The sequence below is a fragment of the Melospiza georgiana genome, chromosome 9 (assembly GCF_028018845.1).
Source record: "Melospiza georgiana isolate bMelGeo1 chromosome 9, bMelGeo1.pri, whole genome shotgun sequence".
Lineage (NCBI taxonomy): Eukaryota > Metazoa > Chordata > Aves > Passeriformes > Passerellidae > Melospiza > Melospiza georgiana.
Window position 1 is genome coordinate 13475419 of NC_080438.1, and position 72089 is coordinate 13547507.

The 72089-nt window shown below is 38.2% G+C and overlaps 1 protein-coding gene across 1 annotated transcript; it reads right to left on the reverse strand.

Moving 5' to 3' along the window:
- Positions 1-15110: 15110 nt before the first annotated feature.
- PLPPR4 (phospholipid phosphatase related 4) lies at positions 15111-46075 on the reverse strand. Its single transcript, XM_058029792.1, has 7 exons — positions 45943-46075; positions 32776-32961; positions 28393-28522; positions 26517-26712; positions 23330-23387; positions 21899-22072; positions 15111-19918 (listed from the first exon to the last, which is right to left on the reverse strand). Exons 1-7 carry the CDS (start codon positions 46018-46020, stop codon positions 18581-18583), a joined length of 2160 nt encoding a protein of 719 aa, XP_057885775.1. The 5' UTR covers positions 46021-46075; the 3' UTR covers positions 15111-18580.
- Positions 46076-72089: the final 26014 nt, after the last annotated feature.

The window sequence follows — 72089 nt, forward strand, 5'->3', positions numbered from 1 at the left end:
ACATTTTATAGGGGATTGGTTGTGTGAAGTAGGGCAAGAAAGCGACAAATATACCAAATGTGTTCTGCTTCAGAAATTTTTTATGTTTCTGAGGTTCAGTGCTCAGTTTATGTGGCAATGCTGAGTTCTGGCAGTCTCCTCCAGACTCATTTCTCACACCTCGCTTGGGCACTATGCCATGCTAATGCTGCATTGGTTGTGAAAAGGAGATGATTTCTTCAAGAAGTGCTTTTTTGTCTTTGTGGAATAACAGAAGTTATTCTAGATCAGCAATTCATCAGGCTCCATTGGCTGTATTTTCAATAGGGTATCTTCAAAATAGACTAAACTAGTATAAGACCTTAAAGGATCCCAGACAGACAGACTGATGTCAAATTTTCTGCCAAAGAATGTTATTTAATGAAAGTTTTGCCATTTCACACCATAACATGGTTAATGTTTTGTGGGTGTGATGAATCCTGATCTCGAAGTGGATTAAATTTGTGTCATGGACACCATGGATCAGAAATTGTTCCTCCTGGCTTAGAATTAGAACATTAAGGAGAGGATTTCATGTAAATCCTCACTTAAGGGTGTTAAAGATTAAAGTGAGTTTTTATTAGCATAAATCTCTCAGTCCCAGTTCCCTGGACCCTCACAGCTGCCCCATAGGTTACCTTCTTCTAAGAAGCAGCACAGAGAGATTTTCTTAATTCATCAGAACTTGTTGGGACAGCCGACTGTGAAAAGCAAATCTGCCATGACTTTAGGCTATGTGGTTCCTTGAGCAGGGAATTAGAATCATTGTGCATTTGCTAAGCGCTAGGAAGGTGCTGTAATACTTAAATCTTGTAAAATAATTCTAATCTTTCTTTGTTTGATCTTTCCCAACTATATAATCCTTTTTTTGTTGTTCTTAGCTGATGTTCTTTATTATTGAAATTAATGCAAATTCAGGTGTCCAAAAAATAACTAAGTATTATTCAATGCTTTCATAAAATTCAATAGAAAATGTAAGCAACCAGTGCTCTTGAAAATTAAATTATGCTTCATGAGAATTGGTAGCTAAAATGTAATACCTTTAGTTGCACCATGAATCCAAGCTGGATATTTAAATAGAGGCTGGGTGTCTGTGTGGCATTTGTGCTTTACAATTTTGGCCTCACAGACAAAAACCTGAAAATATGGGGAGTGTTCTTTGCTGGGAAACTAGACTCAGCTTAGAAGCCCACTTCCAGATATTTAACTATGTTATCAGAGCTTTGGTACAAAGTTGTATCAGTATTAAAACAGCATCAATGATACTGAAATGTAAAAGAATATTATCATTCTACCACACAGAGAAATGTAGTATAGTCATGGCCATCTTATGGCAAGGTAGTACACTGAAATAGGAGTGTCATTGCTTCAATCTCATTTATGGTTAGTTTAAATGTGCATTTATTCCTGACTTAAGGCACCAAGGGTAATATACACCCACACCCACACACACAGAGCATTTGCTAGTATTTGCAGAAGCCTCAAATTTTATTTTTAATTATAGACTAAAATATAGTAATGTTTTTTTTTTTTATTCTGATCAAAATCAGCATTCTGTATTAGCTAATGGATCCTAGTATGTATTAGATGTATCTGTTAATGAAAAGTAAGGGTTCAGGACTTTTAGCTGGCCTAAATGTTGTGGATTTTCATCTTTCTGATATATCTAAATTGCCCTCTCCACTTTTTACTTATATTACTTATAACATTCTTTACATATATAGCTGGTGAAACTGTTGAAAGGTAACAGTGGCAAGTGAAATCATTGAAAGATTGGTGGCTTTTTAGGGCAGTATTTTCTTCCTAGAGAACTGAGATTAAAACCTTGGCTTTTAAGTGCCCAAGTACTCTCCTCTTTAACCTTGCTCCTAAGACTGGGCTTATCTTATTCATTCTGTTAATGCTCCTACTTCTTCTAAAAAGAAATGTTATTAAAATCACAATCGGAATTTTTATTCCCTTCACAGAGAGAATTTTGGAGTTGCTGCATCCATTGTGTTAAAGAGAGTGTTATACATCCCAAACACAATTATATTTTAGAATCAGATACTTTGTCTGTGACAACTAGACTGAAGACAGCACACCTTCTTATTTTAGAAATTTTTTTTATTTTATTCGGATGATCCTGTGCCTTTTGGCTCATGCTGGAGGCCTCCTCTTAGTTCTTTTATGGGCAAAGAATCAGAGCAAAACCACTGTAGCTTAATGCTGATGTTGAATAGCTTGGCTGTTAATTACATGTACCTTTTCACAGTGACTTTGATGGAAATAATGAAGGTTCTTTAGACAAGCCAACCTCATAAAATATTACTTTAGGTCTGATCACTCCTGTGGTTATGGAGGAGAAAAAAAACATTTCAAGCTCACAAAAGCAGAAGAGAAAATGTCTGTTTTCTTGGAGTTCTGGCTTTTCAAATGAATTTGAGAAAAGTTATGTACTGTAAAGAATTCTGTTTTAATTGGCTCTAAACATTAACGGTTTCTTAAAATTATGTTTCCTTCTCTGTGAGACATTTTAACAACACCAAATGATTTTAAAAAATAATAATTTTAGGCTCTGTCATTATAGATGGGTGGATGGATGACTATTTGTCATTGCCTGACAGGCACCTACTCTTACCGAGCTGTCAGCCTTGTGCTTTTAGATTCTTGTTTGCAGGAAAGACTGCAGTTGTAAGTGAGCTCCTACTGTGGAAGGCTGAAGAGAAGGTATTAAAGATCTCTATCAGCAAAGCTCAGATTTCATAAGACAGGGTACTAAATGACTGCATGCACAATGTACTGGACACAATTTTGAATGCTAATTTTTGGAGAGGAAATCAGAGCACTGAAAGTTTTGATGTTCCCACAGACTTTGTATCTGATTTTCTAACATGTAATTTTTTCAGTCATTTGTGAAAATTTTATACAAAATCTGTGTTAGTGATGGTGGCTTTTGTGAAAGCCACAAAAGCCAGTTAAAGGACCTGTACAAAGTGTAGGAAAAAGGAGAAACACTTTCATAGCTGCTTAGGGTCTGCGTATTGTAATTATTAGTACTTCCTCATTTTGGCAATACACGGAGCATAGAAAGTCATAATTGGATTTTTTTAAAATGTAAATCACCTTACAGCTGAATGTTGGTTATCAGCACCTCCATCTTGGGCACTATGGTTTCTTGTCAACTGTATAAATTCTTAATTTTAGGTGACATGCTGTAGATTAATGACTACATGTGATTAACTCTCATGCTCTGACAAAGGAGAGTGGACAACAGACTACAGCAGTTCAAAATGCTGAAATCAGACCTGCACTTTCATTTTACAAGGTAAAAATCAGCAGGGAGATGTGTCTAAATGATGTGCAATACTCTTCTGGTCCTGATTTTCCAGACATGCTGCTTTAACTGAAGCTACTCAGAATTTTACTACTGATGGAAGAAAATTCTATCTATGAATCATTTTCTGGTTTATGCCTGACTACCTCTGTATATCATTTCACAGTATCCTGTTTATACCTGTATGTGGGCCCTAGCCTGTCCTTCATGGTTGAGAATTCCGTATTATGGAATCTATGTGAGCTTCTGGAAGTGCTTAAACAGCTTTATAAATTGCATTTCATGCATAAATTAGCCGTCTGGTCTGCCAAAGAAATATCTCACCTTACTGCATGTTTTATTTAGAACTAAACAGAATACGTGTTATTCTAACTGTAAAGGAGGAACACAAGAAATTACCCCAAGAAAATGATAAAAAAATTCTTCAGTGAACCTCCCCATCTCTTCCCCACCTGAAATATATTAAAATTGTTGTCTTGGGCGATTTTGTAATACATAATGTAGGTGACCAGCATGAGTTAAAATTTATTAAATATTTTGCAAAACAAAAACCTGTTTAGAATAGTGTTTTCTGAAGTTTTGAGTGAATTGAGTGTGACATTAACTGTTGGAAAGCTAGAAGAAACGTAATATACTGAAGAGAAAGAGATAGAATTCTTTATTCTCACATTACGGTGTGGGAATATTTTGCTAGGAAGTGGGAAGTCTAAATCATGGCTGGTTCCTTGTCTTGAATGACAACCAATCTGAAAACAGTGTTCTGGAAATTATGGTTCTGGCTCTTGTAATCAGCATTTCCAGCATAAGCAAGGTGTTAGGATATGAACCTAGTGGCCATGAAGATGGAATAGATGGACAGAGAAGTAAAAGTCCAGGACAGAAACCTTTTCAGCAGTTGTATGAGACTGATGGCTTACTTTGGTTTTTCTGCTATGTGGAGGACAAAGCAAATGTGATTTCAATCAATCCATTGTGAAAACACATAAAGTATTTTTATCGTTATCTAATTACAGTTCGAAACCATTTTAATCATAACTAAGATCAGTTAAAAGATGATAAATGTTGAGTTTTATAGGTATAACAGCAGAAATTAATCCTATGACAGATGTGACTTTAAGGTACAAACCTGTGATGAAAACTCTAAGTGTCTCATTAAATTGTTTCCATGTGCCATCAATTCTGAAACATCTTCAAAAAATTAAAAGGAAGAAGGAGGTCATAAATAACATTGGTGCAGGACATGTTATCCCACATTAAATCAGTATTCTGCACTGACAATAGCTAATAGTGATTATGTCAGCTAGAGCAAGGTAGAAGGTTACTAGAAGGTTACTTCTGTAAGAACATTAAATCAGCATATCTTTGTATGTTCTCTTTGTAACCCTTTTTTATTTGTTTGTTTTGTTTGTTTCCTTTTCTTTATACAAAGATATAGGCCTACAGGGTTGCTGCAAATATATTTGGAAATTCCTGCTTTTAGCAGTCTAAGTACTGGATCTGAGCAGCAGACTGGAGGATTTTGTGTTCATTACCTTCCCTACCTTCTCTCCAATTTTAAGCATCTGTGGGTAAGCCCCAAACCCCATTTTCCTTTTCTGTCCGCTCCCCTTATTTCTAGGTTTACTTCATTAGGAATGTTCATTAGAAAGGTTAAAGCTGAATCTGTAGGTTGTCCTCCATTGTAGTTGGGATAAGGCCTGTGGTGGGCATGCACCACATCCTCCTGATGGTGAATTCACATTCATTCCCCCACAGTTCAGTCTGTGTTATTCTCTGTTATTAAGTGTAATTTTGTTGAAACATTGTCACGAACAATGAAGTTATTAGTTGGTTTATTTTAGAAGGATGTTTGGAACAAGTGACATGTGCTATAAATTTGTGATTAGGATAGTTTCTCTTTGATATTTTCAGGCACATTAATGTTTTCCTAATAGAACTGAATGGATTCCTGTAAAATCTATCAAATTTGGAAAAAATTCCCTAATAGGAAAATACTAGACAAGATTTAGAAAGCTTTGTTTTGTTTTTGTAGCAAAACTTGCTCTGTTTCTTCAATTAGTATAAGTTTTATATGTTAGCAATTATAGAAATTGACAGATTATATTTGCTTTTAATCTAGTTTATGCTTTGATCACTCTTTGCCTCTTTAACAGTAACTGGTTGAAGAAATTTTCTTATAAATCCTTAATTTTTCAGGCACTCAGCTTCTTTTAACATTGTGTTGCTGCTTCAAATGAGTCATAAAAGTCAGTGTTTCAGTGTTTTGTGCTTCCCAACTTGCCTTTTAGAGGCCTTCTGCAGGAGAATCTGTAAACAAGGTCTCATCTGGAAATATAAAAGGGAAGCTAACATTAATATTTTGATGCAAACCTAAAGAGTCTGCATTTTTAGCCATTGGAAAACAAGCAGAAATAGAATGTCTGCTTTGCTACTTTTCCTAGTTTCTCTCTTTTGGGTGCCTTGCAATGGCACTTGGAAGTGGAAGTTATTGCAAGAGTAACAAGATTCATCAGATTTATCAAAAAATGTCTGTAGGAATTTGTGAATCTGGAACTGACATGGATGTGAAGAACAAAACCAGAAATATGGCTTTATGCCATACTTGTCTATGGAGAGGTGTGATGAGACATTTAAGGACAGCTGTTTTATGAAGCCTTAATGTATTCATAGTGGCAGCTGCAGTTTTCTTAGAAGAGAATAGCAAGAATGGATGAGCAGCAGAGCTGTATGCTTTGAAGAAGAAAGGTTTTATCCAGGACCAAATTCTAGATGATAATAAATTGCATAAAAAATGTAAGAAATTTGCAGAGTAAATGTTTTTGTGAGAATTCAAATCAGATACTTGTTAAAGTATCTGGTTTAGGTGATCACAGTCCTTTAACATGGCTACACTAAACCCAGTTTGCCACAAAGGTGTTGTTTGAGAGCCCTCTGAACCATGAAATGTCGAGCAATTGAGATTTTTCTTACATCATTGTATTGATATTTCTTCTTGGTCTTCCATATCCTGAAATACTTTTCTCCATCAAGCCATTCTATCACTGATTCTTGTAGCACTTTTTATTTTCCCTTTGAAGCTCCAGTCAGTCCTAATTACAAGATACACAAGCACACAGGATTATTTAAACTAAATTATTATCAAAGAACTTGAGGGATGTCAGGGAATCTGAATATGATACATTAGATGTGTGTGGAATGTAGCAGCCATAGCTGATGGCAAAGAAAAGAGTTTCATAGGCATTGTTTTACTGAGTTACAAGACTGAGAATGCTGAGGAGTGGTGGTGAGTCCTGGATTTACAGGAATGCTGAGTTGTGTCTGTCTCTGGTAATAGCCAGCTGGTAATCACAATCACTGGGGGTGCTTTGTTGCCAGGCTTACATTGCAATCAAAGCATCCAGAAAAAAATGTTGGTACAATTGTAGGAGGGTACATTTTATTTGCTGTTTTTGTGTTGTGCTGTTGTTTGTGACTCAGAAATCCTTGGTTATACAATTATTTCAGTTTGCAGGTGGATGTGCAGCCATCTGTCTGTCCTGCCACCAGCCAGGTTGCTGCTACAGTGCTACCTAGAAAGCATTTTTCAGTGAGAAACCAATGCCTTTCTCAAACTGTCCAGTCTGATTTAGAAATAAGCTGTTTTTCCTCAGATTTTGTGAAAATACAAGAGATATTTTCATCATCAGGTGAGCTCCTTGGCAGAGGCAAAGCTACTCCAACTCTGACTGTACTTCTGCTTTGATCTCAGCCAGAAATCTGCTTTTATCAGGTTCAGTAAGCCCTCTTTTGCCACTATACTGCACTGTAGGATTTTAAAAAACCATTTGGAGAATAAAACCTGGGTATCATGGAATTTTCTCCTTTTTCTGATAAGGCACCATTCCAGAGTGGAATCTGGACAGCGGCTACCATTTGGCTTCGTTGACATATTCAGCAGCTGCACTTGCATTTAGGGTAATAAAAGTCTGCAAGGTGCTTGAACATCATTTAAACTGAGCTCAGGTTTGAAATAATGGAGATTATATATATAAAATAATACCTAAAAATAATAATAATAAATGAGTAACAAGAAAGATAGCAAACATGTGAACTCTAAACTACAACTGGGAATGTATGTATTTTGAATCAATTCTTCTTCGCTGACCATTGTTCTTCTAAGAAGTTTTTAGAGAGAAATTAACTCAGTTCATACTGAAGCAACACATGAGCTGTTAATGGAATCATTCGAGCCAGAGGTTTGCTATTTTAGTCCTGATGCCATTCCAAGTGAACTTCTTAAGGTAAATGTTGCTATTCTGTGCTCTACAGCATGATAGTAGACCGCCTACTTCAACAAAATGCTTCAGAATAACTCTCAAGATTAATTCTGTTTATGTCTTATAAATAAAACATAGAAGTGTCACTGCTATACTCATTTACATGTCAAAAACCATCAAAACCAAAGGTGTGCATTTTCTTTTTTAATATGCCTTGAAGATGGCATATTAACTTTCCTTGTGACAATGGCAGACCTTGGTGTCTGCCATCAAGGCCACTCTTTCTTTGGCTTCAGCATATAACTAAAAGGACGGAAGTCATTTGAAAGAAAGGTAGTGTGGTGGACCTATGTTGATCAGCTGAAATCTGAACCAAGAACCAAAAATGAGTAAAATGAATAGCCATTAAAAATCACTGATTATCACCTACTTTGTGAGATTGTCCCATTTCAGAAAAAAAACCCCATTAATAATAATTTAGATAAAATAATGCTCAGCTGCCAGGTAGTTGCTTTGGTGAGAATTAATCTTTTGCTCTTTGGAAGGAGGAGGTAATGATTAAGATTTTTTAGCTGAGGAGCAATAATACAAACAGGGAGCCTTCCTGCCATCAGTGGGTAAGAATGGATATTGTGGCAGAGATATATTATACCAATACCACTGTGAAGTTGTGGGTGAAGTGAGGAAATACACTCAAGTTTGGTGATAAAATTAACAAATGTAGGATGGAGATGTCAAGTCTGGAGTCATTGTACTTCTCTGTAAATAATTTAGTCCTGAAGTAATGTCTTCTGTCTGAAAATAGCTATTTGGCCATTTTATAGCAGTAGGCTAACATTTTCAGAAATAGAGAAGTTTGGAGTGGTAGGTGACTCTATGCTCCTTACAAATGCATATGTTTACTGAAATTAGAGTATCTAGACTCAATGAAATGTATCTTGAATAATTTTCCACCTTTTAACTTTTTCTTGTAAGAGTTTAAAAACATAAGTTGGAAGAGTTGCTGACGTGATAGAACAAATGATGTTTTAGGTATGTAAAGCTGACTCAAGTTACGAGCTCCTATGCTGAGGAAGGAATCATTGCAGTGCAGGCTGCAGACTCCTTCTGGCTGCTGGTGCTCAGTTGTTGTTTTGCACAGACACACACATGCAGAGCCTTGCATGAGGACAATCAGACCATTGAAAAAAACATTCTAGGAGTCTTATATTATTTTTGGTTTAACCAGAGATAATATCAGAGTAAAGCTTTTGCTGTTGAAGGACTGTTTTACTTTTGATTTATTTTCTTCAGTGTAATTTGGTCCTGTTCTCATTTTATTTCAGTGGCTTTAGATCAGGCCGTATCACTAATTTCAGCTCCATTTAGTTTCCCTGGTAACATTTTATTTTTAGCATCATTATGCTTCAGAGATCTGTCATGGAGGGTTCATTTTAATTTTATTTTATATGTTTCATTTCATGGCAAAATGGTAAAGCCCCTAAACCCTATTCTGTTCCACAAAATGTCTATAAATATAAAAAAAAATGTGACCATCTTAGATGGTTAAAATTTTTATCACTTTGCAGCTACCTCCCCCCCATGGATTCCATGGAAGATTTTCAGGATGCAGGTTGTTAGACATTCATGCATTTTTAAATCTTTTGAAAATCATTACCCCTTTCTGCACTAGAGATGTGTTATTCTGATTTTTCAGATCTACAACCACAGCAGGCCCCAAACTCTCAGCAGCACAGTGATTATAAAATAATTGGTCTGGTTGAAAAGGAGGAATACTTCTCTCATTCCTCTTCAGCACTAGTCACCTCCTCTCTCTGCAAATTGTCTGGACAGAAGTAAAGAAGCTGTGGAGATTGTATCTGTTTCCACTTCTAGGTTCTGTTTCATGACATGTACTTGTATAGTCACCCAAGTGCCTTGCCCAGAAATTTCTTCAATCTCTGTTAGGAATGTGACTGGCTGACATTCTTGGTTTGGAGTCTCCAGCAATGATTGTATAATGGGATTATAGTTGCAGGTTTCAGGGTTCTTTTTTCCTTTTTCCTTCAATATTACTTGCTTGTCTTTTGACACAAAATGACTCTGACTTAAAGAACAAATGTAGCAGTTGGTAAGAAATTTTGTATACTCATTTAAGTAACTAATGTTTATTCCTCTTAACCCTGAGACCCTGGCCAACCACCTTGACATAAAGCATTTCTTGAGAACTTAGATTGAATTTAGTGGGAATGAAAATAACTCTGCTAAAAATTAATTGAGTGAAAAATTATTAAAACCACACAAACAAACTACAACACCCTCAGTGCAATATCAATATGATGCATAGAGTTCAGTGATACTACTTCACTGGAAAAGAAAAAAAAAGTAAAATAGTATTTTAAAACTGTCAGTGTTTTTCATGGTAGTATGTATTTAGAGTGCTATTAGCCCATTAGCAGATCAAGGACTTCCTGATTATGTCTTTTACTCAAGCTGCATAGGAAAGATGATCTGTGAGAATTTATCCGCAGATAAATAATTATATATCCTCTTATAGAGGCTCCCATTTATAGTATTTGTCAAGCAAGTTCTCTCCTAGGGATAGATTATAATATGAGCATTTCATGGAGTGATGAAAATCTTCCCATACCTCAGGTTTTGTAATTCTCTTTTAGCTGAAATAATTTCCATAATAAGACAAAGGGTCTAAAAAGCTTTATCTGAATGTCCTGTGCCATTCAGAAGATGCCTTGGCTACAAGCAGATGCCTCTATTTTCGGGCAATCCTGAAACCAGGGCTGTTCTAGAAATGAAAAAGAACCCAAAATTTTCATGGTTGCTAGGGAAAAGGGGAGAGAGAAATAATCCTTCTCTTCCTTAAAAGAATGGCCAATTCATGCCATAAAGTGTGACATTCTCAGTATTTTTAGCTCTGTATCTTCATCTGTCCAAACAGTCTTGACAATCTGATCTAAAATAGTCTGACAGGACTTAGATGTTAATTGGGCCAATAAGATCTCATCACTATCTCTTGAGAGATGAGGTAAAACAATGACAAAGTTGCCAGTTATGGCCTTTGGCTCATCCCAGCTGCCATACCTAAGGGTAGTGCTAATGGCAGTTGATGGATTCCTTTCTGCCAAATTTGCTTGTTTTCTTCACACAGACACATTTTTTCACCTCTTGCAGTGAGCAGGAGTGAAAGGCTTTTTGAAGAAGGAATTACTGGAGCTTGCATAGTCCAAAGGCTCATTAAAATTGCCTGTCAGTCAATTGAATTTGATAGGCAGGAAAGACAGATTGGTGAGAAATACGGTTAGGACATTTCTGAGGTTCCAGCTAGAACATTTCTCATTTCACAGCTTTGAATTTTTACACTAAGGGGAGAGCTGAAATGCTGCTGCTTTTGTTTGTTGGTGTGGGTTAATAATTAGCCACTGCTTGATTTGATGGCTTTGTTATTGCTGATTATTTGATCTGTTTTGGAAGACATTCCTGTTTTGAATGCTAAGTGTGATGGTGTGGGAATTGGAAGCATACACAGTGCCATAACTAATTGTCTTCCCCTCTTGTTCATATTCTGTCCATATTCTTGTCCATGCTGGTGAATCACTGACCCTGCTGCTCCTGCTCCTCCAGCTTTATCATTTCCCAGCCTCTTACTGCTAACAATTTTCAAAACCCAAAGCCTCACACAGGCCACTTATGCTGGACCAACGACAGACAGGGCTGCACTCAGCCAATTTGAATCCACATTCTACAAGAATTCTACACAATCATAATACAGATAGTGCAATGAGTTTATTACTGGCAGTTATCAAGTAATTCTGGCAATTTCAAGGGAATATTTCTTTCTATTTAAAAATTGTTTAGAAATTAATTTAATCTGCTTATCAATGTGTCCATGTGTAAGCCATATTTTGACATTATAATTGCTTATCTGGGCAGAGCTGTAAGTTGTAGCAACAGCTAGAAGATTTCCTCCTAGTTTTGAAACATACAAGGTTATTTAATCTTGACAGTTTACATTTCTTCAAGATTGATTTGGTTCCAGTGGACTTCAGATGCTGAAAAGACTGAGTGATTATGGTAGCTAACACACAGAGTTCCAGAAATTTTTTACATTCACTGTGACAGCTAAAGTGTGGAGGGACAGAATTTAAGTGCAGAAGGGAATCACTCACCTGAGGAGCTGCAGCTGTACTAATCACCAAAGATTAGGAACTGGCCTGCCCTTAATTGGCCACAGCTGTGTCCAATAAGAAGACGAGTGCTACAAAAGAGTGGGTTAGGTGGTTGAAAGGAGAGTTGGGGTTTGTTGGTTGTGCTGAGAAGGATTCAGTGCTGTGAGGCGCTGCACATGAGAAATCGCTGAGAAGATATGGAACCTTTGCAATAAGATGGCAACACTAAAGGATCTTGTTTATTGTAACTGACTCTTCACTATCCCAAGAACCACTGCATTTTAATTTTTTTTAAGGTGATGTACATCCCAGTTTGAAAAGAAACAATATGCAAATCTTCTGTCCTTTTGTCTCATCTTCTTAGTAAGCACTCGTTACTCTGATATATACTAAGAACTCTCAAGGAAATAAAACAAGGCCAACCTGAATGGAAGTGTTTTTTTCTTAAGACTTCTTTCAGGCACTTGGTAGTAGAGGACATAGATTTGAACTTTGTATTTAGTAGGGACAACATAATCAACTAGATGCTCAGTGAAACTTCTAAAAATACATATTTGGAAAGTATATGCTAAAAAGACATAAAGCACTTTCAGCACTTTATTGCTTAAGTGAGAGATCTGTGACGTTCATATCCAGAAGCTTCTGCTTTCATAGGTTCCTCTATGGTTCCTCATTGGCACCAGAGACATATAAATATTGCAAATATCTGAATTTCTGGATTCACAGTACCTCAATTCAATTGAATTTCCTCTTCTGGAAAAAGGAAGGATCTTTTCATTAATGCAGGATACAATTACTGCAGTTTGCATAAGGTCAATTCATACTTTTTAGTAGAAAGCAGCATTACTGTGCAAGCTGCTGCCACAGAGCACCATTATGCAGTGAAAACCATGTAGGAGTGCATTTAAATGGAGCACTTTATTTTTGTCTCATGGAAGAGAGAAAATCTGAATAAATTTCCAACATACAATTTTTTTTTCCTATTTAGATTATAACATCACAATTCAACCAGGAACTGGCAGCACTCACTAAAGATTAATACAGTTGCAGGAGATTATGGCATCTACCGAATGTCATCCTTGTGCCCTAAATGTAATACACATAACAGATATTATATCTCTGCCTGTAATTTATTATACAACTACCTTGTTTTATGTAGTCCCATTTAAGAAGTGAGAATCAGGTGGACTCAGAATTCAATTTATCAGCAGTTTATCAGTGCTAAACTCTCTTTGGATAATCCAAAGCTCCATGTTGCTATAATTTAAAAACAGAAATACATTCGCACTTTTCAAGAGAATTATGAATAATGAGATACTGACTACAGAGAAACACATTTCACCTGTTGTCATTATACATTTTTCTAAAAGTAAACTTTAAAATCCTGTTTCTGCAGTGATTTAGACAGCAGCTTATTTGTTAAAAATGTTCACCGATTCCACATAAAGCAGTTGCACTGTAGGTGAAACAGGCTGGTTAAGTCTGTACAAGGCTGGAGCAAGACTGGGTGTAATAGAAGATGGAACGGGCACTCTTGTAGTGGATGGTTCTGGCAGTTGGATTCCTTATGAAAAAGAAAGTATCATGAACTGGAATAGGAGAGATGGATTAGGAATATGGACTTTCAGCTTCATTTGTTAGCAAATAGGAACAAACACTGCAAAAGTAAAGCACTCTTTAACTGCTGTAGGAGCAAAGTCTGGATAAGAAATGAATGATCAGGCCCTATAGCTTTTTTCATTTTTCTGAGAATGCAAAGCACTATAAACATCACATTAAAACTTCTGAATTATATTTATTCCTTAATTTTTCAGTTTTTCATCTCCAGTTTTCCATTAGTTATTAAGTCCTGATAGAAACTATGCTAAGCCTGTGCAGCTACATTATGTTATAAAAATAACTGATCATCATTTATCTGTTTCAGGTTTTAAATTCTGATTGAACAAAGCAAGTTAGATGCAGTCTGTGGTACACTGCTGATCCATGTTTTTTCCTCAGTGTAGCAATGATGCAGCACATCTAGCAGCTACTTCTGTTTCTATGGCAGCAGATCTCTTGCTGTGTCTCTCTACACGTTTTCCTTTACAATAACAGACTGTTTATGCAGTCTAACATGGCTTTATGGCATACAGATGATGCTGTCCAACTCACCAGCCTTGCTGAAACTCCACTCAGTGAGCTTCACTGGTGATCTGCTCCTTCAGAGGTTCTGAAGTATTTTGGTTGTGTTAGCTGCATGTCAAGTGCTAGATTAGCTACTCTTGTTGTAATCTTCAAAAATTTTGATCTTGAATATCATAGAGTATCCATGTAGTTTCTGTATCACTTCACAGGTTAAGATATACATACTATCACCAGTTCCTTTGGTCCCTCACTCTTCTCAATAAGAGCTCAGGACTTCGTAAACTGGGTACATTTTGTATCTTAATATGCAGGAAATTAATTGTGTTACAGTGTCCCAGTCTTCATTTATTTGAAGAATAACTGAAGAGGAATTAAGAAAGCACTGATTGTACTAATTAGCTGCCTACACTGCTTGATAAAAATCACATGCAAATTTAAAAAATATGATTTTATTCTTTCAGTGCTGCTTACTCTTCCCTTTTGTATAGCATCTTCAACTTGCACAAAGGCCCAGGCTCACTTGGGAAAGCTTCTCAGAGTCAGTTTGCTGCGCTGCCATGCATTGCATGCTACTCCCTGTGGTCCTTAATTAGGCCATTGGCAATGTCAGTCCATGTCTCAGCTACAGCTGTGTCTTCCACCCCAGGCACCTGGACCCTGCTCTTGCTGTTTCAGGGTGTCTCAAGACAGGCGTGCAGACAGTCTTTGCTGTGTGCTTACCACACTACCTTGTTTGCCTTCTAGGTAAGACTGCTTGTCAGAGTGTGCTTTCATTGTTGCCAGCTAAGGGTGTATGACACCTGCTGACTCCTGCATCCTAACTTCTTCCACTGAGGAGAGCCTGTCCTCTCAGGTTTGCCTCTGACATCTGCCCTGTTCTCATTCACAAATCCAAGGCTGGCCTCACCATGTCTGGCAGCTCAACCCAAAACTAGCAAGGTGGCTTAGGGGCATTAGGGGCTTAGCAATGCAACAGGTGCTGCAGAATGATTGAGCAGGCACATCCTCACATGGCTTGAAAATCCCAATTCACTTGGAGTTTTTTTTGTAAAATATTTTTAGGTTAGAGAAATGATTGTTTGGACACTGTTTCTTATAAATTCTTACCACTGTGCAAGGTCTCAAGGTTTCTCACTAATGACCACTTTTACACATCATGAGATACCTAATGAAAAGTTAATTAATTCATTTGGGGGGAGTGAGACTCTGCTTCACCACAGAGATAAACAAGCATCAATGAGGAATTTTATCTTTATTTCATGATGTTAGCACAATAAACTCACACAGTAGCATTGATCTGTACTTATTTAACAAAATACATTTATAGCAATTTACAAATTATTTTCCATTTGAAAACATGGCATAACATTTTATTAAACACAATACTTTATATAGAGAATTCTCATTTAAAAACATATTTTATTTTTAAGTATTTTCTTTTCTCAGTAAAGCACAGCCTAACAAAGAAAATCGTGCCTGTTAGCAAGTAAGAAAATCAGAACACTAAGAAGATGTCACCTGTCGATTTATTTGATTAATTTTAAATTAAGGTACCAGTGGAATGTAAACAAAGAGTAATTTTACAAAAGGCTCCTTATCAAATATACATGCAGAGGTCTGAGTTCCAATGTATATATTATTACATTTCTGCTCTCTAACGTAATATAATTTGATAAGCCATTATTAAAAACAGTAGCCTTTGGCACTTTGAGTAAAAAAGAATATATCAATATTTATGTATAGAACATAATTTCAATGATTACACAAGAGCTTTAAAATCTTTTCTTAAGAAATAGGAAACTTTAGGAAAAATATCACACTGCACTTGAAATAGTGCAGTAAGTTTTAGAGTAATAAAAGCAACATATATGCCAATATATATCTGACTAAAACCAAGGAATAAAGAACAAACACTCCCACCAGGAATCCTGCTGTTTCCAAAACAGCTAAATTGCCAGAGGGACCGTTTTCTAATCTTTGCTTTATTGCCATTATTCTCCATTTCAATTTTCCTTTATTTCCAGGTTCATCTACTTACGTTCTTTTCCCCTGCACTTACAAACTAACAAATGATTGCATCTTATTTCCCTGCACTGATAGGCCAACAGTGTTTGTGTCTCACCCTTTCCTTTAAAGCTAATCCTACCTCCTTTACCCTGTACCTAGACTAAACTAAAGCCAAAGGGTTTTGTCCATGACAGTCCAAGTGTTTTTAATTCCTAGGAATCTTGTACAAAATTTCATATTAAATACCAAGGACTAAAGATACATCCTCTTGAAAAGAAAAAAACAAATCCTGACTTGTAAATACTAGCATCTGAGAACCTATTTCTAAAAAAATTACTTTTTTTTTTCTTTTTCTCCTGGTATCTATGATTATTTTTCCCAGCTGATGTGCCTTAAAGTGTGTCTTCAACATACAGTGCCTTTAACATACACAATATGCTGCAACCCTACTGGGTAGCTTCTTACATGCAACCTGCAGAATAATTTCTCCCAATCATCCTAAGTGTGATGGGGTCATCTTGTATCAATAACAGAAAGAGTGTGGTGATTTCCTTAAGGACTGACACTCTTCCACAGCACTGGGTGATGGGCAGGTGAGGGAAGCATAGCTTGGCACAGTTGGCTTGACAGCAAGCATTCAGCTAAGCCTGGAGCACCTGTAAAACTGGGAAGTACACATAAAGCTTTCCATTGACTCACAAACACCATCCTCATACTTGTGATATTACTTAGGTTTGGGGTTGGGTTTGGGATTTTGTTTTGGTTTGGAGGTCTTTTTTTTTGGGTTTTTGTTTTGTTGTTTGGTTTTATGTTGTTGGGGTTTTTTTTTTTTTTGGTTTTTTTTGGTCTATGTTTGTGTTGTGCTGTTTATCTTCTTGAACAGGATGATTCTTCCTTCTACCTCCTACTTGCCTGGGGTAGGGTGGGCTTTTCCTTAGAGTTCTGTGGGGTAGGGTCTGTAGACAGGTTCTGACTATAGAGAATGTATCTTGTTCTCTGATGCCCTAAATGAGAAGAGGCCTTAGACCAAAACACTTCTCTCACGAAGCCAGAGAACAGACCTGATCTTCTTCAGTGAGAGGATCTTCTTCAGTGAGAGGACTGCTAAGCCATTCCCTTCCCCAGCTAGCAGGGGAGCTGCCAGGTGTCTGAGAGTAGCTCTCTTTCAGGTAGAATTAGGAGAGAATGAAGAGCTGCAGTGGGTGAGCACTGCCCCTGGCTTCCTTCAGGGTTTAAGTCAGAGCCAAATGAAATGAGGCATTTCTTCTAGCAGGCCCATTCTGGGACATGCCAAGCTTATTCCCTTCAGAGATTATCCTTTCAACAATTTTTGGCAATGGAGATTTTTAGCAGGCAAGTTTTTTCATTATATCCAAAGCTCAGTTTACTAAAATAATTTATGTTTTCTCAGGTGAAGAGACCTTTTATATTCTTAAGTGGCAGTGGTAGGAAAAATACCATGCTAAGAAGGCTCTGGAGGGTGTCTCAAGGGACGTGAACTGTAGTAGTGGCACAATGCAACACTTGTTCAGTGATTCTGCAATACCAAGGCATTCCATTCTTTAAAGCGAAGCACAAATCCCCTGTGTGATGGTGATTGGGGTGAAACTTGAGATTGTTCTTGTGGCATACTAAGCAAGTGAGGTGGATGACTGCTTCTAAGTGTGAGCTATGATATTAATTCCTGTCTCCTTGGAAGCTGGTCAGGAAAAGTTGCCATCTATTTTTATTTACTCATGGCTCACCTTTCACATTTGCACATCTTGCAGTTATTGGTGTCCTGCATTATCTGTTTAAAAACTAATAGAAAAATGGAAGGGTTGCTGAAGGACAGAATAAGAAGTGTAAAAATGTAAAATCTGAATCACTTGTAGTACTTGATAAGACCCCTTAAAAATGTAATTTAAAACAACTCTACAAGTTAGCCCACTAAGAAGCAGCCTCTTCATTAGTAGCACCTGTTCTTAAACAAAAGTTGAGCAGTAGCAGCAAAACTATTCAAAATAGATAGTAATTCCATTCTAATGGAAAGTCACCCACACATTTTTTTGTTGCAGTAGACATCTTAAAGAACTACACAAAACCTTTGCAACCTTTGAATGTGACAGATCCACTATAACAAAGCTGTAAATATTTCCTACGCTAAATGAATGCAGCCAGCATCATCATAGTATTAGCAATATTACTTGTAAAGTAACTGCACATCAATATGTCATGTTTGCAGAGTCTAATAATTATGCAATTTTTCAAAACATGTAAAGTTATCATCAGCACCACTCTGTATTAAAGATTTGGTGCAAATTCTGCAAAGGTGAATATATACCACTGATACAGCCTTTGCTGTGAAAAAGTCAGTCAATTTTGGACACAAATATAAAATAAAAAGTTGGCACATTCAGGAAATACAGTGTCTGTGTTTAAGACCGTTCTTTTAATTGACATCATCACCCTCAGATAAATGTTTTGAATCTGAAGAAACGAGTTGCATGAAAATGTTTCACATTAGTTCTGGCATTGTGCTTTTCCCCTCACCACATGCTTTTCACAGGCTCGTGCCCATTGCACATCAGCAATGCAGGGCTGCTGGTCAATAATTTGGCACATAAAGGTAAATGTCAGCTCAAAATAAAGGGAGCAGAACCTGTGTCAAGACATGTTTACTTTGTGGAGGCATGGACCAGCTGATATGTCTCCTGTCAGTCCTTGTACGCTCGTGTGGGGGATGTGCCTTTATAGAAGATGTTTCTGGTGTTCTCTGGACTGCTCCCTCTCTCAGGGATTAAAATGATGTTACCTTTTCTTCGAAGTGTTGAGTCCCGGCTAGAAGAAATGGACAGAGTCTCTGAGCCAATCTCACTTCCCTCCACTGGAGTGACTCTTATTGTAGTGATTCCATGATGGTGATGCTCAGTGTTATCTATGTTGCTTCTTTTCCTGTCACCTGACCCATAACTGTCTTTTAAGGAGTCACAGCTCTCAGAGTCTCTGTTAAGATCATTTAGCTCATATGTTTGACGAAGAGTGACTTTTTCAGGACCTTTCCATTTCCAAGACCCACTTCCTTCACCTTCTGATGGCATCTGAATTACAGGTCTGTTATTTTCTGGATGGGCCTCAACTCTAACAATGCTACTTGGCTCATGGTCTGTCAAGGTTTTGTATCTGATGGCTCCTGTACAGGTCACTGTGCTTCCCTCTGAACTCTTTGGACTGCCCTGAAGCACTCCTTGCTGCTTAGACATGGCTATTACTTGCATGATTCTTGGCTGGCTATTGCTCCTGCATGCAACACTCTTCTCAGCAGCTTTCAGCCATTTAGCTCTAGCTGAACTAGTTTTGGGTGATGTGTTCACGTTCTCCTGAGTCTCTTCAGGAATGTGTACTAGCTGGGATGAGCCAGGACGGGACTGAATAGAGACCCTTGGCCCGCCAGTAAGACCTGAGTTGTTACAACCTGGAACATTGCCAGGTTGGATTTTCAGGTATTGGCTAGTTGGGCCATGATGATCACCATTTACACCCACTCTGGAGGGTTCTGAGCTTGACCTCATTTCGATAGCCCTTGGTGGTGACTGGCCAGATTCAGTCTCTATCACTTGCAGGGACAACTTTCGACTTTCATTCTTGTTCTTCCACTGGGACAGCAGCTGTTTGGAACGGGCAGAATCCATTGATGCGTGTATTGTTGCATTGCGTCTTGCTGGATCTTCCAAGGATGGTGTGTTGACTCTTGGCAAAGTGTTGCTGAAAGTAACCATGTTCTCCTTTCCCATTGGGCTTCGTGGTGTTATTATTTCTACATCAGCATTTGCTCTCTTGAGATTGGTCAGAGAGCCTGAATCTCTGTGATTTCTATTCAGGATACTTTCTGTACGGTGAGAGACAATGCCATCACTGCTGCTGCCATTTTTACCTGGCAGGATTCTGTTGGCATCTTGACTGAGGTCTGTCAATGACCTTAGAGGTTCTCTGTGAAAATTTGGGTGAAACACATTCTCGTCACTTGGTAAGAAGTTCCCCACAGCATAGATGCCCTGATATTTGGACAGAAGCATCAACAGTCGGTTAAGAAAGTTAAAAAGGACATGTTTTAAGGTACTGTAATTGCATTCTTTAGCTTTTCAATAGAATTCAGTGACATAATTACTCTGGCTAAACTGACAGGTATGCAAGTAAGCATACTAGTTTATTTCCTCACTAGTATAGCCTTAGCCCAGACTCTGTCCTCAATCTGGTACCTCTAGGTACATGTGAACTAGTCTCACTAGGGCATATTATTAATGGCAATAAATAGTTGAGGTTAGGATTTAGCCTCCACAAGCTTTCTTCTTTTTATCAAGCAACAGATACAGATACAGAAATTATGTTTTGCTAGAAAAATAGTAAAATAGATGTTTGTAGTCTCTTAGGCAAAGCTATTTTACAACTATACTACCATTTACCCTGATTTGCTGAATCTTGTTACAGCTTGAGTTGATCTCTGCCATCTGCAGATTCTTTTTACCGCACAATAACCATGTAATACAATATCTACATAATAGAAAAATTTATCAAATTTAAATCAATTGCTTTCCAAGCTGTGCAGAACTTTAATAAGATTTACTTCTAAAACATTTTCCTAATCAGTAGACTCACTGTAAAGTGCTGTCATTTTAAAAAGACTCCACTGAGGGTATTCTGTCAGAGGGTCAAATATCTAACTCAATCACTTGAGTTACTCATTCTTTATACTCCTTTCAGAATTATTTGTAGTTTCACATTATTTCTCCTCCCCATCCTCCTATTGGTGTGTAGTTTTGAGGGCAGATTTACTGAGCACTGGGTATCCAGGAAAACATACTCTCTGCTCTATGATCTCACACAATAAAGTATACTTGTTTGTATATTTCAAACCTGGGGACAGCAGCTCCGTTTACGTAGATCTACAACAGAGAATCATTTGAAATAATATTCTCGAGAGAGTGCCTTTCTGCTCACAGTGCAGTCATAGAGGCTGACTTTAGTAGCTCATGGGGTTTCTGTTATTATTCTGACTGCTGTTTCTTCTGCCACTGTGAAAGCCATTTTTCCCTGGTCACCTTTGCAGACCTGCAGACCATCTGCAGGTATGTCAGCTTATGTTATCACAGGAAAAAGGGGGTCGGGAAATGAACTTATTTTAGTATTATAGTAAAATTCATCATCGACTTCTTGGGGGTAAAACCATCCCACTGCCTGTTAAGACTCTTCTGTTCACCTGCCTACACTCAAGCAGTGGTGTCAGCAGAAGCTCTGATTGCTCCCAGGCACCTGTGTTGCTCTCTGAGCAGCCAGGGCAGCAAATTCCTGCTGGAGACATACTGAGAGCAGCAATCAAAAGCAAGTGCTTGATGAGCTTCCTACTGACAGGTATGACCTACATGCTTCCTTACAGGACCTTTCCAAGGTGCTCCATCCCTTTTGACACAGTACAAAGGAAAAGCACAGGAATAACCTGATTTGACCATCCTTTTTCCCCTGCACGGTTTCCCTGAGAACTCCAAAGAATGACAAGTGTATAATATTGCTTTTAATTTCCTGCAGATTCAGCAATTCACTCAGATGAGTTGCTCATACTAATTCAATAATTTTTTGAGATCATAAAGCAGACACTGTCAATATCAACTCAGATCAGCAACAAATACCAATTAATCAAATATTTTTCTTGTGTTATGCTTTTAAGTGTGGATTAGAAGAGATGAGTATTTTTAAGTATTTTTAAGCCCATAAAGTTAGAACCATTTCTGTATACAATGCCAGATGATTATATTCCACTTTATGCACTGTTATGGAACTTTACATTGAAATACTTGTTTGATTTTTCCTGTTTGCTTTTAAAGTCTTTATCCCCAATTCATAATTTTCAACACATATTGACTTTATTTATACTTATGGCATGTGAGCATGATGGTAAGTTTTCATAAAAATAACCAGTACTCTTATTCCAGCCTTATAAGTTTAATTTTTTTAAACTTAACCATGACCATTATATTTACCAAATAGAGAGCAATTCCTCCTCCTATGAGAAAGCCACAGTAAACATCAACTGGATGATTCTTGTACTGGGTGATACGAGTCAGGCCACATATAATTCCACAGATGATAAAGGCAAAGACCAAGAGTGGTTTAAGAAGTTTTGAGGAGTCCGTTAGTGTAGAATTGAAGTACATCTTGAAAAAGAAAGAAATAAAGAAGCAGTTGAAGAAACTTAAATATACCTAAGAGGATTCTAATGTTTAGTGTTTCTTTTATATATAGATCACTAGTACACAGTAATATTACAAGTGATCCATTTAATTTTACTTTATAGCCCTGTTAAAATTTGCTCACTTTCTGCAGAAAGATCTGAAATCACAAGGAATAGATTTTCAGAAACATAGGCAGTGTTGCTAATTTACATCAATTAGGATAAGTATTTTATGCCTCAGTACTGTTCCCAATCAGCACCTAAATGTTCTATAAATGTGACTAAGGAGCCACCACTTGTGAAATACAGAAGCCAGATGTCGTGCCAGATGAACGCAGTAACCTGTTCCAACAAAAGCTGCCACCGGATGCTTTAGAGAGCCATTTCTCAACTGAGGACCATAATATCAGGGAGGTTACAAAAATTAAGTGGAGATGGTTCATCAGTGTTATTCCCAATTCTGGTCTTTCTCTGGGCAGAATAAATACTGACAAGCTCTCAGTACATGCAGAATACTATTATCTAATGTCATTAACTGGTCATTACTGTTCTTTTCCTCTGACTTTTACAGCACAAGGTAGGTGATGGAATTACTTTTTAAACTTCAAGTAAATTGTCTATAGTACAGACATTGTGGGTCATACTGAAGAAATGTTACTGCTCGGAAGTGCAAAATCATCTGTGATTGCTGCAGCATGACCCACAATTCTCTGCTAGTGACTGATGGGTTTTATTCACTTTCTTTGCAGTAACACCTTGAAGGCCTCTGGGAGTGATTGTGCCATTTCATCCATGCTGCAAATCTCTGGAGGTGAAATCAAACTACATCACATCAACGTATTGCCCTTAATGCCTCAAGTTTAAAAGCAGCACAACAAAGAAAAGGCAGCATACATAACAGTTAATTTGCCTGGTAAGTTAAAGTATCACTCTGTGAGACAGATTAACACTGCATTTTGTATGAGAATAATATGAGGCATCAAACATACTTTAACACAACACTTTTGTTTTCTTCTTAAAAAAGAATATGAAGAAGTTGAATCTTTTCCTTATTCTTTAATAGCTACAATAAAATCAGCTTTATTAGTAGTTTTATTTTGCTTTCAGATTAGTAGGATAAAAACATCCATCCATCCATCCATCTAAGATATCCAGGCAACACATAATTTTACAATATACAGCAAATTACTTTCTGACTTTTGTCTTGTATAAATGAAACTGAACAGAGTTGGTTACTCACCGAAATGTACACTGCTGCAAAGGCTGCCAAGGTGGCATGTTGAGAAGGGAATGATTTTCTGCCAAGGAAGGACACTCAAATTATACTTCTCAGTTCAAATGCACAGTGCTAGTGCTCATTGAAAAAAACCACTGAGCAGCACAGCCATCTTATACTTCCTAAGCAATATGTGATCTGTTGGTAACATTTGTCATTGGGTGACATTTTTCTCAGAGAGAGGCAAACTACATCTTTGTTTGCTATGTCTATAGGTTAATTAAAAAAAAAAATCAGCACTTTACATCATGACAGAACCTAATGGAGAACAACAGAACAGGGAGGGTATTTTAAGAATTACTGGGCCTCCTCTTGATGACCAGAGAAAGAGAATAAATGAAAACATGTCCAAACTCTTGAGACAGTAGACAATATCAGGTCTGCTCTTGATATTGCTGAGGGCCTTCTGCTCCCAGTGAATACCTGGAGACTTGAATGATGTGGACTGGGCCATTTCAATTCTCTAAAAACAACTAAAGAAAAGTAATGTGAATGCGAAGGAGGTTTTTACATAGTAGAGAGAGAAAAAAGCTGGGTTTGAATTCAGTAATTCCTATTCTGCAGTGGACATCTAGATCACAGAAGCCCTAAAAAAGTCTATGACCTCTGAACTCTAGGAATGGGTCAGATACAGTGAAGATTTCTCTCTTTATAATGGTATAGATATGTAATGTAACATGCTGCATGTCTTGGTGAAGATGAGCATGTCTACCTTGTAGTCACAACAGAAACTTTCACCTGAGAAAGCTCAGCTTGGGATAAATACTTCAACTATAATTTGGCTTCACAGATGGGGGTCTTGCCACCCTAACTGGGCTCCAGTACAGTCAATTTCCTAGCAACTCCTGAGTGAGCTATTTTAAAATAGCAGAGACTGAAACACAGTTCTTTAACTTTAGACAGACATTTGTTCTGCAAAGCAGCAGAGTCTGCTTTCTAAATTTCTTTCCTATGCATTTTGCCTTGTCTGTTCTACATAATTAATTGGCAGTTAAAAATGTGCATGTAGTTCAGTGTGAACGCCACTCTGCTGACCTGAATTTGAGCCTATGGCCCCAGCAGATTCATGACTCTGGCCAAGATGAAATCTGAATGGCTCCTTTTGCATTTCTAAAGACAGACATAAATTCTCTTCATTTTATTTTATTTTTAAAGTCCCTGAACAAATCTTTCACAAACAGTGCTGCTGCAGAACAAGCTCAGGTTTGAGGACTGGGGAATAAAGACATGAAAAAAAAATAAGGTAAATGTTTATAATAGCTAATCAACTCCTTTACCTTTGCAGGCTTTAATGAAATAGAAATCTATTTAGCGTCTCTGTGGAGCTAATGTGTATATTTGAGTCCTATGAACTGTTCTAGCACTTAACCTTAATTTGATGGCATTTTAATAGTATATAAGGTGTGTCACAATGGCACAGTCAATTTTCTCTTTATTCTCTTTTCTATTCACATGCTTTCAGGGCAAACAGACTAAATGCACTCTCAGTACTCTCTAATGGTGTCACTGCTTTTGTTCCTCTATTTGTTATCTTTTAAGCTCAAATTAAAATAACTCCAGCTAAAAATATGTAGCCTTTTTTTATTGAAAAGGTGAACAAAGGTCTCAAAGAAAACATGTCCTGAACTTGGATAACAATGTATCACTCTAAATGCTCATGCATGGGGATGTGTAGTGGGGGAACAACAATGAGAGTCCTACTGAGAGAGAGAGTTGCACTGAGTCAGAACATCAGAGATGACAGAGGACAGAGACCTCACTAGAGAGCTGAACAAAAGTGATTGAAAAGGCTCTGTGAAGATAATAGAGGAAAAGATGGACAAAAGAAACCATTGGATATTTTGGGATGTTGCAGAAAAATGATTTGATGTAATCAGTTAGATAATTATGTGCTGCTCTCTATGTTTTTCATACAGCAGTCCAGAGGCAAATTTCTGGAGCCAAAGTTTTTGGGAAGTACAAATCAAAAATGAAGGCCATTAGCAAACTCAGAACAAGTTCCTTCCATACTGAAATTATTGAAGTCAAATTAGCCTCCTGTATTGTAGAAGTTATACCATAGTTTCTACATAGGTGACTGAAGGAAGTAGCAAGTGCTATGGAAGAACCAGTAGCACTTGCTCTGGTAAAGTTGAGACTGGCATAAGGAAATAACAAAATAATAAAGAAAAAATGCAATAAAATTGAATTAAGGAGAAATTGTGGGTGGTGCCAGAACATTAGAGATAGCCAAATGTATCCTCTATGATGGGAATAACTTTGAGATATCAATACATGCTTGTTTTTCTAGGGAAACAGAATCACCCAAAACTGGATTGCTTAGTCTTAATATGTTTCAACTAATTTCACTGGTTTCTTAGAAGTGATGGTATTTAAACTTAGGAGTGATTGGTGATTTTGGAATGTTGTTACAGGCAGTCAATTCAAAGCAGTAGACATCATATTTGAGATAATGAAATGAATGAGATGTAATTGTGACAATTTTTCTGCCTGCTCCTATGTAATCATGTCCTGATTTCCCTGGGACACCATGCAGTTGCAAGACACTGCTTGCAAGCATCAGGCTTCACTGGCAATATCCCAGTATCAGGAAATGGTTATGGGGAAAGCGAGAAAAAAACAGTTAGAAATACCATGCAAGAAAAGATTGGTTTGGGAACACACAGCTTTGTATTATTGTGGTATTTCCTTTAAAAAAAGATATTTTTTCAATGCCATTTATAAAAAAATAATTAGAGAAAGAGAAAACAAACTTATCCAACAACTCCCAAACACCCAAGCTGTAATGTGTGTTATACAGAGGTCTCAGACCAAACACTTGGGAGACTTCTTCCCCTGCCTGTTACAGGGAACTTTGTTCTTATACCACTTCAAAAGCAGTAGAAGCTATACCGAGTGACAAATTTATAGGAAATTGCCTCCTCTGAGGGGGCAGAACAGCTGCTTATGAATGTGCTTTGGAACCTGACAAGGTCTTCCAAAGCCCACTGCTAGGCAAATAACTTCATGGAGAAAATTGAACATCAGTAAAAGGCCTTTATGCATTCACCTTTAAATCAGAGACTTTAACTAGATAGAAAAAAAATCTTGAAACTGGGACAGAAAATAAAATGAATACTTTAAAATGTATACACTGAAGAATAGAACCAACCTTCCAGCGTTGATAATATTGAGATCAGCTCCTGAGCAAATATCTTCCACAACATATGAATTCTCTGAGCAAGATACGTTTAAGGATGTATAGTTTGGCTTGCAAACAGTCAGGAAATATGGGGCCTGATATCCTGTTGATAGCTGTATAATATCAGTAACAAGAGCAGTTGCACAAAGACCAAATACATGAACACCTAGGAAAGAAATCAACAGAGCTTGTTAATTATATTGTATGCATTAATTAGGTTAATTAATAGTATAAACTACATTCAACAGAGCTCTGATGGCTTTTGTTATTGGATTTGAGGGAATTTAAATGCAGAATAAGAGAATTTAAATGCAGAACAAAAGCTTATTGCAAAAGAATATAAAAATTAGAATTGTTTATGCTTGTTTCCTTCCTGTTGATACTTAAAATTTTGTTTTAATGTTCTGATGTCCTCCAACATCTTTTCATCAAAGAGTGCTACACTGGAGCTGCTTCAGTTTGGAAAGAATTTTTCTGAATTAACGAAAGAGTAGCCAACTATTTGAGGAGAGCATATGTGCTTATCCAGTCCTTGGAGTTTCCCACTGGAAGAGAGGTTTCTAGGAGTATGGACAACTGCCGATTAGATCATTGCTCTGAAGACCTGTTCTCTTTTTGCTACCACAGAATCACCAGCTGATGATAACTTTGGCTACCTTCACATCTCTGATGTTTCTTGAGTATTGTGTCCTTGTCACTAATCCAAATATTCAAGTCTATTTCAGAAGGGATCAGTGCTTCGGACTGATTAATAATTCACAAGAGAATTGAAGTAATGTAATTGCTTTACTGAACATTTTCAACTGCTCTTCTCCTAAAGATTTATCTATAATTCCTTACTTTTATTCATAGAGATAAATTTACTTTTCATCCTAAAATTGAAAGAACGTTAAAGCCATTAAAATATGAAAAAAACTTCAAAATCAGAGTGGGAATTTGGGATGAAATTCATGTGTCTTTGTTTCCTTGGTGATACCAAACAGGAGAAGTGGATGTGGGGTATGTTTACAGTCCTTGCTCATGGTGTAATCCACAAAGCCTCTGCTTTCTTCCTCACTGCTGCTCTTATGAAGCTTTACTGGTCATAGATTGCACAACCTCACTTGCCATTACTTCCCTGTTTGCCAGACTACCAAAACGCAGGGAACAGTTGTTCTACCAGGTTTTCAGTCTGCTGTCCTGCTGGTCATCTTTGCCTAGGCTGCCTTCTCTAATGAAAGATTTCTGAAACAGAGGAAACCTTTTCTTTAGCCACTCATTGGGAGAGGAAAGTAACTGTAAGAAGGGGATCAAAGTCCAGTTGACTTTCAAAGTGGAGTTTTTTATAAATGAAAGTTAAATGAAAGTAAAATGAAAGAATTTGACATGTTCCTCCATCATTTAAGTTGCCAGATTCTAGCCCTTTTTGAGAGGCAGATAAACACATTCCAGAAAAAGAATGTCAAACCTACTGAGAGCTTCTGACAAGTTTTCACTGTCATGCTGAATACTGTGACAGGTGGGTTGAATCCTTATGATGCACTGAAGACAGGCAGGGGAAGCTATACACTGAAATAATTAAAAAGCAGCCAGCTCAAGGTGGGCAGGGAAGGAAAAAATTACTCTTTTAGAAATACTGACAATACTACAGGAGAGGAAAGGGGAAATGGAAAGTGTAGATGCTGCATTACTGAGTATGGGGCTGCTCTGTTGCAGTCTGAGTTTCTTCCCGTGTTTTCTAGCTGAAGATCTGTGCTAGTGACAGCTCTGCACTGTTCTGAAAGGCTGTTTCAGAGAAGCAAACCTGCATGGTGAAAACTGAATGTATGGGGAAAGTTCTTTTTTGGGAGTAACAATTGAAACCCACCAACAAATCTGACAGCTCTTCTAAGAAAAGAATTGAAGTTGCATCCTCCTGCATTAATATTGGCCTCTGTTCCAATCCCATTTCTTCTTTTGGACAGGCAACAGTAGAGAATTCCTTCTCCTATCATTATCTGCAATGACAAAGGAGCCATTAAATTGAATGTAGCACTTACTCAGAAGATCCTGATTGAATTTAAAGGGCTGTAATATAACTGTAACAAAACCAATGTCATCCACTGACATGCACTCAACCTTCAAAGATTTATATCAATATGTAAACATAAAGTAATGCAACTTAGCCTGAATGAGGGCAGACAAGAAGATGGCCCTGAAATTAAATGCAAATGGCATACAGTATATAGTGCTCAGTGGTATCCAGGCCTTGATGTACAGCTGAAACTTGATGCTTCCACAATAAAAAAGCAGTAATTATAAAATATCACCTCTAAAATAATCCAGAGCCACTGCAATATCTTAGTGCTCCTGGAGTGGTTTTAGCATTCAGTCTTGGCCACAGGCCTAGCAATCCTGAGCAGCTTCTAATTATGTGACAGCTTGTTCTTCTGTATTTGTTTAATTTGGCTTGGGTTTTAACCTGATCCACAGCAGCAGAAAAAGTTCTGTCCTTATGGTCCCTTGCAACAGACCAAGCAAAAAAGATTATGACCAAAACCCTAGACAAGAGTTTCTAAAAGGAAGAATATAAATAAAAAATGGTGTCACTTGCTGGAAAATCCAGACACATTTATACATTTTCAGCCTCAGATTTTATTGTTTTCCTTGTTCAGTAGTGCGACTATTTTGAATTCTGTGCAGGATTTGTAAAGAGTTCAGAGTAAGGGTTGGATTGAAATATTACAATTAATGAGGCAGCTCTCACCAGCAAAAGCAGTCACTTTGCCTATCCACAGCTGCATTGAATACTAATCCATGCAATGAGATGCCAAGGCATCTGAATTATGCTGAATCTGCTGTAATTGCTGGTGGTATTTGTCTATAGTAACTCCTCCACCCTAGGAAAGGGCAGGTAAAGTGGAAAAGCTTAGTCTAACTCTTTAGTAGTTTAAGTTTTAATAAATTGAAATTTCTTGACCAGGAAGATCGAAGTTGTGAAGGTTCTCCTACAACATGGAAAAACCAGCGGTAAAGGAATTCTAATTAGCTGAGAACTATGGCCACTATTATCTGTCTATATTTGATCAAGTTATTGCTGAAGCTTCCCAGAGAAACCAGTAGTATTCCAAACTTAAAACTCAGAAAAACTGTAATAGTTTTTAGCCAAGTTCTAGGGAATGGTCTGGTACAGGGAAAACACCAGACAGATGGATTAGCTTGTATGATAGAGCAAAAAAACAACAAGGCCCATGTCAAGGAAAATTCAGAGGCTGGCATTGCCAGAGGAAAAAACTCCCAGAGCAGAATGGGCAGTAGGAGTGAAACTGCCAGCAGTGAATTTCTCTCCTTGAGAATTGATTCCCCAAATCAATGTGATCTGATGTCCTAGTGATCTCTGTTGGAAATGACATTGTTACTTCTAAACAGGTTTTTAGTCAGTGGCTGATAAGAGTATGAACCTTCACTGATATGATTAAATAACTGGTCCTAACATTTCTGAATGGGTAACTAGAGAGAAAATCTATCAGAGGATCAGATTCAGAGTTCTTTGAAGCAAATTGAAATCATGCTGCAATCCAAGTGTATCTATGGTCCAGACATAAAATATCTATCTTGGTAATTTCTTCATGTCCAGGTCAGGTGTTCCACACTGAAGTCTCCTGCAGTTTTTGAATACATACACAAAATTTCATCTCTGTCACAAGCTATAAGACCTATGTCAATAATACAGGTAGTTATTTTCTGTAACCCTTCAGGGCTACAGAACAGACCTTTTAAAATGCATTTTCTACTTCCTAATAATGAGAAAAAAAACTCAAAGAGAAAAATGCAAAAATGCAAAGCCCCAAAGCCAAACACAAGCCTTGTGTAATAGTGGCTTGGGAAAAGAAGTCATAAAATGTTAGATCTTTTTTTTTTTTGTATAAAAAACTACTCTAAAGTGAATAGATTTATATATGTTCTCCAGTCTTGGGAAAAGTATTATATCAACAAAAATAACATAGAAAAAATCCTATTCTAATATTTATATAAGGTTTTAAATAGGGATTGACACTGAATTTTGCTTGTCTTGCTCCCCATGCACACTTTTTTTTCCTTTTTTTTCTTGTATATACACTGTTTGATAATATTTAAAATGTGGCTAATCACACCTGTATTTTATTGAGTCTTGATGACCTTCTGTCTCATACTGCAGTAAATCCCAAAATGTGGACAGAGGCCAGGATATGCAACATTACTGGAGATCCTCAATTCCTCACACAGCTCATGCTTTCTTTTCTATATTTTACAGGTTTTATAAAGTGTGTAATCAATTTAAATACTTATGAAAACTATCTTACAAAATGCTAAACTCTACAATATGACAATGGCACAATTGTAATCTATTTACACTGAGCTTCACTGGCCCATGTTTCCAAAGAAAAGTAAAGGATTGGACAGAAATGTCTCCTAGTTCCTTCATTCCAAAATTGTATCAAACAATAAGAAGTCAATGCCTTTGGTGCAACTGAAGGAGGTTGTGTATTTTGCACTGTCACTGCTCAGCCTCTAACTAACACAGGCATCACATTCATGCTTAAACCAACACAAAAGAAGTACATCTTCCTAAGGCTTGCAGCTTTTAGCCAGTTGTACTTAGAAGCTTTGGGATTTACTTTCTTTATCAAACTTTCTTTTTTATAGGCATGCTTAAGTATGGGTTTGAGTTCTTCACATGGTATACTTCTGATTAATTTTCTGTACTGCTGATAGAACGATTCAAGCAAGAATAACATTTTCTATTGCAAAATTCCATGCGATGATGAAAGAATTGAATTATAATCAAAGCCCTTAACAAATAATATATAATTAAAAAGGTATTTTATCCTGATTTAAGGTGTTTGATATTACCTAGGCTTAGCAGAAACTCTCTCAAGTAAAAGCCAGGTTTTCCCACCTACTTGGGCCCAAGTAAGCCTAGATGCATTTCTTCTATAGGTGTTTCAGAAAAGTCCAGTTTGTTCTCAGCAGAAACACTTAAGATACCCAGCCAAACCCCTGTACTAATGTTTTGCTTTTATCATAGTATTTGGTACAAAAATCATTTGCACCAGAATTGCTTAGAGTCTTAGCTCCCAATTCCTAAATGTACCATTTTTAGCCAGCTGGTTGTGCAAAATCCTTCAAAAATGGTTTCTAAAGCAACGGAAATCAAATGCAGTAAGAACTGTTCAGTTAAAAAAAAAAGAGACAAATAAAGAAAGAACATTTTGGAAAGCAAAGAGAGAACAGCACTTGACAATTTTTATACAGGCGTCACATTTTATAGATTTTGTAGCTGTAAACTGGATAGTATAATAAAAAGAAATAACTGATTGAAGTTAAGGAAATTAAGAGGAGCTAGAAGCAGAGTTATATTTGCAGCTGGCCTTCGAGAAGTGCCTAACTGAGATGCATAGTCATTGCTGTCAGGGGAAAGAAGAGATCCTTTCAAAAGGTTGATCCTGTTCTTTAGGTGCAGAGAATCACCCACTCAAGGTGAATTTGTCTGTCCATTTGCCAGACAGGAGTGGTGTGAGAAATAAGGCTCCTACCTGAACTACTAAAATCAGACAAAATGAATTTATATATATAAAGACAATTTCTACTTTTCTTTTATATAAAATACTGACCCAGCTGCTCATTCTGACAGGATATTTCGGTTCTGTTGAAATCATCTCCTCCCTTTGGGTGAATGATTAAACCAGCCCACTTTTGCCTGCTCTTAATGACTAACTTATAATTTAGAGGTGTTTCAGTGCTTTTTTGGAAAATGTAATTGAGTTCACTGACAAGACTGATATACCTTCTCTCTGAATAAAGCTAGTTCTAACAAAAGTAGCAAGTTCAGGGCTGTGGAAGGCTTGCATTCAAAAAAAAAAAAAAAAAGTCTTGCATTTTTGATGATTTTTGCTATATCTGAGATTATGGAGATGTCCTGTCTGTAAAAGTTCAAATATTTGTACAGCATAACAGAATGATTCAAGCAATTTTCATCCAACTGTAGATGCTGTTTCTTAACATTAAAGCCCACCATCAAGACAGTGAGAGTAGATGAAGTGCTACAGGGATGTTATAAGGAATGTATCTCCTTTTGTTACAGAAGAATGAAACATGAATTTAAAATCCTAAAGAGACTAACCTGCATGACACTCTACAGCCTAACTGAAACCAAAGGAGTTATTTTCTTTATGCCAACTGAAACTCTGTTCAAAATCTTTATTAAGTGACATTAGCACTTCAAACTTACCGTAATTGATGGTCCAGCAAAAACCAGACTAAGCAACATCAAGAAGGGAACAGATTCTTGTGTAGGTTCAATGTATGGCATACTCAGACTCTTGTCATAGCAATTAAATCCAGAGTGAACTGGCTTGAAGACATCAGTAAGTTCAAGAAAATAGAGGCTAACAACAGAAGATGCCAGTATGGGCAACTAGAAGAGAAGAAAGCAACAAATTACTATTTGGAAATGGAATAGCAATGCTTTTGCAAAGACAACATAGTCTGTTAATAAATCTCTTTGATGTTTGTTGTTTATAGCTCATTGCTCCTTGTCATGCCTCTTTTACTATCTCTAAATAATTAATTCTCTGGAGATATGGTACTGTTCAGTTGATATCAATAACCCTGCTGTCTACCAAGCTAGTCAAAACACCCAGCCCAATCTTTGGCACATATAATTTAGCCTTTTCATCTATGAATCATTAATAGAAAAACTTTGATTTAATTTTTTTTTTTTAGGAAACTATCAGGACTGCAGTCTCCCATGTGGGAGCCTCAGTACTCTGCTGTTCATCAATCACCCTTTTTGGTCCTTTAGCAACTCTCTGTCATGTATGACAGTCTTCACATCAAAGCCATTTTGCATTAAGTTTCAAAGTAATAGTTAATGAAAACCAGTATCCAGTCCTTCCCTAGAATCTAAATATGTGATAATGCACATCTATTTCACAATTCTACCAAAAAAGCAATTAACTTTGGCAAGATTCAGTCTGTTTAGAACCTTGATGACTATAGTTCACAATTCTTTTATCCTCTAGCTATTTAGTTATCCAACCCTTTGCAATTACTTCCACTAATTTTTTAAGAGCAGAGTTGGCCCTTCTTGGAGCCCAAATTCACTACTAGTCACCATGAGCTCCTTAAAGCACAGGATCAACCACTAAATGTCTGTGGAAGGAAGTAATTTAACAGAAGATATAGCAAAAAGGCATTTTAAAGCTGTTGGTTTGTAAGTGAACAAAGAGAACAGCCTTGCTGCCCTGGCAGATGGGCATTCAGAGGTGACCAGCAGGATGTGATTATTCTCTGCATCCTCCTTAGTAAACACTCAGAAACACTTTTTGTTTATTGTTTTACAGAGTCCTTCACGAACAAGGCAATATTAGAACAACTTCCTGCTCTGCCACTGAGATGCAAGGAGTCCTTCTGGTGTCTGTACTGCAATGAAGGTACCTGTGGTTAACAGCACCTGAGATTAGGAGAAAAAGCAATTATCCTAAAAGAATTTTGAGCATACTTAAATTATATTATTTTTGCAATGCCCAGTTCAAATTTACAAATACAACTGATTGTTTAAAATCATTGTCATTCATCCCATTCTACAATGCAAAATGAAAGCAGAGGTAAAATGGGACCCATATGCATTTGGAGAAAATTATGAATAAAATCTGCTCTACATGGCAGAGGGACAATGGTTTCTTGCATTAACATGCAATTTTCAGTTTTTAAAGCATTGCGCTTATAAAATTCAGGCTCTTTGTGCATAAAATGTAATTCTGGGTGATTAAAGAAGGAGGGTACCAGCTAAATTTAATCGAAACATCTTTTAATATGAGGGTTTTTTTAAAAAAGAACAGCTTATCTTTGATTTGCTGATTTGAAAAGGGTGAGTTTTGTCTTCAAAGTTTACAAGCAAAATTTGAAGAGGGTGGTGAATGGAAGAATGTTGCTTGTCTGATTATATCTGTGTTCATCTTGATTACCTTGTAATATCACATAGTATAGAGGCTGTGATTGTGTACAAAGGGAAGAAATATGGATTGGCATTCTTAAGTGCTGTGAGCATTACAGGAATAAGATCAGGCATCTAGGAAGTTTGCTTCAGTAAATAGTGTGCATATGTATGTATGTATGTGTATATATATATATATATGTATAACCCAACCACGTCCATATTTGCACTCACCCAACCACATCCACATTTGCACTTACATAGTATACCATACATACATATTATGTGCAGCATATAACATACATAATATGTCATACATATGATGTGAATACATAATATATAACTATTGTATAATCTGACAGAAATATGTATATATGTATGGAGTAATTACATACAATGTCACTAAATTAAGTTCTGCTTCTTGCCTATCACAGGAAGAAGTCCAGTTCTTTAGCAGGATGTATTATACAATACATATATATATATATATATAAAATACATATAATCCTCACTTTGTTCTGAATGCAGCCTTATTGACCATAATGCAAACATTCATGATCTGTCAGCATGGGCTACCCTGCTTCCAGTCATTACACAGATGTGCAGGATGAAATAGGCCTTCCCTGATATCTTCACACACTGGGAATAATTTAGATTGTTGTGGAACTGGGTGCCCTTCTCTCAACACCTGCCTGCACAGAGACTCTGCTGATTGGCATAAGAGGCCTCTGGACCCAAAGGCTGCCACAGTGTACCCTGTCCTGGTGTGCAGAGTGCTTGCACTAACTCTGTGCTGTTCTTGCTAGGACATTGAAATTCTGCACAGCATTTGATCTCTCAACTTCCCTTTTGGACTACAGTTAACTCTTGAAACATTTGCAACGTCCTTTATTAATAACTATTTGAAACTCATACTTAATGACTTAGTAAGGGTCCAGGTCCCATTGGGCAAAGCACCCTAAAACAGGACACAAACTTATTCCAGTGGGCTAAAACAAGCAGATGCCTATTGTCCCTTCTTTTGAGAAATTATGCCCTTTTATCAAGATGTCCCCAAAGATTAATTTCCCCGAACAAAAACACAGAGCAGGCCCACTCATGGAACACCTTACATTCAGAGTTTCATCTTCAGTATTTTTCCATTTCTCCAATATCAGGAAGGGAAAGTCTCTCCTTGAACAATACTTTATGCATTAGCCACAAGGCAAACTCTACTTGGATCACAGTATTTTTAGACAGGCAACTGTTTTAAATGGCAGTATTCAACTATCAAAAATAGGCAATATTTGAAGTGGTATTTTATTGTGGAACACTAAAATAAAAGGTAGTGAATAACTTTTTCTTTAAAGTACTGTATGTAAGCTGTGACTCTATTATTAATTTAAAAATCAAGGAATTTAGGGAATTGCATTTTACTGTCTTATGACTTCAGTACAGGACTCCTGTATTATTTCTGACTGTAATTATCTGTTCTGCTAAAGAAAATATATACTTTAAAGGATTATGAACCTCTGACATAACTGCTTACAATACTAATGATTAAGTCTGTAGTCAATTTGCTATATACAGTATGTCATATCCCAAAGAACATTTTTTTCCCATCTTTTTAAAAATACAGATATAAAATATGTCTTTTACAAGTCTCACATTTATAAAAAGGAAAAGATATGTTTCTAAAGTCTTCTAAACAGTATAACTGACTATTTAATATATGAATATTTATGGAGTGTTCTGCTTAAGGCAGCAGCATTTCTGTAATTATAGACTTCGGTGCCCAACACCTTGAAATGTCAAATATAATTAGGTGGTAGAATGTGTATTGTTTTAATTACAAAATGGAATAGGAATTTTCCTGTGCCTAATTAGAATAATAAAACCCCCAACGTCAATTCTTGACTAATCCTGACTAATAAGTCTTTATACTCTTACTTCCTTGGATGGATAATGGAGAAAGATCCCTGTTTAGCTTTTAATTTAGACCTGTAAATTTAAAGTTTAACCCAAATGGTCAAACCCTGTTCAGCTTAGAGCCTTAAAGTCACAAGGATAATCAGCATAGCTATTGAAAAAGTTTGATTTGTAGTCTATTTATTTTTTAGAAAGAGGTTTTCTGTCTTTTGCCTCCTTGCTGTTTTCTTAAACTGTAAGCTAAAAGCCTTCATTAAACCCCAGAACTTTACTATTAACAATAATTAACATTATTAATATTTTAAAAGCTTTTACTGTATTGAGTGAGGAATAGTCCAAGCATCAGAAAATATGTTCTCTGTTCCCAAGAGTTCAACAAGGATGCAAATACCCAGAGATGTTGTAAAGAGAAAACTTCCTGTATTACATAGTGCAGGACAAACCAAAGCAGCATTCAGCAGCACAACTTCTCTGAATTGATGGGGCATGTAACAAATCTTCCTTCTGGCCAAGAGCCACAGGACAGCTATCACAATGATAGATCACAGAAGTCTGAATGAAGAGTGGAAGGTCAAGGCTTAGTGGGGAAGTCCTATTGGAGTGGATAGAACATGGTAATCCCTGGCTTCTATAAATTCTCTAAAATTGTATGCTGCTAGTTTTATATTTTACTCTCATATTCATCAGTACTTTTGTTAACAAAACAAAATCTTCAGGAAAATAGCATCTTAAAATTCATGGCTTCGTGAGGATTCAGCTATGGAATGTCATGTACTCAGATGTCTGAACTTGTTTTGTAGGTTGCAGTTATGTGACTTGTGCTTTGCTAAATTGCACTGTCTGGGGGTTCTCTTTTACCATGAACTCATACCCAGATCCCACGGTGATGTTGCCTGTATAAAAGGTAGGCAGAAAAGAGAGAAGCAGCATGGATGTAGCTTTCAGAGAGTCAATGCAAGCTAAAGATGGTATGACTAGACCAGCTGTTGAAAGAAAGGATTATGGAATGCCTGATACACTGTCTGGTATTTTGTATCTTGTAAATAATTTTTAGACTTGGATGGCCAGGAACTTCTCAGATTCTTAGCTTGTTCTGCAGCCCTTCCACAGCAAGTAAGAGGCTCCTGAGTATGGGAACTGCCTCTTGATGTTTCTCTTGTTTTCTGGGAATTGGAAATCTTTGCAAGCAATCAAGTAAATAAACAGGATTGCCTCAAAGAGATAATAAACAAATGCCCCTGGTTTCCCAGCAGGAAAAAATATCAGCCAAGTCTTTCAGAGAAAGATGGTCTAATTAATAACTATGTTTAGTTCCCATGACAAGGCTGTGCATTGTGGATGGTTCTATTAAATTTATCATAAATGTCGATCCTTGTGCCAAGGAATTCATGGTCTAAATGACAAGGCACAACAGATGGATGAGACAAGAAAGAGGGCTGTAGTGGGTTGGAGGAGACAAGGTGTTCCTTAGCCAACTCCTGCAGCTTTCAGCCACCCTGGCTGCTGTCCTGTGGTACCTTGCTGCAAGATTCACAATGGACAGGAGCAGAGAATGGAAAGAGGATAGAGGTTTCTCTTATCCTGACAGGGATGAATACTGAGCTCATTACTGTGATTGAATACCTTCCAGAATAGGTCAGTATTAAGAAATGGCATCAGCCAAATTCTGTCATTTTCTCATTTTTGAGAACCCATGACTCTCTGAAGAGAGAGCACTAAGCATGGGATGCCTATAGAGCAGGGGACTGGCTTGACAGAAAAGTGAGATTTTTTGATTTATTTTTATGCTCTAAACTTAATTCTCAAATGTTGAAGGCTTATAAAAGAAGGCATTCTGTCTTTTCAGAAATTTAAGGCTTCCATCTGTACAAATGCTTTTTTGCTTTTCTGCCTGAACTTGACTTTCTGCTGCTCCTTGTCCCTTTTCTGGATGCAAATTTCCTGGCCCAAAGGTAGAAGGAATTAATCTTATCTCTAAAGTACCTGTGCCTCACCCCTGTCTAATTTTTGTGGAAATTGTGTACAGATACATGATATAAAGGTCTTTCTTCTCATAGACTTAATGCTATTTGATTTAATTTCAACTTAAAGTTGAATTTCAAATCCCAGATGTCTTTGAAATCTATTATAATTACCATTTTGGAAAATTAAGTTATATATATTTCCAGCATTGGTTTTAGAATTCACCTTAATTGTTTTGTGACTGCCAATTACAGGAGCTTTGGAAATAAAACAACTATCTTCATGTAACTTCAAATTACCCTTATCTTTTACCAGTTCTTGAAAGAAAAGTCTCAGTATGTGTAAGACCTAAAACAGACCTGATATATCAGTGATACAATTTCTATTTATTTCAGAAATCTCAATCATGCTGAATGCACAGTAACCCTAAAAGTGCTTTTTTCTTTTTATCTTTTTTTAATAAATATATGTGAAGAAGCAATTATACAAGGAGAAACAAACAAAATAAAAATTCTTCAACAAAAATATTTTTGGGGAGTCTATAAATCTATAAATATTTTACAAAATTTCTACATTATATATTTGTATATATTCTATTAAAGATATGTGTTTAAAGTAAATTTTCAGGCAGAAATTTAAAACACAAAACTACCAGTAATGCATTTCTTTTCAGTGTGACTTCAAACATAATTGATGACTCCTTATCTTAATTATTATTGTTTGATTACATCAATTATAATTAAAATAAACGAATAATTGTTATAATCAATTAATAACTATAGACAATGAGATTTAGGATATTACACATACTGTTGATTGCAAAATTTATGCTTCTGCTGCAATGTCATGGTAAATCAAGAACAGCAGTACTTCAACAAAAGGTGGTTGTTTTCAGGCCTGTCACCAAATTTCAGCTAGAAGTTTCTTCAAAAACCCCATGTCTAAGGGACAAAGCTGCCAGTCCCTACACAATGCTACAATTTATTGTACTCTCTAAAGCATGCTGATTTCCCTACATACAAAAAAAAAAATGAATCCTGTAGGTACCCTTCTCCAGTGGCTTCCTCCCGTGTTGTTTAGCCACTTCTGAACTCCCTACAAACTAAACTTTTAAGTGACAGGACATCAGACAAGATACCATGTTTGTAATAGCTCAGCTCCTGGGCATGTTAAGGTTCCACAGTATGCTGGCTTTTATTAACTTTGGCTTCACAGTAATAGATTTTTAACAACTATAAAAGAAGATCACAGATGGTAGAATTATAAATTTTTGGAAGAGGTAGTAATTTGGAAAAATGTATCTCCATTAATCTCTAACATATTTAGACCTTTTTTTGCTACTGGAAGTATTAGGTCAAGAGGATGTTGCTGGACTGAAAAGGAAGCAAGGCCTTCTTTCACTGAGAACTATTCAAACTCTACACTTGCCAAGTGTAGGAGGATGGAATATAAGAAAGATTGTGTAGAAAGTAATCTTACCCCTAAGGAGTTGCAGCTGGGCCAATTATCAAAGATTAGGAGCAGGCCTGACTTTAACAGGCCACAGCTGTAACCAATGAGAAGAAGATGCTATAGAAGAGTGGGGTGGCTGGGTGAGAAGGGAATGGGAGTCAGCTGGCTGCTTTGTGAAGAAGAAAGAGTCAGTGCTCTGAGGAGCTGTCCACGAGAAACACCAAGAAGGTATGGAACTTTTGTGATAAGGAGACAGCAGTATGGAACCCTGCAATGAGATGACAACACCCAAGCACATAGCCAAAACCAGAAGGGACGTCTGCCTTGTGGCATTTGCATGTGTTTCCCAAAGACAGCCTTGGCAGCGGTGTGACACCTCCCTTTTCATTCCTCTTTTATGGGCATCTCCTGCTAAAACTGGTGTTGTTTAGGCTGTACAACTTTTCTACAAGCACAGAACTGACAGAGAGAATGCAACATTGATGACTTGGCCAATGAATTATACAGCTGTTCTGAATGCATAGCAGCCTCCTCAGGTCTTGGATAGCTCCCTAATATTTTGGGGATATTGGTCTGTAATGCAGCTTTATAAACACGTGACATCTCTCTTCTGAGAGTTAGCCACATGACTAGGTCAGCTCAATGAGCAGAGAACTAAGTGTATTTCTACTTCTCCTTCTCTCACACATGGTTGAATCTTTTGAAAGAAAAAGATGTGTTTGGAAAATACTATGCTTCTTTGACAGTAACAAAGGGATAATTTCATCTTCTGCCATTGGGGATCTTTGTTGGGTGCAGCCCCCAGTTAATTTAAGTTTAACAGAAAACCAATCTAGTTGTGCCTCCAAGGCACAGCATTACAGTTTAATTTTTACATTAGATCCAAACATCCTATTCTTAGGAAGAAAGATTTATTCCTACAGCCTATTCTCTCTCTTATTCCAAACACTGCACTCCACTGATTTTTTTTTTTTTGTCTTTTGCAGTCACACCTATACATGACTTGAGGGTCATTGTAATTTAAATATTGTGGGTTGTGCATGGCTGAACAGCTGAAAAGCATTCCAGATGTGACTAAGAAGTGCTACTGAGTTTCAAATGATGTTTCAAGCCCAGCTTTCTCAGCATATGTTAGAAAAAAAAAGGAAGTAAAGCACCTGTTACAGAGACACCGCAGCCATTCCCTTCATGCACTTATTTCAAGGGGTCTTGTGACCTCCTGAGTTCTGCAGCCTGCAGTTCTACAATGATAACAGATCTTTGTGCTTTCTGCTGGTGAGAATTCCAGCTCCTTTGGGGAACAAGGAAAATAAGTGGTCTTCTACCATTGGAAGAATTGTTTCCAAACTAAGACCTGGCTGAGCTCTGAAAAATGTAGAAAAAGAAGCTGTATCCATATGCATTCATAATACAAAGTCTAGAAGACAACATAAGGAAGAAAATTCAACTGCACAAGGGACAGTGTCTAAAATATGTCCAGTTTTAGTCCCTGGAAGTTACACAACCAGCAGATGAAGGCTGTACTACAGCAACACAATTTAGCTCGAGAATAAATGCATTGAGTTATGCAGATTGACAACACCTTGACCTTTTGCATTTCCACATATTAGGCACTGGATGAAGCAGTAATACCACTGAAGTCAAAGGCAAAATTTATGCAACTTCCATGAGAGCAGCATTTAAACCAGGAGCTTTTGAAATGGGAGAGCATGACTAAAGACAGTCTATTCCCTTCACTGAGAGAAATCTATCTGTCCTGACTCCAAAGTGTGACCACTCTGCCAGGAATAGAAACTACGTAACTCTGGAAATTTTTCAGATTGATATTAAAATTCAAGACATCAATATTTTTTCTCTAAGTGAATACAATAATGGTATTCTCTGAATATGCTGAAAACAAAGTCAGTTAACGAACCCCAAAACTTATTCCAGGAATACTAATTTTCAAGATCTCCCAGAGGTATGTAGACTTTTTACCATGAAAAGTAATTCCCACTAGGCCAGAGGGACTATGAATTTTCAAAGAAATCTTTGTCTTTCTCAGCTATGCAAATGAAATTCAGATAACCCATAGAAGAGTCAGTCTACAGAACCCTAAAATGCTTTAAGCACAATCAGGAATAAAAGAGGCCTAACTGCCTGATGGTGATGATGATTACCATGCCCTTCAGGTAAGTGTGCATAAGGCAGTCTAAAATTATTCAGCTCTCAGGAGTGTGTGCTAATCAGAGGTTCTGCTAAGCAGAACTATTACCAGTCCTTTAAAATAACCTCTACAATGTTCCTACAAGACATAGGATAAGACATCAAGTTACTTTATTTTATGAATCATGAAACTTGATAACATGTAACTGAAAATGTGTTGAGATTTACTTCATAACGTTTATTTGCCTCTAATGCTTTTAGAGAATGACCCATCCACATTTTTTGGAAGCTGTCTCTTCATTTTCTTTCCATTTCTTTCCATTCAAAGCTCTACCTTGATTCTCCTTTTGCTTTCCTGTGTAAATGAAGAATAGCTCTAATGATCTTAAGAGGAGCGTGTTCGTTTTATGTTTTAACTCTTTTGTTGGAAACAGCTGCTGGTTTGAATTATCCATCAGTTCATAGAATATGAGTTGGAAGGGACACACAAGGACCACTGCAGTCCAGCTCCTGGCCCTGGACAGGACCATCCCCTAGAGTCACACCATGTGCTTGACGCCGTTGTCCAAACACTTCTTGAACTCTGTCACAGGTTGTGCTGTGACCACTGCCCTGAGGGGCTGTTCCAGTGCTCAACCACTCTCAGGGTGAAGAATCTTGGTGTAATATCCAACCTAAACCTCCCTTGACACAATTTCCTGTCTTTCTCTTGAGTCCCGTTGCTTGTCACCAGAGAGGACAGATTGGTACCTGCCCCTCATCTTTTCCCTTGTGAGGAAGCTGTAGACAGCTGGGGTCTCATGTCAGTCTCCTTTTCTCCAGGTCAGCTGGCCTGCCTACATTCTGTGTAATCGTATTTTTATCTAAGCCTGATAGTCAGTGCCACAAAACACATTTGTTTACTGGAGTTAATCACATTCATAACACATTCTTAAGGATCTTAACAGTTGAAACCCCTTAGTGTCAGAACTGTGTTTGCGTGTTGCTGTTTCTAAGTTCAGCATGCCTGCATTATATTGGTTGTAACATTTATTATTTAACTCATTTCAGTCTTTAAAATATATTTCGCTTGTATAACATGAATACATGTTATACAATGTATTTCCTACCATGTTGAAAAAAATTTAACTTTCAACTCAACATCTTTTTTTTTTTCTAAGTCTATGCTTTTGTTTAGCATCCAAGAGGAAAAAAACAAGCACATTTTTAGAAATGTATTTTATAAAAAATGTGGTTTTCCCTGGGCCTAGACCTCCTAAATAGGTCTTGCTGGAAAGTGGATGTCAGCAAGCCCTACTTTTCTTATTTGAAGATGGAAACTTAATGGGCTATGGGGGTTTTTTTGTTGCAATTCAGAGTGGGAAGGCACTGTCTTCTATGAACAGGAGAGGGAAGACAGAGTGGATGAGTGCCAAAAGAAAAAAAAAAAAAAACACAAAAGAATTGACAGCATTCAAAGACAAGAGGTTTAAAGCCTGTTTCTTACCATCCATTTATTAAAGTAAAAGCTTTAAAATTCAGAAAGCCTTATTTAAAGTAGGTAAGTTTTGGGTCTAAGTAGTTGGCTGTTGTTGGATTACATTAGGACCTTACCTCCTGCTTACAAAGGAAATCCTTATTACATGGTAATGCCTGTCAACCACACTGGGTGACTCCTCTATCCCTTACACTTGCAAACTTCTCATTGCAATTAAATGATCGCTGAATAAATCCCTCTTTATGGAGTACAACTCAGTCTGGTTCTGTTTGAGCCAATCACAACGGGAGATTTTAAGTCACGTCCTTTCCCTGATGCTGCTGAAGTGCTGGCAATTTGCTGTGCTCCAAAGCTTCAGAAAGGCATTCTCGTTAGTCTGATTAAAATTGGTGCGCATGCGTCAAATGCCGAGTGGGCGTTCACAGGGAACACAGGCTACATGCTCCTTTCAAAAATCACATGAATTGGCGTTACCCTTTCACCCAAGTGATTTGAGTCCTCAGCTGAAAGGGGGAAATGGTTTCAAATCCTCATGCTATATAATTGGACAGGGCTAATAACTCACAAAAAAAGTTTCCTAATCAACGTTTAGGTTCGGATGTGTTGCAGTCAGTTTTTTCTCTTGATGCTGTTTTTACTTTTCAGTTGAAGAAAGGCTGTAAGTCTGCAGTTCAGTAATTAGAAATTACTCCTGGTGGGGAAGGGCTCACACAGGCTCTTGACTGCTCCTGTGACTGAATAACATAGGAGTCCTGAAGGTTCATTAGAAGACCTTTCTGTTAATTGAAGGCTTTGACTCCCTCAGAGCAACTGGGTGTTGAAAAGATCTCTACCTGTTTTTAAATGAAGCTTGGAATCTTGCTGAGGGACCTAACAGTCTAGACCTGAGTGGAGAACTTGCCTGCCTCATGTGGGAGCTGTAAGCAGAGCTCAGTGTAGGTTCTTAGCTGCTCACAGAATCCTTTACCTTATTCCTTGTAACAGCTGCAGGGAGCTTCTAGAGAAAGTATATGCATGCAATCAGTATTACATAAGCAACTCTTAAGAGCAGCAAGCACACACTTTGTGCTGTTGCTCTGCATTTCATCCCATGTTGCTGCAGGCCAAAGCACAGCACAAGTTCTGTTGGGTCTCGCAGGACCTCTACACCATTTCCAGCATTAGAGTCCTCCTCAGGCTGAGGTACAGCAACCTCCCTTCCTGTCTGCATTCCCAAAGCAGCAGAGAGCACAGAGTGAAGAACCCCTTACCTTTTCTTAGGGGCCTCTCCAAGCTTGACCTCTGCCTCCTGTGCAAAGCCAATATAAGATATATGGCACAGCAAGTGCCTTCCATCAAAGGGCTTTTCTTGAGCAGGCCTAATCACATGGATAGGATGAATTTGGTACGTCCATATAACCAGACCCTGTTAAGCTTTCCAGTTGGTGCAGCTTAGGGTTAGCTGCTGACCGTATCCAGGTGCTTGCAGAACAGAAACACACCACTGTTACCTAAAATTCCTTCTGAACCCAACCGCCTTCTACCTTCCAGAGAACCTCCAAAGCTCTTCAGGTGTATTTCAGAGAAAATATATTTTGTTTTATATTTCACCCTATGTTTATATTTTCATATTTATATATATCAAGTATACTAGGTATAGTTAACTTACACCACATTTTACCATTAAGTTCTTAACATTATTTTCACAATCTGTTTCCTCAAAGGTACCTCAAAGTGCCTCAGGCTCTCTTCCCTGTGAGTAGGGTCACATGAAACACTTTGCTCAACCCATAAAACCTTCCTCTCTGCTGTGCCATTAAACAAATCCATGTCACAACTGTTTCTTTAAACTTAAACTGTGTCTACTCATGATCTTCCAGAAGTACCTAAGTGACTGTATCTTCCAGAGGCTAAGTGCCTCCAAGTGACACACCAAGCAGCCAGTGTCTCTGCAGCTCCACCTGCTACCGGCTGAGCAGCCATAGCAGGTTTTGCCCTAGAAGATGTGCTGAGAACCTTGTTCTGTTTTCCAAGCAGACATTTTTAGCTCTGATAGAGGAAACATACCCTTCGGGGGTCAGCAAAAATATATCAGTGATTACCAATTTAAGAACATTTCTATTTTTCTAAGCATTCCCTTATGAACGTGATTTTTATTCTATCAAAGCAATGCAAGCGGCGTTTGCCTGGAAGCCAACCCTTCTTGAAACATGTCTTCCTCCCGAGAGGTTCCTGTGCACATAGTCCGATATATTTGAGAAACCCTTTCATGTTCTCAGTAATTCTTAGAAATAATTCCTGCTCCAAAAGGCTCGAAAGATGAGATTAATTTATCCCTGCTCCTTATGGGGAGCTTCGATGCTGATTCCGGCGCGACAAAGCATCACGTAAGGGTTTTGCATCAGACGGTGCGGAGAGAGCACCGAGGCGAGCCCGCTCCCCGCGGGCGCACCGCGTTCCCCGCGGATCGGCTCCGCGCCGCTCCCCGCGGCCGCCGCCAGCCCCCGGCCAGCCCGCTCGGCGTAGCGGCCACTCACCTCCACGAAGTAGAAGCAGGGCAGGAGAGTGACGCTGTCCTTGGTCACTTTGCCCTTCTGCCGCTCCTTCGCGGACATGCTGGCGGGGCTGCGGGCGGCGGCGCCGCGGCCAAGCGCTGCCCCGGCCGCTCGCAGCCGCCCGCCCGCCGCGGCTCTCCTCCTCCTCCTCCTCCTCCGCCGCCGCCGCCGCCGCCGTGCCGAGCGCTGCGCCGTGCGCGGGGCTGACGTCAGGAGCCGGCTCGGCGGGCGGGGGTCCCGGCCAGATTAACTCCTTCGCGCCGGCCCGGCGGCACCGGGGAGCCCCGGCGGTGCGCCCGCACCGCGGGGATGCTCTGGCTGCGGCGGGAGATGTGGGCGCACACGTACGGGGTCGAGAGATCCCTGAGGGCATCAGGGCGTTCGGTGTGCTCCCTGGGGAGTCTGCGGCGTTTATCTTGTTTCTGGGAGATATTTTTTCTGAAACAGAGCAGTAGAACGTTCCAGGGAATAGCATTCCTATACAACCAATGTTCTTTTCTTGCAGGTGTACTCTTTTTGAAATCAAGACGTTAATGACAGCTCACCTCAGTCTTAGTGCCAGTCAGGGGGAGTAGTGTGACTGGGACTGAGCCAAACTGAGCTCTTCAACCCCATGTGCAATATTGAGGCATGTGATTTCTCTGATCTGTCAAGTATCTGGTGCAGTTCCTGCTAGAGTCTTGAAGAGAAAAGAATTAACCCGAGCAATTGTTTCCATGGTGAAATGTGCTAAGATCCTATTTATGGATCAAAGTTTGCAGCCTTTTCTCAGGCAAGATCCTGTTGATGTCAGTGAGAGGTACCCTGGATAAAGCCTTCAGGAATTCTCTGTGAAAGATAGCATTTACATTCTTTGTAGCACATTAATAAGGTCTGCAAAAGTTGTCTTGTGCCTATAAGCTCATTCCTGCATTATGATGTTCAACTGTAATGTACAAGGAGAGAAGTGTGACTCGAGCAGTCATTGTTTATTTCCTGTCTTTCTCCTTTTGAGGGAAAATGGGAAATTACCTGCTGTTTTTGTTCAGATGGTTGCTAGTATTTTGGCTGCTATGGCAATGGAGGTGAAGATTCTCATCAGCCCCTTTTCTAGCTGTTCTCTTTCCATTTATCCAGAGTGGATATGCCAATCCATGCTCTGCACTGAGTAGACAAGTTTCATGAGAGGGTAAAATCAAAAATGTACTTCATGCCTGCAGGCAGGTGTGGAAGGCAAATCTGTAGTCTGACTCCAAATCATTGAAAAAGACTTTTCAGAGCTGCAGCACACGTTGCCATACCAACACATATTCTTGTCTTAACCCTGTTAGGAAAGATTTTAAGGGTTTCTGCTGGCTCAGGAGTCAGGGCAATTGTTGGTAGCCTTGTAAAAGGTAAGTCAGGGGCCTCTAGGTGGTGGAGGTAGCCAGGGGGGTTACTGGGAACAGAAGATCTGAGAGCAGAGGAGATTTGTTCCTGTCTATCAGCACTGAATTCCAGGAAATTACTAAGAGTGCTGTGGGGATGTCCAGTAGTGGTTCATACCCATCAGTACAAGTCTAGCCTTTAAATAGAAGTAGTCACTTTTTGTTAACTTTCCTGGTGGTTTATCCCAAGTAAAACAGCAAGAGTTGAGGAGCTGTTGTAAGATTTTGTTCTTGCCAAATATGTTATTATTGAGGAGAGTGGGTAATGAGTGATACCACTTAATAGCCTTTACTGTATCAGCCTCAATTGTTGTGAAATCATTAATCTGGCTTGAAAATAATCAGCATACTCTAATAAAAATTATTCAAGAGTACTTTTTCTGTTTCACACAAAATTGCTCTATTCTGGGAGAATCAGGAGGATCAGGTTCTTCTCTGGTAAAATGAACGAACAAGCTCACATTACGATGTAACTTTAGAAACTGGAAAGATTCCTCCTCTAAGTTATATTTTATCATTGGACTGCCTAAAGGCCTGATAAGATTGCATTTATGATAGGTACAGTGAAACAAAAGGTAGTAGCCAGCCTCTATTCTGCAAACTCACTATAAATATGTTTCTGATGTGAAGGATACCATGCAAGCTGTGTGGCTGCTGTAAGGGCAGGAAGAGTTGTGCTAGTCCACTGTGTTTGATTCTGATAGAGCTAGAAGTGGGGTTACATATGAGTTAGCTGAAGAGGTTGTTTTTTGTCAGTGACATAGCTTGCCACAGAATCACAGAACATGTTGAGTTGTAAGGGACTCACAAGGATCATCAAGACCAACTCCTGGCCCTGGACCATGTCCAAGAGTCACACCATGTGCCCAAGAGCATTGTCCAAATGCTTCTTGAACTCTGTCAGGTGCTGTGAGCACTTCTCTTGGTCAGTCAAACACTGAGAAGGATGAGCCTCCCTCCTGATATGCACAGTGACCCAGTTCCAGCCTTCATCTTTAACAGGCCCTTGACTAACAGTCCTCTGGCTAATTACCCTGTAGGGTTCCGTGTCCACCTGCTTCTCCACTACATTGGGGGCTCAAGACTCCCAAAAGTCTTGAGACTGTAGTGTCTCTGAAAATAACCTTGCTCATTCACTTGAATAGTGAGTAACCTGTCCACTTCTTCCTGTAGCTCCTTCACCTGGTGACACAGCTCCTCACCCACAGCACACCTTCTGCAAAAGAACTGTTTGTCATCCCCAGCCTCACAAAGAGGCATCAGGCACTGCTGGAAACCTGTGACCTGGACAGCTACATCTACTGTCAGCATGCTCTGGCACAGCTGGCTCAGTGACTCTTGCAGCTGCATGGGATTCTAGTCAAACAGAGAAGGAAAAGGCTCGTGAGTGCTTGCATCCCAGCGTGGGACAAGGTCTCTGTCTTGAACTCATCTAAAGGTGACATTGATGGGCAACCACGGGCATGTCTAGGGTTTCCACCCTTCTCTCTGGGCTTTCACTTAGATCCTCACTTGGAACTCAGCTAGAACAATCACCTTCTCAGGAATAAGTAACCAAGGTACAGCTAAGGTGCCACTTCACCATTTCAGCCTTGGTGTGCTGCCAGCAGTGGATTCCTAGATGCCAATAGGGTTGACAATAAATTTACTAATAAATTGATACTGAATTAAACTAATTTCCCCAAGTCTAGTCTGTTTTGCCCAAGACAGTAACGAGTGAGTGATCTCTCTCTGTTCTTGTCTTGGCCCATTAGCCTTTTCTCATATTTTCTGTCCTCTCTCAGGCTGAGGAGGGGAGTGATAGAGAGGCTTTGGTAGACACCTGGTGTTTGTCCAAGGGCAGTCCACCACAATGAGTGTCTCATCCATATGATCTTCTAAAGGAAATGTGTTGGTGGTAACTAATCCAGAAACACCTCTGATCCATTTCAATCATGATAGTCTTACAAGAAAGTGTGGTGATGTGTGACTTATGAATGCATCTATGTGCTGCATAGTCATATTTACAGAGTCTGCACTATTCCTGACAGCTTTTCTACCCACCTTCAAGCAAACTCAGAGAAGTGTCATGGACCATTTAGCATAAAGCATAAAATTGTTTGTTTATGCTTTGCTTCAGCAAGACCAATCAAGTTCATAAAAAAATTTAAAGGAGTTGGGGAACTAAAAGATGAAAATCGTAGATGTGGACTATAGGTCTCTTCTGACTCATCTAGAATGAGTTTTTGGGAGTGATTTATTTTTCCATCAACAAAAGGAAAACTCAGCAATCAGTAGGTGCCCCTGGTGACTGCAAGCTGATTTTTTAGAGCTCTGTTTGACCCAAGACCTTGGCCCCCTAAAGAAGCATTGTTGATGAAACTTCTTTAGGTGAAGAAAGCGCCTTTGTTTGTGCTTCTCAGGCAGACAGTAGCTGCCACAGTTATTAGAAACCTGATTTGAAATTCTTTTCCAGTACAATCTAGTGTGTTGGCAAAGTTGCACTGCATTAAATGTGACTGCAGGTCATTGTCTCTTTGTCCAGGTCCTCTCTTCCCTCTGCAGCAGAGTCTGCCTTTGCTCCCAGGCTTTGGTACGTGCTGGACATGGGCAATGGCTGTGGTTTCACTGCTTCCATGGCAACAGAAAGCACACTGCAGAAGCAGGGACCGCTGTTACATCACTGAATAAACCCACTTGCAAAAGCAGTATGAAATAATAAGACAAAGATTTAGAGGAGCTGGTGAGTCTATGGCCATGCAGATTACCTGGTCAGAGAGTGGCTCTGGGGGTTTGTAGCAAGCAGAAGTTTGGCCAGAGGCTGCAGCAGCAGCTGCAGTTACAGTTACCATTGCTTAGTAGCCTAAGGAAACCTGCTTTCTTCTGGTCACCACACAATTTCCCCACAGAAAGGCCACTTCTGAGGCTGTGTGCATGGATCAGGGTTAAATCATATTATATAGAAAGATTTTTTTTCCTTTGGCCCACTGAATGCAGAATAGATGATGTGAACTCAGCATATTAAAAGAGTAATCCTCTCTTGAGAAAGGGTGCCATATGGGAGCTGGGCTTTTCTGTGTGGAACTGACAGATGTTTTTTGTTCTGCTTTGCTTGACATATCAGAATTTAAAAATGCAGCAGTGTGTGTTTGTACATATATTCTTCTTTCCCTCCCCAAACTCCCAGTCCCTCAAGAAAATCTGTTTGGGGGAATTCTTGTGTGTGTTGAATTCACATATATTCCATAGGTAAATCTGCCCTGTGCAAGTGAGGGGATATTGCTTGTTTTAGCCATTCATTTAAAAGATTGTTCTGGTCATAAAACAGATAAATTTTTATGAATATTTGATGAAGAGGTGTTCTAATCTTTGGTGCAACTACCTCACTATAGTCTGTTATTTGGAGGAAAAATACTGCTGGCTCCCAGACAACATGGCAGCATCTTTTCCAGCATCTAAACAAGGTACCTTTCATATGAATCTGATAAATGCTATGAAAGGGAAAAATTATAGGATATGGCAAAATTTAATAGCTGAATGGTATCAAAGGCATGCCCTTAATTATCAACAGTTGCATTAGCTTTCTTCAAGTGCAGGATTTTTTTCCTTGCTTTTTCATGTCAGGGCAAAATCTTCCCATTTGACCCATCTGTAGATCCCATGTTGGCAGCACATACCACTCTTGGATAGATGGCATGTGACAGCACTGGGAGATTCATAGTGGAACAAGTTCAAAACATACAAAAGAGACGCACAGTGCTGATGGGAGAGTTAAATTCTGCTTTGAAGTTGTAATTGCAACAAGCAATTGTTTCTCTGCTATGCCTAATAATCTCCTGTTGTTTGTAAAGCTCTGTATTCTAATGTCTTTTCCTTGGCTGCTAGATATAGGTCACAGCTTTAAAGTAGCAGATGACTCTGAATGATTCCTGGCTTTCCTGCTGCCTTTTACACTGTAGTGTTTGGTTTGAAAAATGAATTTTCCATCTTTTGCATGAGTCAAGCTAGGATAATTTTTCTGCATCTGTGGCTTTAAATACTATTTATGAACACATCTACATAGTATTTTGCAGACTTACATGCCTGTGCTTTCTGACCTTAGGCAAGTTATGGGTTGCAAGGCATGTGGCTGCAGAAGTGTAATGCTGGACTGTGGTTTGTATAAACTGTTTCCCCTTAAGTGAGATTTAGCAACAGGCTGAGTGGTTATGTGGCTTTTTATTGAAGCTGTCTTGTGGCTGGCTGATGTCTTTGCTCACTATGGACTGTGCCCATTTCTATGCTAATGGCAGCTTCTTACCCGCACACATCTGTATTTAAGATCTTAATTACTAGCATGAAGGCTTGAAAATGTCAGAATGTGAAAATCCCAGCCCATTTCTGGAATATCAATGCCTCTTTAAAGCAACTTCGTGTAGATATCAGTAAAAAACCAAATCTGGAATATTGTGCTGTGACCTGCCACAAATATTTTGCTTGAATCTGGGCAAGTTATCACCAGCTAATTAGATATCACCCATTTAGTGCATGAGCTTAGGCAGAGACAGGTTGAGTAAGAAACTATAGTCATGTAATTAACAGTAGAACCCATTTGTCTAAATGGAAATGCTGGAGTCCCAGTAGAGTTTCTCTTTGCCCTGCAGTCTATATGACATACTGTGTCTGAAAAGGACTGGTACACTTGTTTGACATTTTCAGGACTACAATAACCTGTTGATATTTATTAGTCCATCCCTTTCTAACCACTGCACATATTTGCTTCCCAACATAGTTTTGTCACATCCAAGACTCTGATGTCATGTTTTTTTCAGCTTAAACAAACACCTTCTCAAAATAGAGATTTTTTATGAAAAATGCATGTTTCAAATTCCTTGACAATGGCAACTTGAGAATAGCATGCATGACTTTGAGAAGGAAATTTAGCAAGTGAATTGTAACAACACAAGATGGTCTTTTTCATAGGAGGTAGCGGAAAAATATCTACAGTACTAAAAGTTGTATTTTTCAGAGTCCTCTTAGATGCTCCAAAGAGACAAAAATCTTTTATTTTTACAATATTGAAGTACAGTATTAACTTCCATATGAGTACATCAATTGTTTTGAAAGTCTGTAATCATAGTGCTGTTCGTTGTCAAGGACACAAATGAGGTAGCCTCACAACTGAAGAAAACTCCTGCCCCACACTATTAAATATTAATTTTCACTATTTATACTGTATAGCAGCAGAAAACTCTGACTGAACTAACAGAAAGGAGAAAACCATGAAATACTCATTTCATTATTTGTATAACATTTTCCTTGAAAAAAAATCAACATCATCAGGCAGCAGAAAACCTCATTGTCAGTCAATGTTGAATAAATGCAGAAACAGCATGGTGCAGGAATCAGTCTATCATTCTTAGAATAAAAGTGAATAAAAACCAGATTTATGAATAAGTTGAGTAGAAATACCTGGATTATAAAAAATAGTTGAATATTCCCAGCAACAGTGTTCTTTATAAAATTAGCACTTGGGCAAAAATATAATAGGTTATACAATGATTTTGTGCTTTGGTTCTGTAGTGTGAGAGTGAAGAGCTGTCAGGTGGCTTTCAGCCTCTTTGTGATCGTGCTTAGAAGGCTGTTAAAATCAACCACTGCTGAATTAAATTTGGAAAAGTCTGTTAAAAATGGAAATGTAGATGTGAACAGTCAACAAGCGTTCACCATAGAAGTATCTTGCTAAAGTTCAGAGTTGTGATGGCAACTGTAATAATAAGATATCATGTAAGGGGATGATTTTCCTGGTGCAGTTCTTCATCTCTCCTGACTGGAATACCTCAAACACCTTCAAGCCGTTATGAATTCTCACTGAGTTTTGAAAATTGTAACTATTAGGTGTAACTTGCAGAAAAAAAATTAAGATGTGTGGAAGATATAAGATGATTTTGCAACAGTGCAAGCAGAAGTGGATGCTTGAGCTGTGTGCAGGTCATGGCATAGCGTGGCAGTAAGTTCTTGTTTTGTGTAGCTGCTCCAGTAAACACAAACAGTAGGATAAAAAAGAATGGGGAAAAGCAGGGAACAAGACAAATCTGATGGCTTAATGACTGCTTTTAGCACTGGCTTCCCCTGGGTGGTTGCTCCTGAATTCGACACATTTGACACTATAGAAAGAAAATGGTATAAAATCTTGGGAAATTAGGGCACAGAGTGTTACCTAAGATAAACGAAAGTAGCTCAAGTGTACTTTGACTTTGTTGGCTGAACAACAGGCTATGGAAGCATTCAGGAGCACCAAATATTATAGTAAGCATAACTCCTGCAGGCCTCTACCTTGTGGACTGGCTGGTGGAGAATTCTCCTGCTGGCCTTGTATTTCTGCATTATGTCCTTCAGCCTAGTGAAATGCCTCTGAGAGATCCGACATTTTTATGGCTTCTGAATTATCAGTGTAAGAATCCCCCAAGTGAGGGACTAAAGCTTTGCTCATATAACTTAGAGGAATTAGTTTTTTATCATTAATTTTGTAGATGTACAGAGGAGAGAAGCTGTGTAGCCAAATTCAGTAAAATTCAGCTGCCATTTCCAGGGAGTTCCACCCTGAGGGGATGCTCTATGAAGAAGATGGTGAGATCTACAAAAGGAGACAAGCTCCTTTTCATTGCTGTGGGAGTAAATGGCTTTTATGGACAGACAAGCAGCTATAAGTTAGCTGAGGGGCAAGGAGCAGTGCATTGCCTGAGGCTACAGATCGTTTTAGGCTAAGGGAGCCCTTAGTGATTTGCTTTGGTAAAAACTGTATTGAGCTAAAACTGTAACTTCATCCAAACACTTGCAAGTCCATGAAAAATAAGGCATTCCTTCCTGTAGATATTACTTTAAAAGGCCTACACCATTTTACATACTAGGATTTCAAATTGCAGCTTAATTAGAGACCAGAAATTCATTACAATCTCTTTTCCTATTGTGGACAAAGGGATGTCACTCTGACCATTTTTCAACAGTACCCCTGAATTGCACTGAAATAGAATTATTGATAGCTTTCATCTAACTCAAATTAAAAAGCAAACTGTTGAATTTTCAAAGACCCAAAACCTTTCAAAAATGTAATTAATTCCAAATTAATACGAACAACAGTGTAGTTTTATTCATCTTTCCCAGGAGTTCATTTATGTTGATTGAAGGATTAATTTTTTTGGAGTTTAAATGTCTTTGATAGCAGAATATCAATGTAAGTACTTATTTGGTAGAATGTAATTTTCATGTGTTTTTTATTACTATTATTTGCCTTCCTGCTCTGGTAGAATGCTTTCCAGATACAAATTCTAGTGATAAATTGGGAATTGTGACTAGTGACAAATTACATGTCTAAACCCAAGGAAAATAAATGAAGGAGGTATTATTTTTGTAACTGCTTAATACTTGATTTTACCATTCTTTGAATGGGGTCATCTGTCTCTCTAATGGCAGTAATTTATTTCAACTATTTTTTCTACATTTTTACTGCTTTGGTAACACAAAAGTTTTACATTTTGTTGTAAAATTCTACATTTAATTGATAATAATTAAATAAGAGTGTGGGAATAGTTCCTTTCATTCACATTGGAAATCAGTTCAGGGAGTCTGATCTGCTGTTAAAAGATCGTAATGCTGTAAATTTCACTATAGTAGAAGTAGGGCAAAGTAATCCACAAAACTTTGTTGCTTATGTGCATGCAACTAGATGAATATGCAGATGAACCCTGTCACCATCTTTGTTACAAGAGGAAAATTGTTTATGACTCCTGGATATCATCAGCTAGTTTATTTATAGCACAAAAGCAAAACTAAGCAATGAAGGCCCCTATCATCTAAATTAAACAGGTTAAAGTGCTACATTTTAAATCGCTCTGATGTCAAAATTGTGGTCATTGTTAAGAGGATGGAAAGTATTAACATTTTCCCAGGACTTAAAGCGTATCTATTAATCTGTTAATGGATTGGTGGCTGGAATAATAAGTATTGATTTGTCTTGGGATATAGATGTGAGGTTTGGAGATTTGATGTGATGTTGCAGAAGCAAGTATTACTGCCCATAATATGGATTACGTATTTCAGTAATTCAGTTCTTGCCACACAATTTTGTATGTTTGCATTTTATTTTATGCTCTCTAGTTGCTTGTGCATCTCTTGTTCATATCTATTTCACATATTTTCCCCATTTTCCTTGCCATTTCACCATCCCAGTTCTATCAGTCAATTTTCTATAAACCTTTTCTTTTCTTCTACCTCAGTATCTTGTTTGCTTCCTCCTCTACAGTTTCTTACTTCTCTTGCCTCCTTCCCATCCTCCCTTCCTTATCGTTTTCCGTCATCCAGCTCTTCCAGTCTTCCATTTTAATGTTTTCACCCTCTTCTGTTTACCTTTGGCATATCTGTTTCCAAATTCCCTGTACCTTTCTCCATAGTGCTCCAATTCTTTCTTTTTCCCTATCATCCTGTCTCCTGTGTACTGGCAGCCAACCAGCTCTGCTTAGGGCAGAAGTTATTTGAGACAGAAAGCAGAAACCAGGAGACTGAGCCTGGAAGTGAAGAGCAATATGACACCCTTCTCTTTACTTGGGCCCATGCCCTGTGCTTACCATACCCCTCAAAATATTACCTGTACCCCGGTCGCCGCTGTCCAGTGGCACTGTCCCCTCTTCACTGGCAGAAGTGATGCTAAGGAGCTGTCCAAGGTATGGCTGGCAGTCCCATCTGTCTTGTTCCATTCTGTTCTGTCCTGTCCTTCTGTCTACTTGTCCTTCAGCATTTTAGCACAGAGCTTTTCAAGAAGGTGACTGAAGATGTATCCAGGAAGCCTCTCTTTCTCTCATCCTAGTAACTCCACTGCTGTCTATGGGGTGGTATCTCTCATCTGTGCCCAGCTAATAGAGTCCAGGATAGCAATCTCAGGGTGCTGGAGTCAGTAGGATGTTGCAGTGCAGGCAGCTCAAGCACCACTTTAGCTGGGTAATATAAGGAACACAGTGGAAAGCTGTATCTCCTATTGCAAAGTTTGGCAGAAGAAACATGCAGTTTATGCATGGAGATGGAATTCCAAACAGATCACCAGTGTCCTGCTTCCCTAATCCCTTGCCTAGTTAGATTTCTCAGATATGCAGATATGTTGTTCTACATCAAATTCCTACCATCAGATTTGATTGTTTTTAAGTGCTGGGAAATTGCATTTGAAATGTGCTTCTGTGCATTGCTGTCAGTATTGTGAACTTTTCCATTCTGTTGACTCAACCTTTCATTTAGAATATATGTAATGGATATCTGCTGTATCAAAGATGTGATGAGAGATATTGACAGGTTCAGGGGATCAGCCTTCACCTCTCCTTGCTCAAAACAATTATTTGTTTTCATGGGCATTCTCAATTAAGTGATCTCAATTCTTGCCTGGAATATTTTCATCCTCTGTTTGATGAAGTAACTTCTCTACACAGAGGACTAGGTAAATTTTGTCTAGTTTTAGTTTGCTTAATTTGTACACTTGAGAATTCCTTGTGTGTATTTAGTTTGTTCCTCAAGAGGTTCAGTTTCCCGCTCATTTATGTGACTCCAAGAGTGATATACCCAAAACCTAGAAAAATAGGATTATAAACTCACCTTCTACAAAGAGGAATGGTGGCATTGGCACAGAATATAAAAAGTTGCTTTTTCTGTCATTAACTTTTTTCTACACTTTTTTTTGACTCTTATAAGTTCTCTGTGCTGAGGTTTATGCCTCTGTAAAATGGAGATAATATCCTTTGCAGTGTTAGGAGATGTATGACTGTTATGTAAATTATAATTAATTCAGAACTGTGAGGCCATTAGAAGAAAGTCTGTTGTTATTGTGAGTTACTGTAACTCTAAAGCTACTCATTTGGGCACAATTTCTACCAACATTGCCCAAGTTCTCTTCCCAGAGGAGCTAAGAGACTCCTCTACTGTCCCTAGAATTTTTAGGATCTCGTGTGGTAATGTGAGGTTCAGCTCCTCCTCTGTCTTATCTCTTCCAGTCACACTGTCACTGAATGACAACACAGCAATTCTTAGCTCCTGCTGTGTCTCCAGAAGATTTTCCAAATAATAGATGAATTTCTAGGAAACAGTGAACCTGAGGTTGTGACTTTCAATGGGTATTTTCCATGGCTAGTGTTTCTTTTAATGCAATGACAAATTTTTAATGACACAATGGGATGATTTTTCATGCAGAAATTTCACAAAACAAGAAATAGGAGTTGTTATTATTAGCACTGTTCTATGAATTATCTCACAGATTTCTCCTTTAAATGTAGCACATAAGATTATTGTATTTATGTAATAATTTGTCATTTTTTTACTAACTTAAATTCTCAAGTTCTTTTTTCCTCAATATATTCCAAATCTCTAAGGGGTCTTTTAAAATGATAAATAGGAAAGGTAAGAAATAAGGGTTGACAAAGCAATGGTGAGATTTTTTTATATGGACCAGCTATTTTTCCAATTTTTTCCTGTTATGAAAATAGAGTGAACCAGTAGTGTTAGCAATGCAGTGATCAAATGTCTTGGATATCAGTTCTGAGTAAGATCAGCTTTTTCATTTTGGAAAACTTGAATATGGGAGAAATGGAAACTGATTTTTTAGCAGTGGTATAAAAAGAATTATAGTCACTTGTGATTTATAAAAAACTATTCCTAAAACCACCTCTGGCATGTAAGATGAGAATTTTGCCAGGATAAGTGTAGTATTCCTCTGTGGGTTTTTACTTCAGGAGTTGTGTGGACTCTAGGGAAAGAGGACAATCCTCACATGGCTCTGTAGATGAAAGTTGCATTGATTTAAAGCTCACCCTTGCTACCACAAGATCTATAGATAATAGGTTACTTCATAATAAAAAGAAAAAGAGAGTGCCTCTTTCTGAGGTATTTGCTGCTAGTTAATCCACCCCAAGAAAGAAGAATTTCAATAAGACACAGAGGTGAAGATTACACCTGATATAATGGGGCATGCATTAATATTGCATTAAATGCAAAAATTAAAAGGAAATATTCATAGCTGTTCCTCACCTTTGACCTTTTCTACCTACTCCATGTCCTGGGAGTGAACTGCTACTTTAAGTGCTATTTTTATCTGGAATGGATTTTTCAGCAATCAGTATGTCAGGAAAAGATCATTTCCTTCATGAGTTTTCTCTGTGAAAATTGTTGAAAGCCAGCAGCAGTCATTTCCCCTCACTTCCAGTCACGAGTGCTTAACCTCAGATGGAAGAGTCCTGCTGAGGTCTTTGCACAATGAATCCTCACCTGCAATTAGATGCTGCAGATGGCATTAGTTACTCACTCACACTTGATAACATCAGTGGCTTCAAAGGACATGGACCTGCCCCATCCATGTGTGTGCTGTGCTGGTTTGTGAGAGAGCTGTTGATGAAAACTGGGCCTAAGCAACCTGTTCTGTACGAGTGCAGCCAGGGTGTGTGTGGAGATGTTGGTTATTGCTCAGTTCAGATGGTAGGAGTTTCACTGCAATGTCTAAGGGAAACCTTTGCATCTTCAGTTAGTAATTCTGCCCTCAATCTTTTCAGGCAATTATGCTCTATTTAGTGCCTGGGACACTAATGGTATTTAGTAAAACAGCCACAATCCCTTCAAAACATGGTGCTTAGTAAGGGATGGTGCTGAACAAGAGCCTTCTTGAGTCCTTCTTTCTTTCTTTCTGCTTAAAAATATCAACAAAAATGTGTGTTTGGTTCCTTCATGTTTTCTTAGGAGATGCAAAGAAGTAAAGGAAATAATTTTGTGACTATTGTTAATGGAAAGTGCTTAGTATTTCAATACAGGTAGTCTACCATGTAAAACCTGACTATTTTATGATCACTTTTTAGATTAGTACTGTATTACACTTAAAATGAAAAAATCTGAGCCCAGTTGAAGGTGATGACTTCAGTCAAACTGTATTTTAAATATTTCATGAGGAACTGCACTCCTTTGTTTTTATAAAGAAACAGCTTCATAAATTCATGGTTCCTTTCTAGGCTGAAAGAAAGAGTAAATGGGAGAAAAAAAGTTAAATCATACATCCATAAAGCTCACATTTATTTGATGTACATTCAGGACAGATTTGTGTAGAATTGCTTGAGAATTTTTTAAGATGTCTTGACTCTTCCTTTCTGAAATTTGGATTCAGCTTTCAAAGCATTAAACTTTGCTATAATGATATTGATATTTCCTGCCGCACTGATATTGCTTACATCACTTCAGTACCATATAATGTTGGATCATTACTGTAAAACATATATTTTTAAGCAGAAAGAAAGAAAGAAGGACTCAAGAAGGCATAGCCAGGAGAAAATGACTGTCTGTCTTCTTGAATGAAGGGAAATGTTATCACAGATCAGACTACACATGCATAATGTATGTATTTTTCCTCCTATGTTCTCTCAATCAAGCCTGATTATGAGCTGAAACTAAAAAAATAATGGACAACTGGCAACTGTTAGACTATCTTGGTTTAGAATCCTTTGATTATTATTGAATGGATTAGTTATGCCATCAGGGGTAGAACAGCTGCATCCTGAACCAGAAAATAGCCTGATTCTGCCTTCATATTTATTTTAAGTCAGTGAAAATGGCACGTGACTGAAGTCAATGCATCTAATGAATCTTTCAAAATACCTTCCTGGCAGGAACTACTCAAAACATAGCCACCTTGTGAGCAAAAACCACTAGAACCAAATATTGCTTCCTGGTGTTTCAGAGCAGCTCCTTTCATTTCCAGTAGGACTTAGGAACACAGCCTAGTGCTTTGTTTTTATGTCTCTTCAGACTATACATTACAGAAAGAAAAGGTTACTAGTTCAGCAAATTTGTAGAGCTCCACCGAGTAAAGGAGCTGACTTAGTATGGTTATAATACATAAGAACATTTGGAACATTTTATAAAAACAGAATACTCATTCCCTTACAATATGTGTTTTAGTATTTACTGTATATTTTAGGTCATATTAATTTAAAAATCTGAAATAGGCAAAGGACCCTATAAGGTCATATTTCTCTGAATGTCCTGTATGTTTGCCCCAAACATGAGATCTGGGAAAACTGGGACAGTTGCTCTGAAGATGGAGCATCAAAAGGAATATTTACTTTGAAATATATAAAGTTGTCTTGATCTTCTTCTGTCAGGATTTTCCCTCTCCTACTTGAAAAGGCAAGACTATCTTGCAAAATTCTCAGGGATATGTGTTGTGATGAAAATACCTAAGATAGCCTGGAGAGTAACGGCATTTTATCATTTAATAAAGCCTAATAATGCTGGAAAGAAAACTGGTCATTATGAAGTGTTTGATGGTCAGTTGATATTTTTTTAATGCTGTCAGCCCAGCAGTGCAGTGATCCATGTTTAATGAAAGTAGCTGTGTAAGGAAAAAGGACTCCTGCTAAAGCTGTATTGAATATTTGTCACAGAAGAAAAGAGGGGTCATTTTTCTACCTCCCCAGTGAGATGGGTATTGCAAAGTTCTTGGATGTCTCACAAGCACAGTTCTGTTCTCCCATTCTTTGTCCAACAGTACTCTCCCATAGTGCTGTATTCTTCCATTCCACAGGGAAGCCGCAGATATCTGGGCCAGATATTTGGGCACAAATTAATTTTGCCCAAGTTTAGGTGCTCAGTGCCCAAGTTTTCCACATACTCAATGGAAGGAGTGGGTGTGTTCTGTGATACAGAGGCATGTCCAGAGATCAATTCAGGTTTTAGGAGGACCTAATCTACTCCCTGACTGTAGTTCACAGTTCTGTTGACTTTTGACTTTTCTATCATCAAGTTATAGTTGGAAGCCCTCACCTGAGGTATTTCAGTTAAATAACTAAATTTGGACAAACCCAGGCCTTGGTATGTATTTTATCCTCCAGGTTATGCCAGGGAAAATCTGTCTCTTAGAGTGTCAGGATTAATTTGAAAAGAATGCATCCCATATATATAGCACTGAACTAAGATCCACTGAGAGTTGCAGTCTTTAGAATATATCTTCAATTAATGTCATGTCAAATTATGTTTGTGGTGGAAACACAGGAAATATGAAATCGCAAGCTTGTATTTCACTGAGTCCTCCTTGTTACAGCAGCCTGTGTTGTATAAAGGTTTATCTGCCCTGCAATTGTGAAAGCACACCGGGCAGCCCTGAGTACATGGCTCTTTGCCCCACCATAACTGCTGCATTCAGCTCAGTGCAGAGGCCTTCTTCTTCCTTGCTCCAAAATGGACCCTTTTGTTGCCCACAGATTTCACAGGGATAAAAGATGTGATAAGTCTCTGGGGTTAAACTTCTTGTCCTTTCTGGGTAAGAGCTGGTCATTTTAACTGCACTCCCAGGTACGGACTGTATTGTATGATGCAGTTTCAGTGCAAAGCAACATTTGCTCTGAAATATCTAATGAACTGTTACATTTATTTCTATGTAATAGGATAATGGACCCCTTAAAAATTAATGACTTGGACCTGCTAGTTTTCTACTCCAAAAGGAGAAGAAAAATTTGACTCCCATTACCACAGAAACAAAGCTAACCAAAGAGGAAAATCTGCATGGTATGGCACTGTGTGTTTTTAGCACCTCTCATCCTTAGCTCTAAAATGAACTCTAAAATGCTAATTTTCCATTTCAAATTGCTAGTGGTGTAATTAAAATAGACATTTTTATTAGGATTACATACTCCTTCTTTTTACAGTGCTATGATATTTTAATATATTTTAGTCTTAAGTCCTAAATGTACTAATGTACTACCTTGTGAAAAGCTGTTATGACTATATTAACTCAAAGTCTCATTTGTGCATGCAAATATAAACACAAATAAACATAAATATAAAATAAGCATAAATATAAATATATTATCAATATAAATATCAATATAAATAAATATATATGTATATGCTGTTTTCATGGCCTACTTCAGGTATCTCTATTAACAAAAACCAGTCAGAGAAGAATAGCGCGACATGTTTCAAGAACGGTAAAAAATCTTCCTGCTTTAGTTTAAATAGATTTCTTGAAATAAATTGAACTTTCAGCCAAAGATTGAGGAACCCTTGTTTATAGAAATATGCAAAAATCCCAACATTCCCTTTAATTCACTTTTGCTTCAATGCTGCATTTACTTTGTTCTAATCTTTCAAATTCAGCAGGAAAATAAATATACAAAAATCTGTCCTGTGTGTAGTCCAAAGAGAAGGGATGGCAACCACCTCAGGCATTGCAGGGATATGTTCCATGGATGCTGCCTAGGGAGAGCCTGCTGTTTGTAGCCTGCTCAGAATTGTGTGCCTGCAGTTACAATTGTGACATTGGGGCATCTTCTGCCTACAAATGGCTCTTCACAGCACACACAGCACTCTGCACCAGTGGTCTGTCACATTACAGGGGACATTAGAGCAATTCTCTTTCCCTTTGGATTTTTTACCTTCTGAAGAAATCATTTGCTACATGTGTCACTGAGCATCATGAGGAGTAAAATCTCCCTATTTTGGACAATATCTCTGCTACAGAGAATCTTCATCTTCAGGGTACGAGTCATAAATTGAGAGTTTCTCAGTGTGATTTCAGCCTTGCTGAATGTTTATTGAAGATTGGAGGCTTGTTTATGCAATAAATACTGAAGAATAAAAATATTTAGAATATCCACTATCTCATATGCAAAATTCTCTAAATTTGCATAAAGCTGAAAATGTTTATTTTTCAAGTGGACAATCTCATAGAGAAATAGCATAAAGATCTTAAAGAAAAGCAAATATATGTGAAATTCAGTGGGAGTATCATTGCTCTTCTGGAGTAAATACTACAAAACTGTACAAAATGTCTTAGTATACACTAAATTCAATGACATTTCCTCATGGGGGATCAATATACCATCAGAGTCCTTGGGATCTTCTTTACAGTTACAGCTACAGACAGCTTTCAGTTCAGATGAAGTGATGTCAGCCACTGCTGCATCTTAGCTGTGCACACTGCATGTGAAGGTTGCCCACCTCTGTACTTCACACTCCTTTGTAACTTTGCCCAATTTCCTGTGTATCAATCCATATTCATATTGATGCACTTGCAATTAGCCTGCTTATTGGAGCCCTGAGAATGAACATGTTATTGTATAAGGGGAAGTGAGGGAAAGGATGTACATTTGTCCTCTATTGCACAATTAGCCTCTACTGTACAATTTAGGACCCGAAAACAATCAATGGGTGTGCCACTAACTGGATAAACAGACAGTACTGAGCACAGAGAAACCTTGCTCTTTTTTTAATATCTAAAAATTACTAATAAAAAAGAAATAATTATTGCTTGTATTGCCCTCTAGGGAACATATATTGCTGGGCATGATATAAAGTGTGGAGTATAGGCTGAATATGCTTGTGAAGAGGGTTTAATTTAGAATTCAGCTGATCTACTTGCAGTGGCACACTTCAGAAGCAACTGTGCTGCAATGAAGGGAGTAATCCCAGCACACACTCAAAATCAGGCCAGCCAGATTGCTTCTGTATTTCATGTTAGGCTCAATTAAGTAGCTATTTCAAATATTTTTAAGGTGATGTTATCAGCAACAACAAAGATAGCACTGCTCTTCAGTACTAAGGCTCATTTTTGTCTGCATTTGGCTCCTTCATTGTTTTTCTATAGCCTAGAAAGCACTCAGTAAAGGAGAAGATGGAAGCAGAGACTGACATCCAGGCATGTTTTTTAAGAGCATCTTTAATAAGAGAGAGAACAAGTATTTCACTCTGTTCACTCAAGCAGAACGAGTTATGATATGTTGCTAATGCAGAGTGCATGGGCACATGAACCCAAGCATGCTTCCTGCCCTCCTGCCCTTCTGTCTGCTCTCATCTGTGTGGTGGATTTTGCACAGAAACAAAAAGCACATAAGCCATTTTTTTTTTTTTATTTTTTTTTTCTGCTAGGAAAAAGATGATCTCCATACAATTGTATGAGTGCAGCCCGGTTTGTGCTGGCCGAGCGGTGTCCTCGGGCCGTGTTGGGCTGCGGGGCTGGAGCCCTCTGCCGAGCGCTGCGCTGCCTGTCCTGTCCGGGTCAGTTCCCCTCCTCCTCCTTCTCCTCACGCCTTTCCACGGTGCAAGAACGTGCCAGCAGTGTTTTTATCCAGCTTCCCCGCTGTTGCTCAGGGGCTGAGGGCGAGGCCGAGCAAAGGGAGCCCGGACAGAGCTGCCCGAGGCGCGGCGGGCCCAGGCTGGGGCTGGGGGTGAGCATGGGTGGGGAGCATTGCCTGGGACACAACAAGGGTGGCACCAAGGCCCACGTCCACCTCGAGCCCTGGCAGTCAAACAGGAATTCTGCTATGGGAGGTAGAAATCTGCAGTCTTTTGAGCATAATTGATTAATAAAAATCAATCACCAGTGATTTGCATTGCTCCTTAGCTGTGAGGAACTGTCAGTCATGTGTGCATAATCCTGTTTCAGTTGGCACCAACAATTCCTGCTGGGATTTTCCACTGCATTGACACAGTGCATTCAGAAGTGACTATACATCAAAATTCTCAGTCAAAAAACAGACGCAAATATTTGGCTTTTTTTCTTTTTCTTTTCATTTTCCCAGTAAGTTCCTATAATGTAGAAGCAGTCACATGCCATTAGAGCTTTTCATGCTTATCCCATTATTCCTCTTACTCCTGGCAGCAGCTGTGTGTGGGCAGACGGTCACCGAGAGCAGCCTCTCGCCTGCTGCTCATCGTCCTGACTCTCCCCAGGCCAGTGCTCTGCCACGCTCTGCCTTTACCTTTCATTGCCTTTTTAAAGTACTTTGGGCACCTTATTTTCCTACAACACAAGCATTTAATTTCATTAAAAGCATGTAAGGTAGTTTGTTTACATGAATGCCTAATACTTCCTAAAGACTCTTGTTACTTTGTCCTAGGTTCTACTAACGTTGATTTAACAGGCATAACAAGTAACTGATGTTGCTAAGGATGGCAATAATTTTCAATATTTTTAATTACCTAAAATTATCTATCCTCTGGAAGAAATGAACCAGAGATTGAAATATGCAGTGAAACATTTTTTAATGCATTGGGGAATTGAATATATTATAAGAACTCAAATAGATGAAGTGCTGATTAGTATTTAGGAAGACTAATTATAGCTAAAGATTGCTCTGCAGAGCAGAGGTTGATATGCAGCCTTGCTGTGTCTTCAAAAATCTTAGAGTGCAGGACATACAACAGACTACCTTTTTAAATCCGGTACATGTGTATTTATACAGCTTAAAAAACAATTTTTGTATGCAGTGAGTGAGGAATTGGTATGTAAATAAGTAGCCAAAGCATCCCACAACTGTAGCAAAACTGGATACAACTTCTCTGGAAAAATGGAGTCTGATTTCTAAGGATGTTCATCTAACAGGATGAAACTGTGCAAAGCTTGCAGGATGTAAACAGGAATGTTTCTGCTGATTTCAAGGGCTTTGTGAGTGGGGAATAAAGTGTACCAGAAGGGAATATATGAGGTGTTTTAAAAAAAAATTCTGTATTTTTATAGTTTTTTCAAGTAGTTTTTTCTGCTAATATGCAGTTCCAAAGTTACAAATGATTTTTGGATTTTGAGAGAAGATGCTTTCTGCAGTAGAGCTGTTCAATTCTATATATGATGCTTTTTCATGCTGAACTTTACATATATTTGCATGCACTATAGCACCAAGAATGTCTAAGCCTTGGGGCATAAATAGATCAACTACTCAGAATAGGAAGAAGTTTTTCCTTCTACAAAACAATACATTATTGGAGTTAAATGTTTTCTGAAGCAACAGTGGTTGTTCAGAAAAGTTATAAAGCTAGATAAGTCTTTAATAATTTCATACATAGTTCTAAATTGCTATTGACAGCTAAAATGGAAAGAAATGTTGCAAATGTTGATCCCCAAAATAGTTTCTTCCTTTACACAAAATGTTCCACTGAAGACAGTTGGATAAATCTCTGAAGTATTACGATTTGGTTCAGAATCTTAGTTTTATAAAAATGTAGGATACTAAATAATTGTTCAGTAATATTTATCAGTAAAAGATGGTAAAGCATATTTCATTTTCCAGCCACCAAAAATTCCCTTTCATAAAGCCTTTTTCTCTGAAAATAGAAAAGGAAACAGCAAATCCAGTAAGTGCCTCAGTGGCCAAAGCACTTCTGCTGAAGTCCCTGGTTTATATTGATATAGTGCTAGATGACTGCAATGCCCTTCTGCCTAACACAGTCCCTCCCTCACTCCAAGCCAGATAGCCAGCATGGGATCCAATGAGACAGTTTAAAAAGGAGGAGCTTAAACAGCCAATAAAGTGACCAAAAATCAGCCAAATGGACATACTCCTTCTGGTGAGGATTTTATTTTTGTCTGGTTAGTAGGATAACCAAACCAGATGTATCATTTCCAGAGTTCTAGAATATAATGCTTCCCAGATTGCAGCAGGTGAAGTGAGAATTTTATTTGTGTCTCAGGTGAATGTTAAAACAACTACCTTCCTGTCTTTCTGCACATTAAGACCAAAATTCCAATTGATTTCAACAACAAAAGCAAGGTCATTAGTCCTTTCTTTCTAAGAATGGCAAAAAGAAATTAAAAACTGCCCTTATCAAGAACCATTAACTTCTCTTCCAGAACCTTTCAAATATCACAATTCAAGTTGTCCTTCAATTGTCAGTGCCAGATTTCAGTGTGAAGTAGTCATTGACTGTTCTATTATTACTACTGCTGCCGACCTTGATAAAATTCTATTCATAATACACTTTTTAAAAGATGTTCAGTAAGATGTTAATTTGTCTTTCCATCTATCTCTTCTACTGTTTTTGTTGCAATAGCATCTGGATCTCAGGAACAGACACTATACTAATGCTATTTAAAACAAAACTATAAAATAATTCTGACTGTCTGTGGCAGTGGGGGTGCATTTGCACTCTTTTGTATTATGTGGCATTTAGCATTTATTCATTTTGTTTAGGGAAGTTAACTAGAAACCAAGTAGAAAAAACCTATGGGTATAGCCATGATCCATCTTCAGTAGCTAAACTGAAGATGGATCATGGCTATACCCATAGTTTTCAACTCAGTGTGTGTGAAATTATGAGCTGTATGCTTAATTGTGTAGATGTCATTTTAGGCTGCATCCCTCTTTGCCCACAGAGTGGTTCTCCCAGAGTATACTAAAGCTTTCAGTGGTTCATTCCAATGCATAGATGTCATTGCACAATTTCAAGTACTGCCATTGTCCCAGTAGTCTTTGTTAGCTGCCTACGAGCCTTGTATTTTCTAGAGAGTGACTTGAGGTAAGAACAGTTGCATGGACATTTTCTGATCTCACAACAAAGACTCAGCATGCAGTTGTGGTGATCACATGATTTTGGCACTACTCACTAGAACTGCTTTTACTGATTTGCCCCGCTAGATCCTGCTTCATCCACAGTAGGCCTCCTTATTTCTTTAGCATCTGTCACATCTTTAACTGTGAAATGTCATTTTACTTTATTTACATTTATGTCCCTTTTCAGGTGGCCAAGTTCTTTTTGATGCTAGTATCCTCATCACAACTGCTATTTCAACAAACTTTCCCTCTAGACGTTCTTTTCCTGTATGCAAATACTTTTCAGGTGTTGCCTACTGTTGGGGTTTTTTAAACGACTTTATCTTAAAAGTCAGATTTTAGCAGCTGTGTCACTGACTCACTTATGATACTACTTAATATTATCTTCTGTACTTGCTTAAAATCCCTTCCTTAAAATGTCTCTCATCAGAAAAAAGTCCTCTATTGACTGACCAACTAACCTAAACCCTGCCTTCTATGATTACACATTGAGTCACCTTGCAGTTTATTTAATACCATATTTCATGTATGTTCCTTCTCCTGGGTCTGGAAGAATTCCATTAAAGACAGAGAAGGCAGTCTTTCCTGGCTGGTAGCTCTTTGATCCTGTTCTTGATAAAAGTTTGCAGAGACATTTATCAGCATGAAGTAGGATTAATGATTGCTTCTTTTCTCCCATGATAACTTTTTGTAGCTCAGGACAAGTATTCTTTGCTCCTGCCACACCATCTTTGCTTTCCTCCAGATTGGCTTTGCTGACTTGCTCATAGACCCTTCAATGAAAATCCTCAATCATTCACACATACCTAGTTTTCATGCTGTAAAGCTGCTTCTCCCTTTATCCTCTCTCTTCTATTTCTTTATTCCTAAGTTTTGTCCTTTTCCTGTCACTTTTACGATTTTCTGTATAAAGCAATTCAATGTCCTCATGACCCTGCTTATTTTCATTGCCCCTTGCTCTTATGGAGCAAGCTGCTCTTTGCTTCTCGCTGTGCCTGCCAGTTTCTGCTTTTTATTTCTGCACCTTGATAGCACACTGAGCTGTCTTTCCTCTATCTTGTGTTCATTGCATGAATGGCTCCTTTTCTTTTCCATGTCTCTGTGTTCCAGATCATAATTTTCTTCAGGCATCTACAGTTCTTGAATCTTCCATGATGTGTTGTCATTTTTCCTCCTTCATGTCCTTAAATCCCCTTTAAATACTTGATTTTATGTACCCATGGCAACAGCCACTTCAGATCCTGTGACCAAAGCAAGCACTGAATTAATTCTGCAGTGCTTTTCTTGTTTACCACATCACATAAAAATGGGAGAGCTGATTTTTCTTATCTGATGACTCAACTCTCCAGTAGAACTGATGTTTAAGCCCTTTTCTTCAGAGCTGAGTGAACAACTCCCAAAGAACAAGTAATTCAATGAAAGTAACCTTTTTTTTCCTTTTTTTTCTAGTTACCATGAAACAGAATCTATTGAAGTTTTACAAAGAGTAAATACTGGATGGTTATTTAGGCTGTTGAGCTAAGGAATATTCTTCCACAAACCTTTAGAGAAGAAAGTCAGTGACGGGCACTGCATACCTGGTATAGTGAGGGAGGAAATAGGATAGACCAACTTGGTTAGCAGCCATCTGTCACTCCCACAGACACTGCCTCTCATGAATGAGGGACTGAACACATGTGCAACAATGCAGAAGGTTCAGTCTGAGGGGATGGCTTTGCAAATCCTTGGCAAATGCTAGTAGGAAGCTGCAAGCATCCCTCAGTCATAAGGACAGAGGGATAAGCTTGTCACAGCACACTGAAGGATAGAGAGCACTGGCTAACATGTTAGAGCTGCACAGCTGTTACACACATCATGTGCACGTTATCAATGGGAAAATCAGCAGTGAAATGCAGAATTGGCTGTGATACCCAGAAGGATGTTTGATTAAGGAAGGCTGTAGGTGTAGACAGAGTTGATTGAACTTGTGAGATAACATTCAGGTGTGGTTTCTCATGGCAGTAGTACTAGAAAGAACCTGCTTATCTGATTATACAGATTTTGAAGACTAGTTCTTTTAGCAGAGGACTCTCCAGTAAATAAGATCCATCTTGACCATCTGTTGCCAGATGGAAGTGTTCTACTTCTGAATCACTGGCTGCAGTGACATATTTAGACAATGAATCTCTCATGGTTAGATACAAAGTGCAAACACATACTGAGGTTCTATTTTCTGTTTACTTGGCCTAAAGTTATAGTATGGCTATATATTCATGTGAACATGCTTTTAGATAGTTGGTAGAAAATCCAGAAGTCCACACCCACCCTTAGTGATGTATCACAGTTGCTTGAATAAAAAGTACATAATTTATCACCAAAAAATATAAAGACAACACAGAGGCCCTATTTCACTTTTATTTTGATATCTTTAAATTTGTTTGAGGAGTCTGAATGATTCAGAATATGTGATGGCCAGTGTAGGCAGCGTTTTGGTGTTCAGGCAGGCCCAGAACACAGCTCAACTCATATACCTTCACTTACCGGTCTGTACTTAAACCTCCCCGGTGAAAACAAAATTGTTTTCTTCCCTTTTTTTCCTCGAACTTATTTTCTGTGATTTTTTAATTTGTTTTTTGGTGGTTTTTTTGTTTATTTTTAGTGAACAAAGAGTAGGAACTGGGAAATTTACAATTATGCAGTAAAATTTTAAATTATTGCTGTTTTAATGAAGTATAAAGATGATTATCATGGTTAAGTTCTTTGAAGCTTAATTGTGACTTTTTGTACACATTATTATGTACAAATTAGGTTTTATGCAGAAGTTGAGAACCGTTAGTGAATTTTATTACAGCAGAAATAATGCCAGGTTTTAGTCTTAAATTAGCTGAGTCTATTTGGCCTGAAGGAAATGGAATGAAAAAGTGGAATCTGAAGAAATAGCATATAGAGATTTATGCTTGCCAGCCTCCATCAAGTTCTTCTAAATGGGAAAAAATTGATAAATTATTATGCAGCAGTGTCATAGAGACTCTCATGCTGCTGACATTGTGCACCACTTTGATCTTGAAAAAGAAGAATGATAGCTGCTCCCATCTGCAGTAGTATCACATCTTGTTGGCAATACAGAATTTGTTTAGATAGTCACATGAGGAAAGTACTTAATGTATTTTAGGACATAGTTGAAAGAAAAACAACAGCTAAAGACTGGGAAGAAAACCATTACAGTGTATTCATCCCAGCTCCCCAAAAACCACCATCAGAAATTCTGCAGATCAGCAGTTCAAGACAACTGGAGATCAGCAATTCTCAAGTACAAATTGCTTTTGATATGCATGTGATTGTGGTGACTCTATGCTTCTTTGTACTTTTGCTGAACACTAGTGGAATTGAATTTTTCTGAAAAAAATATTTGGAAATAGTGAGCTTCACAGGTTGACATATGAGCTAACTTTTAATTAATACAAGGTGGAATTTATCCTTGCAACAAAACCAGTAATGTGTGATATTTATCTCTACTCATAACTAACCAACATTACCCAAAATTTTAATATTTGGCAATTAAGAGATTGAAAAAATTAGGACAGAAATTTCAATACTGAGTAAATTTAGGGAAACCACAATATGGCCTCACTCTGCTAGTTTTGTTCTAATAATACTGTTGATGAGACACAGAAAAAGTGCATTAATCAACTGATAAGTTTTGTCAGCAGCTGTCTGACATCTGATTCCAGATGATGACAGGCAGGTTAATGTCCATTACTGACAGTGCGCCACCTCAACATCCACTGTTGGAGAGTGGCTGTGACTGATTAATCCTGGGGTGGAGATAAGGAATGCCCAAACTGGAAAGAACAGAGAAAGTGTGCCTGGCCAGAAGGCACTTCAGTGACTCTAAACACTCAGCTGGGCATTGAGTGAGGCAGTGAACTTCGAGACAGAAGATTCTTGTCAAATGTAGGTACAACCATGGATACATCCATCAAGCCTGACTCACCCACCGCCTCCACAGCACTCCAGCCGTGCCTGTGAGGAACTCTTGGAAGCAGTAATTCTAGTGTCATCAGTGTGTAATTAAAACAAATCCCTTGAAATTTGCATGTTTCATTTGTGAACTGTTTGTTCAGAGCTTTTAGGATTGAAGACTTGGTTCCATTGGGTTTAAAACCCAACATAAATACCCCATTGCATGGCTGGTGTCATTCATACCTCCCTGGCCATTGCTAATGCACAGAGAACTGCAGCTGATTTGGCCTTGCTTTGTAAATACTCTCCTGACTGGAGAGAAAGCTGCAGATTAAGACATAACATTCCATGTATTTGAATATTTTGATTCTAAATCAGAGAGCAAAATGAAGACAAAAAGCCATTCCAAGATCTATATTATTCCAGACAGTTACACTGCACTAGCTATTCTAGTGAATTTCTGCAGAGATTCCCACAGTCAGCTGCC

Bases quoted from the DNA above. Each gene is read 5' to 3' on its own strand.
- PLPPR4 (XM_058029792.1), bottom strand. From the start codon at position 46,020: ATGTCCGCGAAGGAGCGGCAGAAGGGCAAAGTGACCAAGGACAGCGTC. The intron at 28,523-32,775 runs GTAAGTTTGAAG...TTGTCATTGCAG, and splicing joins TTGCTGGACCATCAATTACG to ATAATGATAGGAGAAGGAAT. The intron at 19,919-21,898 runs GTAAATATAATG...TCCAAATATCAG, and splicing joins GAGGAATTGCTCTCTATTTG to GGCATCTATGCTGTGGGGAA.